At 40.5% G+C, this 72089-nt stretch overlaps 2 protein-coding genes across 2 annotated transcripts; both read right to left on the bottom strand.

The window, feature by feature from the left end:
* Nucleotides 1-42356: 42356 nt before the first annotated feature.
* LOC129127066 (transcription factor SOX-17) lies at nucleotides 42357-43953 on the bottom strand. Its single transcript, XM_054643436.2, has 2 exons — nucleotides 43659-43953; nucleotides 42357-43385 (listed from the first exon to the last, which is right to left on the bottom strand). Exons 1-2 carry the CDS (start codon nucleotides 43951-43953, stop codon nucleotides 42439-42441), a joined length of 1242 nt encoding a protein of 413 aa, XP_054499411.2. The 3' UTR covers nucleotides 42357-42438.
* A 7379-nt stretch (nucleotides 43954-51332) lies between these two features.
* Nucleotides 51333-53262, bottom strand: LOC129127241 (transcription factor SOX-17-like). The gene is made up of 2 exons (XM_054643753.2): nucleotides 52879-53262; nucleotides 51333-52639 (listed from the first exon to the last, which is right to left on the bottom strand). The coding sequence occupies exons 1-2, from the start codon at nucleotides 53171-53173 to the stop codon at nucleotides 51699-51701; spliced, it is 1236 nt and encodes a 411-aa protein (XP_054499728.2). The 5' UTR covers nucleotides 53174-53262; the 3' UTR covers nucleotides 51333-51698.
* Between the last annotated feature and the right edge of the window lie 18827 nt (nucleotides 53263-72089).

Raw genomic sequence — 72089 nt, 5'->3', positions numbered from 1 at the left:
TTTCTGTTATCAATTCAAGTGGGAACAGAAGTGTAAATCTCAAAGTTGGAGAACAGAATCATGGAAGGAATAATAATGACTCATAATCCATCTGCTTTCAAAAGCATATTTAATACCTAGTAATAATAGTCCTTTTAAAACGATCAAATTGTTTATATATAAGCACTCAGAATAAGATAAATAGACAGACAAACTGTTATCAGATATTGCAAGGGCTTTTTTATTCTGTTGAGTTCAAAGTTTTGTTACTTCTGCAACTGTCTTAGACCACATTACTTTTTATGTCATAGAGCAAAGAAGTTTTATTTTTAAAAGAACTATTGGCAGGATTGCAGACAGGCTCATGCATTGGTTGCCCATGTGAAGATTTTGATAGCAGGGGGGACAAAGGGAGGAATGGGAGGAGGCTGAGGCTGCCCTGTGCTGGACACAGCTGATTCCTGTCAGCTCCAACAGACCTAACACAGGACACAGATGAACCCATCATGTTCACACATCTGTGATAACGTATTTAAGAGAAGAAAAAAATGCTGGGCAGACAGAGGAAGAAAAAGCAGGAGTGAGAAACAGCAGTGTAAGCACCGATGCAGGAGAAGAAGGAGAGAGGGTGCTACAGATGCTGGAGCAGAGACTCCCCTGCAGCCCCTTGAACAACCTACACTGAAGCAGAGATCTGATTGAGGGCTGGCAAGACCTCATGCCAGAGCAGTTTTTTCCCTGTAGGACTGCAGCTCATGGAAGGACCCACACCAGAGCAGAGGAAAGGTGTCAGATGGAAGGAGAGACTGAGAGGATCTGCTACGGACTGACTGTGGCCATACCTATGCCTCACTGTACTGATTGTGGGGTGGGGGGCAGGATCTGGGAGAAGGGAAGTTGTGCTTGGAAGAGGGAGAGAAAAGATGCTGCTCTGTTTTATTGCTTGCCTTTGTTTTTCACTACCTGAATCTATTTTCATTGGCAATACATTAAATTCATTTTCCCCAAGTCAGGGTTTTTTTACTCACAACAGTAATTGGCATGCAGTTTCTCTAACTTTATCTCAACCCACCAGTTTCCTTATCCTATTTTCTTCCCCTGGCCCCTGAGGAGGATTGGGTGAGCAGCTGGGTGGGTGTTTGGCTCTCAGCAGTGGCTAACACACTGCAGCTCCCCAGGAGAAACACAGATCCCTGAATTCAGGAACTGCATCTCCGGGCTTGTGCAGCTCATCTAGATGAAAATCAAGGTGTTTCATGAGACTTGCTGCCTCATAAATATTCCTTTTCTAAACACAATGCCTGCCAGCAGCAGATGTAGATAAGGGACAAATGAGGCTGAAAATACTTTTTGCTTTAGTTATCTTCAAAGGATTCAGAGCTAAACTCTTATAATAGGAAGTCTTTAGTCAGAGCAATATTTGCCTTGGTACTGGTTGATTTCAGACAACCTGTCCACAAACAGAGACAAACTGTGTCCTTTGCCCAAGTAATCCCATTCCAGTAAATGCAACTTGTACTGAGACCAAGGGTTGTGAACTCAAAGTTGTCTAAATTCAAACTATTCAGAAGAAATTTGGTTCAATGCATTCCAATGCTTAACATGCTCAAAAAAAAAAAAAAATGAGCTCACAAAAAACTTATTCTGCTATTTTCTAAATGAAATTTCTCTTCTTTGGTTAGAAGACTCTTTTATTTTATAAACTTACCATATGTTTAAAATGATAAAATGAGGAAAAAATCACAATCAAAATAACATATCAAACCATTTAAATGAAGTATTTTTAGATGATGAGAGCTTTTTTTCTTGGTTGGTGCCCAATTTTTTCCCGTCTCTTGTGAGACTGTAACTCTGGATTCACAGAAAATGAGAAAAAAAAGCCCAACTGAAATCTCAAAAATGCTTGCATGATGGGAAAAGGCCATGATTAGAATTTAACAAGACAATCAGCATTATAATCACATCTTAAAAAGCAAATGCTGCTTTTTCTAACATTTAAACAAGAACATAAAAACTGCATAACTGGAAGCTTGCCACATAGAGCTGACATAAGTTGGCCTTACTCTCCTAAAACCCCAGGGACTTGCAGCAAATTACAACAAGGGAAGATCAAGGGGATATTTCTGTGATATTATGAGCATGCTGTTCCACAAATGTCTACAAGAAACTCAGCACTACTAAAGCATGAAAAAGTAAAATGTTACTTAGGGAGAGCATAGGTATAGTAACAGAGATGGTCAAAATAAAGCAAACAAACATTATTCAGTACTAAAAGTACTTTGAAATTATTGGTGCACATTGTCAAAAGAAGGATTAATATCTTTATGCTGGTAAAGAGTAATGTCTCTTTTATAAAAAGTAGGTGTCAAATCACTGCTTGAACCTTTTCCTCCTCACAATAATGTCTGTAATTAGCCAATATATTTCAATTTTAAAAGGCAACTTTTTCTGTTTGAAGAAAATTGAGAGAATTGAAGTCACTGCATAGCAAAAGTGTACCCATCTAAGAATCAAATTTAGCCACTGCATCATGCTCAGTTCAGAATCCTAATGTGAAGTTAATGGACAAACATTCCATACAGAGGAAAAAAATCTTTTTCCCAAAGTTTATGAAGCAGTAGCATTGCATTACCTAGGCTTTTGTTCTTAGTGTCCTAAAGTAGGAACTCCTATAGCAAAGTTAAATATTCACAAAAGAAAGGGTTATATCAAAACAAGGTGTCTCACAGGGACAGAAAAAGAAACCCCTGGGAGATCTGTGACACGAGGGACCAACTCTGTCCATTCTAGGCAGGCAAAGCTAAAGTGAGTGAATTTCAACAAACAGAAATACTGATGCAAAAATCTGTATAAGGGAAACAAGCCCATTTGACTTCTCCTACAGAATCCTGCTGTTTCTTTCTAAAAAGCAGAGATTTGAGTAAAGCAAACTATACCAGCAGTGATTTTGAGCTAGTGCTTTCAAGAGCTCTCTGTTAACATCTAAGAAGGAGACTGACTTTTTAAAGCATAAAGTTTGCAATATTTCTGGAATTCATCCTATTGCAAAATGTTCTAGGTTGTACAATGCTCAGGAAATTTTCTGTGTCAGCCCCAACCTCTGGCAAAGACAACATATAAATCTGAAAATTGTAATTTCAGTCATGTCTCATTCTCTATTTGCTCATATTTTAATATCAGACTGAGAAAACAGCTAAAAAAAGGTACTTTTGAAATGTCATAAAAATTTATTCATATCACTTAATTTCATCAAGGTATTTATAACTGATGATAAAATTTGCTCTTGTGCTAGAACTGACAAATGCTGTCCACACCCATAAGCCTTTTGCAGTGCCTCTTTTCAGTTTGTCTTTGATGCCAGAGCCTTATCTATGAAACAAACCCATCAATTTCCAGACAAAAACTGGAAAGAGATTAGCTCCCTCCCTGCTGAGATAAATCACTTCCCTGTGTACTCACTTGCAAACTTCAACATTTTTCATATGGTTTTCACTCTGACTTGGACTGTGAAGGAATGTTAGCTTGAAGAGAATTAATACTTCTGTGACACAAACATAGAACTGCAGGCTTAATTTTCAGAATTGATTGATAGCATTATTCTTTAACTACCTAAAATGCAAACAGTTATTTACTTGTTTCACTTGAATGATCATACTGGGTTTCAAGCCAGGCAAGAAAGAAAGGAAAATATTCTTTTTGCATTTGTTCAAATTAAGTTGATAGTTAAACTTTAGAGGATGACTTTAAAAACTCATGTTGCACAACTACAAATATATTTTTGATTCTATATGTGAACATCATAACACAAACCCAGATCTTATAAGTTTCTGGAAATATTCCAGCTTTATAACACCCAAGATCCCAAACAGCCCAGACTGTTTCTTGAATGCTATGAATGTTGTGCAAACTCTTGCTTTATAAAAGCAGTTAAAGCCTATAATTACTCTAAAATAGATGCAAGATTAGGCTACACCATACAGTCAAATGCATTGACTTACATATACAGAAGAAGGAAGGAAGCAAATACCAGTTATTCCTTTAATATCCAGACTAAATCATCTGTGCATCAAAAATTCATTTATTTGTTACAATTGCCTCTTAAGACACATAAACAGGCAGATATTGGTGTCCATTCGGATCAGTATAAACAGACCATTAAGACAGTTTGCAAAGGTATTGACTTGGAATCACAGAGCAGCTGATGTTGGAATGTCAGCTCAGATGCAACCAACAGCTCAGAGCAGGGTCAGCCACAGCAGGTTGCCTGGAACCATGTCTAGGTGGCTTTTGAATATTTCCAAGGATGAGACACCACTGTCTCTGAGCAACCTGTGGCAATATTTCATCATCTTCACATTAAAAAAATTTTTTCTTATGTTTCAGTGAAATTTCCTGTACTTCAACTTGTGCTTTTTTTTTTTTTTCTAGATACCACTGAAGAAGAGTTTGGCTTCATCTTCTTTACTCCCTGCCCATCAGCTATTTATATACATTAACAACCACCCCCTGACTTTTCTCAAGGCTAAACAAACCCAGCTCTCTCAGCCTCTATTTAAATATTAGATGCTCCACCAATCCCTTAATCGTCTTAGTGACCCTTTACTGGACTCATGCCAGAAGGTCCATGTCTTTCTTGTATTGGGAATTGTTTTTTCTTTTACTTTTCCTTCAATCTGTAGATTTGGAAACATATCTTTCACATACTAAACACGTACTAACACCAAGTAAACTTTGGATTTTCCAGGATTTTTATCCCTTTTAACTACAGAAAACCAATGAGTACAATTTCAAATGCAAAACGTAATGCAATTACTCCTACCTGAGAGGAGAAAAAAAATTAAGTAATCTCACCAGCACAGCAGAGTCTTCTGCTTTAAGGCATTACTTATTCATCCACATCCAGGCAATAGTTAGAGGCAAAATAATATTTTCACATGTCCTTTTCTGTTGTAAATGTGGTAGATGAGAGTCAAGGTGCCAGGGCCACAGGAACAGCCAAAAAGCAAGAGCTGTCTCTAGGAAAGGGAGGAGGAGAGACTCTTCCTCTCCATTGCTGCTGGAGTTACCTATTGACATCCTGCCACAGGGTAACACCGGACAGAGGACTGGAATGCAAAGACTTCTAAACAGACATTGGCATATAAGAGAAAACAACTTGTCTATTGGCTAGCCCATTTCCAGAAATCCAAATAATCCTCTCTAAAATTTATTGCAATCCCTAAATCACACAGCAAGTAAACTAAGGTGCAAATGGCAGCAGGATTTGTTATGTGCTGTTGCCTGGGGGTTTTAGCACACAAAATAATGAATTAAGGACATTAGATATCTAGTGCATGCTCACTCACAGTTTTTAATTCTGCAAAAGAAAGATGAGGATAGGCTTTGTCATGGGATATAAGTCTGTAAAACAGCTGTTGGAATTTAGGGACCACAGAGCTCAGTCTGAAAACAGAACAAAAGCTGTTTATTCAGAATCTGAATAAATTAGCTAATTTGTTTTTCTCTACCCTTGTTGTTGTTTTGAAGCCATCATTAAACAATCTGCAGGCAACTCTCACAACACTTTGAATCTCATTTTTCACTGAAATAACTGCAGTTCCAGCCTTTAAAGACTGATGTCTGAGCAGCTCAAACAGCAAGGTTAATGAACATTCAAATCCTGGATCTTTTAGCTTTGCAAAGACTAATTGGAAAGTGGAGAATATGCATCATCTAAGCTCCTATGTGTTGTGCTGCTTCAAAAAAAATTATTTATCTGAATACAAGTAAGCCATCTGTCCTAGTGGGCACTCTCCCTTGTTATGAAATGGTCACAGCCTTATTTCTTTTCATTTTGCCGTGGTAGAAAAAGCCAATAGTTTAATGTTACAAGCCAAACCACAAAATATATTTTGATCTGGGTTAAATTTGCCTATAAGTTGATAAAATGTACTTCAAGTAAAATATCTGCCAAAAAGTATACCTTGAAATAGGCTTTGAATTTCTCATTCATTAAGAGAAGGGTGTAATAAAGTAAATCTAATGTCCTAGGATTTCAACAAAAGGGCAACACTGACAATCATTTTAGGTGCAAAAGAATTACACAGAAAAAAACCTTTCCATTAAGTTTCCACTTGGTTACTATAAAAACTGGAATTTGTTCTTTCTGAATAAGATAGTCAAGACTCATCCAAATCCCTTAAGTTTCCATTAGCCAAAAGGTAATTTTCATGTGCATATTTGTCCACCATATCAAAGGTATGAAACCATACTTGTGAAGACAGTGTATGTTTATTCCCCAATATTGTAATGAATACTTTGATTTTCCTGTGTCACATGTTGTTTTCTTCTTCCCAAAAGCAGAAGTGTGTGTGATACAGGCTCTTGGTTTAATGACAGGTTTTAAATCGGGATTTGTTGTACACTCAACATTACAAATTGTTAGTAAACGTTGAACTGGAACAACAAACTGTCTTTTCTACTGAAACTTGTCCTCAGAAGAAGAAAAGTCAGAAAGGTGGAAACCTTTATATTAGCATATTTGAGCTAAGTCCAAAAAAAAGTTATTTCCTCCACAATCCAAGCCTTTTAAAGAGAGCTCCTTTTTCCATATGAAAGATGTTACTGCTTTAATCTGTGTTTAAGACTATTTGTGTGACCAGGCCATCAAATGTCTTTTGGGTGACCTGAGTGAAAATTCTGTGGGAAGCCAGCAGAAGGCGAGCTGGCATGTTCACAAGAAGTGATGCTGCTGGGGGGATCTCAGCAGCAAGCCACATTCCCAAGCAGTGATGTCTACATTTATCACTTGCCTACAGACAGAACATTCAGGCCACCGTCTAACAAGTCCCAAGAAATTTAGAATCAGCTGGGAATACAGAAGGAATTCTCAATCAGAAAACTAAAGGGAAGGTTATGAACATGCATCTTTCACATGAAAAAAACTGAATAATGGGCAAGAGCTTTTCAGTCTTTCCTGTTCACCAGTATCCTTTTTGCCCTGCTTCAGTTACCTGGGATTTTATTCACCAACTAATACTACTCAGTGTTCTGGAGCAACATGATAATAAATGTAGAGCTGTAAATGATCCAAATACATAGAACCAGTGCTGTCCAGTGTTCCTCTAAGAGCTCCTATTATCTGAAGGCTTCAGCTTCTATTATAATACCTTGCAGATTGATCTGACAGGAAGCCCCAGTGGATTAAAGCACGTAAGTGAATTTATGTTTATAGCCTGGCCTAGCGGAAGTCAAAATTAAAGGGAGGAAAACTCCTAAGTGATTAACAAGATCAAAGCCCAAGGTTAAGTCAGGCAGATCATGTGCCATGTTTAACACCCTCAACTACTACCAAACTGTATGAGCTCTCTCGTGGAGCAGCTTTCAACAACATTCTTTGTCTCTTGCTCAAACTTTTCTAGATGTAGCTCCATTCAGGCTTCCAATAAAGCGCATCTTTATCTCTTTGTCCATAGCAGGGTTTGAATGTTTTCTAATTACAGAAAAAATTCAAAAGTAATTTTTTTTAGTAAATGAAGTTCTACACCACTTCTGCCCTAACTATTTTCATTAAATTTTCATAATTCATAAACATTCTCAAACATAATTCATAAACATTCTCAACATTCAAAACCAAGATTACATAAATGGTAACTAAGTAGAGTTAATATTATGCAGAAATACAAAACTGATGAGAAATAGCTACATTCCTGATCTGACTAATTACATAAAACAAACTAAGCAAGTTTCTTAAACTGGACAAGTGTAGTTATTAAATAGGAGAAAATGACAGAGTTGGTAGACATTGTATTCTATTTACTGAAATAGCACATGAAGTGGTACTCTGAAAGTACAGTATCTTAATGCAAAAATTATAAAATGGTTTTATCTAAAATTTTACAGTGCACTGGAGAATCCTCTCTGGGTGATTCTGAGATGCTGATAAAACTGTTTTTTAGAAAATAATTGTAATTTAGGCTGATGACAGTGAGAAAATTCAATAAACTTTTAAAGCTTTTTAAATTATGAGGTTTGAGTTCTCAGCTCTTGATTTGACCTTTTCTTCTTGTAAATTTTGAGATTTCAAATAAATTCAGGTACCTGATTCTAACAGTGAAGTATATTGTTAAAATAAAAGTCTCAACACCATCCTGCAGAGAACCAAGGCCAAAATATATTTGGAGCTAAGTGCAAATATAATGTTGAACATAATACACCATCTCTCCTACTAGAACAAAACACAATTATGGTCTAAATTTGTCAGAAAGTACCATATGAGTTTGGGGACCTAGATCACTACACAACAATAGGACCTTTGCTGACTGAAGAGACAAACAAAAGATGCAGAGTAGATACTCACTTAGAAGGGGACCAAAGCACCCTCACATTGAGAAGAAGACTGCTTTGTAACAGAGTTGTCAAAGGAACAAAAAGACAAACTCAAAGCTGAATTATTTTTAAGATGAGTGGGCCTGCATATTCAAACAGTTGGAAAAAGTACATTTTCACTGCTTGGCAAATGCAAATCACTGGGAAAAAGATCTGTATCACAGGCATGCTGTTGGAAACTGTAGTAGTAGATACAGAAGCTTTGAGATGTATTTTCTGGTGTTGTTGCGTTGTCTTTGGTCTTCTCAGTTCAATTGTTTCCTATTAATTTGTTATTCCTGATTGCTGTGTTCTTTTTGAGACACAGATTATTAATGACATCTTTGTGACATTTAAAAAGCTAAGGCCTAGCACTGAGTCCCCTACCATCATCTAAAGGAATGAAACACAGCAGAGTGTGCTGTGGCTAAGGGGCAGAGAAGGCATTTCTGTACAGAACAGAAATTATGTGGAATGTGCTGCTTCAGAGGAATGTTACTCTGAAGGTTCCTGTTAATGTGTTACGTTCCAAAGAGTTCACCCTAATAATTTTTGGGTGAAGGTATCTCTTAGACAGCTCCACCCTGACACGTAGTCTTCAGAAATCCTTCAGCAGCAGACACATTTGGTATACGGCAGAATAAAACAGGGTCATGTGTCAACAAAAAACTGGGGGTGGAGGAAAGAGTGCTTGCTTTAAGTCGTTGTGCTAAAATATCATTGCTTATTTGGACCTTCACAGCGACAACACCCAGTTTATGGGCTACTATCCTCCTGTGCCAGGATGGCAAAAGCAAGGTTTTTGTCTTTGTGAAGAAAAAAGAAATCTTTGAACTTAAGCCTCTGGGGCTAAACCAGACCAAAAAGCAGCTTAGCAAGAATCTCTGAGCATCAGAATCCTAGGGAGAAAGTATCTGTGATAGATGCTATATTTATGGCCTTTCTCTGGCCCATCCAACTTGCCAAGTTCCAAATTATGGGAGCCATCCTAAGAGATGGCTTACAGATCATAGTGTTCAACAGTTGTTGATGAATATATTCTCCATTAGCTCTTCCTTTTTCCTTCCTTTATCTATTTATACTTTTGAGCATCCATGACAGGTATGATAAAGATTTTCACAATTTCAAGTTCTGTGGGGAAAAAACCCCAACCTTTCAACCTTTTCCTTTCAAATTTGCTACCTGAAAGCTGCATTGGCCTAGCTGTGAGAAATAGTAATTAATTCTCAGTATCATTACTGTTTGAATTTATTTTAGTTTATTTTTCTTGATCATTGCTTTAGGCTGTTCCTTTTACTCAACTAAACCAGCACAGATTAAGACATATTTAACATCTGAACAGATCAGTTTCCAATACAGTGAAGGATGCATCACTGTCATGGTTTAATCTCAGCCACTAACCAAGCCACTTGCTCACTCTCCCACCTGTAAGAAAAGGGAGAGGTTAAATGGACCAGAAAAGAATTCCTGAAATATGCCACTGGGTAGAGAGGCTTTCATGAAATATAGAGGATTATGGCCAGCACAACAGCAGAGCAAGACAGATACAGAAAAGGAATTATGAGGACTAAAATGTTTTTTAAAATTATACTCTAATGTATTTACAATAAAGTTGCAGTGCACACTTTCTTGGGAAATAAATTCTCTTTTATTAACTGTTTCTAAACCATCAGCAGGTACTTCTATGTGTCCTCAAGTTTAGCCTTGTTTGGCATTATCTGTTTGAACTGTCCATACAACAAGTGCATGTGAGATAGAAAATGAAATTTTACAATTATTTGTTCATTTGAAGCATTTCATAAAGAAAGCATAAGGAAAAGAAGAAAAACAGAGGTCAGGTTAAAATCTTACAGTTCTTCTATCATCTATTTCCAGCCATATTTCTATTTTAAAACAATCTGTTCCTTACACAGCAGAAAATCCTTTTTCTCTGCTATCATTTGGGTCAAATCTCATTGGTAGCAACACATATCACTGAATAGTGTACAACTCTGACTAGACAAGCCATTCCCAGGTGATCTCTATCACATACCAGGACACAAAATGCAATCACACAAGCTCTATGGTGTTCCCATGTTTTGTTTACAGTCTCCAAGGATGCTGTTTATTTTCCAGGTGGTGCTGACACAACTGATGCCAAGGCAGAACACACTGCAAGAAACTGAAAGCATGTGTTGCCATGGCACAAAGAGTGAATGCATTGAACATTCACTTCAGCAAGGAAGGAGCTCCTTAAAGCATTTTAAAGGGTTATAACTGGACAAACAAGCCACTTCCTTTTTGATGTGTAAATAAAATTGTTTATATCATAGCAAAGCAGATAATAACATCTCAGAGTGTGTATTTTGCTACCATTGGGTTAGTTAAGATAACTTCAGCATTATAAATGTGAATATGGCTATGTCATTCTACTTAGTATTAGCAATCACCCCTAAGCAGAATCAAAAGAAGTAGAATACATTTTCCTTTTAAGCATATCAATAACACTTAAATCCACCCAGCCACTGTGTCTGCAGTCCCAAGACAGGGATCTAAGAACCTCACAGGAGAATTCTGTGTCTCCAGAACTGTTTATCTAGAAAGGCAAAGACAAACTTGCTGTGTTTATATACTCAGCTTTGAGATGTATGTCAGCTCCAAATCTATCTCTGCATGGCATAGCTGGAGCAAAATCAAAATTAAATTGTACTGCTGAATTAAATTCTGCAATTAGTCAGGTCCATACCATCCCAATCCCAGTAAAAGCTTTTACTGCTGCTTATTCTGGAGTGATTAATGGCTTTTCTTGCTGTTTTCTTGTCCTACTTGGCACAAATATTTTCATATTTCCTAAACACAAAATTGAGTGTGACTTTCAAAAAACTCAAGTCAGGTCTCTATCATTGCAAAGCAATATAAAAAGCTAAAAAAACTGGTTTCCATTTTAATTTACTGAGTACAAAAGTGAGATCAGTGATAGCATCATCCAAACATGCTCTTTCATCTTTGCTCTTTGGCAAAGGGGGTAACAAAATACATCTCCTTACAAGTGTAAGGAAAGTACAAGTGTAAGGAAAGGCACCATTTTCCCAGCCTGGCACTTTGAAGGCTTCAATCAAACATGTCTTTTATCTGAAACCACTGTATGCACTAGCCATAAATTGATACCTTATTATTTTTGAGTAAACTGGCTTCATGCACTACAAAACAAAAATAAAGTACCTGACTGAAGAGGTTCCACTTATCCAATTAGATGATCTTTTCAGACCTTTGAAGTCTGTTTTACAACCTTAATACTTCTGGTTCTTCATGGTTCAAGGTTTCTAAGCCATGTCACTTAAGCTAAAAAATAGGATCTAGAGGGTATGGCAGGTAAAAAGCTTCTATCCCTTCATCACACTTTGCCTCTCCATACTTAGCCTGTGAGTACTGAGACAGAAATTGTTTCAACAAGTTGTTCAAACAATGCCTAGAACAGTGAGATGAGACCCTGATTTCCTACTGGTAGGTAGGCTTTGCTCTACAGTTGCAGTTGCATTTTATTGTTTATACTGTTCATAACTGTATGGTTTTCCTGCATAGACAAGAGTGGTCTACATCAGCATGTGCTGAGTGAAAACTGTGAAAGGTTGGTAAAACAAGAATTGAATCATTAAAAAAATAATAGTAATAAATTCCAGTGGAAGGAATATGACTTTGTTCTCTTTTCAAATCAGAACACTTCAAGCAGATCGCTGGAAATCCATAGTAAAGCCCAACTAATACAGCAAGCACATAATGATGTCTGAATAAAGAAGTTTCTAAAGCAAATATCTGGCCTCTTAGGAGGTTTTTCAAAATTTTTCCTCCAATAATCACACAGAGCCACAGCTTGTGTGTTTTGTCATCCTGTTCCTAAAGGAGGTACACAGCCATAGATGCAATCTCCCAGAATAAGAGCTTGAGACACACAAAGATGGATCACTTTGCTGCAAATCTTTCAGACAGGTCTAGAGAGAAAGAAGAGGCTTTATTGTCTGTTTTTCTCTAATGCTGAAAGCAATATTTTTAAGATGTATCCGGTCACTCAGCAATGTCATTCTCATGGATTTTGGATGGAATACTCTTAATATATCTTTTGCCAGGCTAGAAAAATCCATGAACTTGAATTTATAATACTATATAACAGCACTGACAAATAGCTACCATTCCTTGATAATGTAAATCCCATATTCAGCCAAGAGGCAATAACACTATGTGACAGAAAAAAAAAAAAGAGGACAAAATAGACAATTACTGTGCTCGGGATCACTGCTGGCACCCCTGAGTATAAGACATTACTTTTTTCATGAGCTAAGTAAAATGTAGGAGAAAATTTACCACCTAACCCAGTAAGCCTGTGGTTGCAGTTTGTCTATATCCCAATATCATTTATAGGAGCCTTCAAAAATGTTAAGTCAAAGTTTCTGCAAATTAAACTCTTTTAATTTCATCTGAGATGTTCAAGTGGTGAAATTTCTAACAACTCTGAAAAAATAGTTTTCAACAAAGCAAAGTATTGCATCTTTGCATCTAAAATGCAAAATTGGGATGGGTAAAAATGTAGTTGATAGGTACAAAGCATAATATGCACTGTTCTTTCTCATGATCTAGCAGCATGTGCTAATCTATAATTTTTAAGTGGTATCTCTTAGTCTGATCTGTTTTGAAAGTGTATTCATAATCACTAATACAAAATTTTTCAAATATAGGCACCTAAGGTTAAGCATTTAAATAAAAATAGCCTCTTTCTGAAGAAAAAAGAGGCTATGACTGCAAAGAAAGTTGCCAGGCCTCTGATCCTGTGGATATGGAATTAAAGAGTAAAAAAACTATACATGAAGTAATGTGATTAACTTTCCCAGTCAAATTTAAAAGTATTGGTATACATCTTTCCTAGACTGACAGAGAAACTATCAGATAGAAAAATGTATGCATTAAAAAAACTAACATTTTTCAAATATTTTGACACAATCTCTTAAAAAAAAAAGCCAAACAACCACAAATATAATATGCTGCAGTGTAATCAGAATATAAATCCATATGTTATTGATATATTATATTATACAATAATAATTGGGAAACAAGTGAAAGAGGTATTACCTGGTGCTCTGGAAAGAAGTTGCTAGCAACCACGATCCTTGAAGTGTTATAATAGGTGAGAGAAAAGCCAAAGTAAGATAGGCAGTGTGTAAGTGATGGATACTGCTTCTTTCTGCTCACACATATTCCAGCCACAGAGTGCTCCAAATGCTATTGCCCTACCTGAAAATAAATGCTCATGTTAGTTCAATATAATTTTCTACACCACCTATAGCAACAGCAAACACATATTGAATACTTCAGCAACAGTCTGATCATTCCATTGTCAGAGTTTCAGTTGGCAATCTTTGAGTGCTGTGCAAATGATATCCTGAATCTGGTGTCTTCTGTACTGGGCACTTTGCCTTGTACAAATGTTTTCTTTTGCAATATTGTTCAACATTATAAAGAAAAATTTTATTTAAGCTTTTGAAAACATTGTTTGTTTAAGATCTTATTCTACACCTCCAATAGTCATATAATAGCTTGTGGGTATCATGCAAAACATTGCACAAACCTTAGTTAATGAACCTTTATAAGATTTTTCATGCAAAACTGTATTAAATGTATTAAATGTGGGGAAAAGGCAAAGATTAGGGCACCAGAGAGACAAATTTTTTGAGGGTACAGTTGCTGAGAGAAATGCTATATTCCTCTGACCACAGTGGTACAGATTCATTTGCTAAAGTTAGATATCAGGTAAAGGGCTTTGCTGTTTCAAGAATACATGACTTGCTAAAGGCTCAGGAACTGTGGAAATCCAAGATCATATTTAGGAGAGCTTAAGAGCAGTTCTAAATCCTACACTCAGCCCTAACAACCTATGCAAATTATGAAATTATGTAACAAAAGGCTATATTACTCACTTGGAATTACATGACAGGTATGATAATGTATTACTGATATTATTACAGAAAAGCACTGTAGTTTGGAATATTGTTCCATTTAAATTGTTGCAGTTACATGAAAACAGAGGAACACTCTGGTGGATCAGGGTATAATATAATGCCTAAAACACACCACACAACATATTCACATTTCAGTGTGTAGATGAACAACTTCTTGTCTGAAATAGAAACAGGTTTTAAAGAACAAGTACCAAAGCATATATCCTGGCCAAGTCCTGAGGTATTTTTTCTTCTCTTTTCAGTATTCTTCACAGATTTTCTTTCCAGCACCAAAAGAAAAGGAAAAATTCAGAAAAGCATAAATTAAGTTAATTCTACATTAATTTTTTTAAGAGTTACACAATTTACAGTGATCTACCATTAAAATAAATAAACATTCAGCTCATAGGATTTTATTTTTAAGTGGAGCAATAATTCCTTCTTCCCTCACTGTGTATCTGATCTTCAGACCTCCTCCCACATCCCACCTCCTCATTTCACCAACAGATCAATGGCAGACTGTTTCAAATGCAGGAAGAAAGTAGCCTCTCCCCAGTCCAAGTAAATGACTGCAGAATCTAGGGAACACCACAGCTCTGCATCTGCCCTAAATTTTTCTCTCATTTAAAGAGAGAACCTGCTGTTGAGATGGGATTATGGAAGCCAAGGTGTAAAAGGTGACAATCACTGTACAGCTTGTGTCTAGGAAAGGCAACCAGTGGTTTCAGTGCTCTTGTGGTTTTCATAGCCCATGTTATCTTTCTTAAAACACCAGAAAAAGTGAAATTCTCAGCTTTCATTGAGAATAACTGCATCTCCACTTATTGTAGTCACATGGGCAGTTCTGAAGAGACTAAACCAGCAGTGCCTGACAACTTGCAAGCCAGATACAAATAAAATGAAAACCTGAAATTCTTTTTAATATTGTATTTTTTCTTTCAGATGTTCAATTATGACTTCTAAGGAGCTTGGAAATGGAACTCTTGACTTTCCCTGACAATGGAAGGGTATAATATTTGATATGTGTAAGAACATATATCACAGTATTTGTCTGGAACAGGCAGATGATCAGAATGGTATTTCCAGGTGTGATTCCCCCTTGATCATTTATCAGCAGGTGAGCATAACTTCATATAAACAGTGCATGTAAAACCTGTACTAAAACCTTTATTGAGTAATATACAGAAAAGCAATCAGAACACTAATAATGTGTTCAGAAAAACAGCAATCTGAAATTGTGATATATGGAAAATGAGGGCAAAGTGACAAAACACTTGAGTTCCCTCTGTGGTTTGTGATCAGAAGTTTGCCTCAGTTACCAGTTTTTCTGTTGTACATGATGATGCCAGCTGCTGTAGTTGTGAAACTACAGTGCCATGGCAGTTTCTACAGAGACCTTTAAAGCTAACAGAAGCGTTTTTAAGCAGTGCCACCCAGAGGTGAAAGAGAGCTTCTCATCCCCAATGACATCAGGGCTCGTTTTTTACAACAGCTATAAAGAAATCATAAATGCAAAAATCTCTTAATGGTCTGAGAGTACTATAATAGAAATGGTCCTCAGAGAGGTCACCAGTGGGTGAAGGGAGGAGTGCAATCTGCACTGGGATTCTACCCTAAATTTAAAGGGTGGTTTCACACACTTGAGTCCCACAGCTACACTAAGGGTAGAATCTCATGGTTCATTTTGTTGCCCAGGGAAATAAGGCTCTTGGCTCAGTCAGAGGGCTTTGTATTTCTCCTGTGCTGTAGGAAAATCAGTATTGAGACCTTTCTTCTCTAAACACACTGTCCCAATGGAGTCACATGAAACAGGCTCTCCAGCTGCCTCAGTGGCCCTTCATGAGCACACCCCAGTTTATTGTTGTCATTTTTTGTACTGAGGTGCTAAAATGACATAATATTCTAGCTGCAAGCTAGACAGACTCTGCCAGGAGTGATCCTCCATCTGCAGTGAGGAAACTGCAGAACCCCTGAAGGTCCTGCTCCATCTGCTAGCACAGACCAATGTACAGTGTAATATCCATGCCCTAATGAAAGGGAAGTCTGGAAAGTGCTACCTCTCTTTATGTATTACCAAAGAAAAGTCCGTGTACAGCACCTAGAACAAGGTCCTGTCACTGACCACCCCAACTGTTTTCAATAAGATCTCAAAGAAGCAGCAATCTTTGTAATGCCACCTGTGCCAAATAGCACCCTGTGGTGGCATGATTTGCTTCTAGAAATATCCCTTGTAGCCTTTCTATATGGACTTACCATGTAGCAAGCACATCTGAAAGTAATCCATACAAAAAGTCATAAGAAAACATAATAGAAATAGAACATAAATAACTGAAAGGAAAAAAGGAAATATTCTATATTGTCAGAAAACAAATTACTCCTTGCCATTATCTTCACTGTTGATGTAAAGAGGTAAATGCCAACAGAATGTGAAGAAAAAACAAGAATGAAAGCAAAATAAAGATAGAATGAAAAGATAAAATTTTGTATTAAGGTAAAAGAGGAGTTATTTGACAGTCTACTGATGCACCAAATCAATATTCTTTGCCAAGAGCCAACTACTTAGCCACAGAAGAAACAAGAACTGTTCAGTGTAAATTCCACTTTAATTAGAGTGGGCATAGTGTGTTCAAACACCAAGTACTCTGCTGGCATGAAGAACTGAGTTCAAAATATGTAAACAGATTTTGCCAAGAATAAATGCATGTATGGACAAATGACACAAATATTTCTTTCCCAGACTTTTGCTGAAATTCCATTATCATAGAGAATGTTTCTGTTTCAATAAACCAAATTAACAAAAATGTCCTTTCACCTATCTTTCTGTGAATTTCTAGTTATACCTTGTAAAAGGCATTCTTAAAGTATTAATGCCTGCTGCCTCAAGTTAGAGTCAGCTGATATTAGGAAAAAATACCCTGGATTTGTATTCATTAATTTCAACTGAAGAGAAGATTTTTCAAGCACAATTGCACCAGTTTAAATGTTAAAAATTCGAGGATGTACATAAATCAAGTTTCTCATCCCCCTGCTAGACTTTAGCCCCCAAGCACTTCCCACTTCACATTTGATGTAGAAAACATCCTGTATATACCCTGAATTCTAGTAAATAGTGTATGACATCATACCTGTTTGCAGGAGTGAACTATAAAATGGCAGAGGATAAAAAATTCAGTGGCACTTTTAACACCTTTCAAATTATCTCTTGCAATCAGAATGCAAGTCTCATACAGCAGCTGTTTTCCTCCAGAAGAAACCTGTGCCTTTTACCAAAAATGTAGTGAACTGCTCTGTGTTTTTCCATATTCCAAACTGCCAGATGGTTTTGAATTCTTCCTCTGTCTTTTTAACTGGGTCTCTTCCGGAAACAAAACTCAAAAAAATACCAAACAACAAAACTCAAAAAATACCAAGAATCAAGTACTGCCAAGCCATTCAGTGCTGGGGCTTTGGTGGCACTAAGAGGCTCCCTGGCCCTGACCCTTCACCCAGGAGCCACACTCTGCCCAGGTCTCAGCACCCCACATCAGCTCCCGGGGCTGTCAGACCCTGTCCCAGTGGGGCTGGAGCAGGGCTGGTCTCCATGCCCAGGGAGGGATGATCCCAGGGCTGCCCCACTCCTGGCCAGGGACTGCCTGGGGACACTGTGCAGCTCCAGAGGCCATGGCCTCAGGAAGCCACCTGCCTGTGTCACACCCTGACATTCATAAGTAACTAAAGAGATAATCTGTTCAATCTACTGAGACAGCTACAGCACTGGCTTGCTACAGAAAATCAATGAATGGCATAATAGCCTCAGTTGTGCAATTCCTGTAAAAGCCAACACTGAAGTACACAAGCACAGTGATGCTATTGCCTGTCAGACACCACACCTCAGATCTTTGCCACTTCAAGTATTTCAAGTGGGAGAAAGATGAAGGCAGATGAACGTGAGTAGAAAGGCTATTTGATTACAATTATGGTTAATCTTAACATATACCCTGTTAAACTGTGCAGTTGTTTTTTTGTTTATTTAAAAGGTTTTCTGGCTCACTCACCAGCGTAGGCAGCTATACAGGACAGACTGTTTCTACAGTCCTGTAAAAGTACTCTACCAAAAATAAATGTGTTGATTGTGCTCCAAAGGTTCTGCTACACCACAATGAAAGTAAAAAGAAGACAAAAATTAAGACAGGTCCATAAGGTACAAACTTCTAGAACAGGGAAGAAAATCTGTTTCTAAAATAGAATAACACTGAAACCAAAAATACTTAGATTCATGATTTCAGGTTGTATAAAACCAGGCATGTTTTATACATCTTCAGAACAAAGCCTGTGGCACTAAAAAGTTACATGCAGATTTATAAGGGTTTAAAATTAATATTAGCATTGCCCCTATAATATGCTCTGTTTCTGTGCACTAAATAGTAAAGATCCTACATATCACCTTCTTTTTTGAGTAAGTAGTGGGATCAATAAGATGCCATACAAACTTCCAGTTACAGGCATGTGTCCAGCAGCAAAACAAGCATAAGCCACACATATTGAAAAAATGAATCCAAAATGTTCCTCCTCTTTCTCCTTATTAATCATATATTGATGATATAAGCAGCAGAATGTACTGGACTAGTTGAAGAACAACCAAGAGAGAAGGCAGAATACTGAACTCACACGAATCTGCTGTCAATCACTCTGCTGCTCCTAAATTAGGGGGTTTGTATCCTCTCAAATCAATTTTTTAAACATGTCAAATAGTCTGGAAGGCACTGAACCCCATCAGGGTACTTGACTTGGCGCCACAGTAAAACACAGGGCTTAAAACAACGCAGAATTCCTCTGTTGGTGCCACTCTTCAGGCACAGAGAAAACATCTGACTTAATTATTGGGGGAACAAGGGGCTACTGTATTACCAGTGCCTTAAGAGAGGACATCCCTGTTGTCAGAATAACTGCTTCTACTTGATACTCTTTGCTTCAGAGGAAATAAGTAGCTGGACAAAAATGCTGATCTGAATGCTTTATTCTTGCTCCTTTGCTGAAATCTGTATCACAGCTATGAATGACACAGCCTTAAAGCTTTGTGCCAAGGCAAGCAAAGGAAAAAAAATATGTTCTGACTCTAGAATCTTACCAAGTGATTTCCATGAGTCTGGCACAAGACTAGGCTTATTCATCTAAGAAAGGGCAGATCTGGGATCCCAGCTCACTATCACTTAACAGAAACATTTTCTCTAAAACACAGATCATCTTTCATGGCTTTAGGTAAGTCCATAGAACTTCCAAAAACAAATACTAGAAAGGCTTTAAGGTTTGCCAGAAAAATGTTTCTCACCTCACAGGTAAGTTGATCTCTGATAAGTTAAATAAAATGGCTAAGAGTTTCACAATATTTTGTTATTAAAAGAAAAGCATACCTACCACTTCACTACAATTATCTGCAATGGTTGCACACTTCTCTCTTTATGCAAACATAATAAATCATGTAAGACACACTTGAATTGCTTCAGTGAGAAGTAGCAATCAGAAAGTTTCATCCCCCAGTGCCTTTCATTAGGCCTTAAATTCTCATTCTTAGCAACAAAACTAGCAGAGGCACTACTCTCATACCTTGTGAGCCATTCAGCCTTCTTGTGAGCTCAGTCTCAAGGTGCAGAGGGGCTGCCCAGGCACAACATCTTGCTCATCTATAGAATATAATACTGTAAACAGAGACTAACAAAGAACTACCTTCTAAAGTCAAACAGATCTTAAAATATTCAATAATTCACCTGAAGAAAGAACATTATGTCTCTATCACAGCATTTACATCATGAATTGTAATAAGTGTTTGGAGTATCTCTTTAGTAGTCTACTGCTAATATGTTTCTTTTCCTGTTACACACACAGTTGCAGCATTTTTGCAACCCCAGGACACTAAATTCTAAATAACCAAAATATTAAATTTTTGGTAAGCAAACAGTAGCATAAAAACGGTAATATTTTTTATATAGAAAATAACTAAAGAGCTAGACCACCATTTGTACAACTAGAAAAAATATATGAAAAAAACCTGCCTTGCAGCTATGACATTCAGTAAGGTAACTCATTCATCTTCCACCTGAATTTTCTTAGGAGTAAGGACTGAATACCTTTGATAAAAACAGTCATGCTTGGCAAACAAACATATTTATTTCCTTGAGTCATGACCAAATTCCACACCCTACCCTTTGCCAGATTCCTACAATTTCAGGCAATCTCATCAGTCTAACAGAAACACATCATCTTTGTCTCTCCCTTTCTCTAAAAGGGCCTCTCAAAACACTCAACATGTTGTTGTTACACCAAATCCTGTTCATCTGTAGCATTTGTTCATCCACTTGAAATCAGCACAACCATCCTCATCTCCCAAATAACTGCACTCTGTCAGATGAAAACAATGTTGCTGTCTCTAATTATTAATTCTAAGCCACCAAGTCATTGAAATACTGGAAATCATTGAGATCTGAAACCCAAGATCACAACTTCATGCATATTCCAGGCACTCACAAGTATATCTGTATTATTAGGTCTGTTAAATCCATTAGTTCTTGGTTCTTATTCCAGCAACACCAAGACCTCACCTTATCCATAAAACATAACTTCTCAACTTTTTCTTTAGTTCATACCAATCACATAATGATTTTTAATAGCTTCATGGCCAAAAAAATCACTACAGATTTTATTTCATCTCTTCATAAATTCCTTCACTTTAATATGTACAAGGTATATGGCATATTATTTAAAGTAACCTTTATCTACTTTATACAAATAAATTTCTTCACACAGCTAATTACTTCTTAAAAGCAACTTTAAACATCTCTTTCTGCCTGTATCAGATATCTCTAGGCACATTCCAGAGCATCTCTAGGAAGATCAACACAACACAACAGATTGGGTTGTATTCACATGTTCAGAAGCAATATCTTGTCTGCTCAGTTGCACACCAGTCACAGTAAGTTCTGTGGCCTTCCCTAGAATTCCCTAGACAGAGATATCTCCAATGTTTTCAAATGTATTTTCCCTGATCAGAAAATATGATAAATCTTAATGGTACTGTCCCACTGGACTTCAAGAAAGCCTTTCTAAATCTGCCAACTGCAAGTGCTTATGGGAAGCGTATTCCATGAACTCGAGAAGAGCTACATTCTACAGCTGTGATGACACTACGAATATAGAACAAAACCCAGCAGGCCTCTCACAGCCAATTGTAGTCCTGGGATTTACCCTAGTGCCATCTCCTGGATTCAACTACTGAATTCAGGTTTTCCAATTTTGGTGCAGAGATTGCCTTTCTTACCATTCTGGCTCCTTGAACAAATAATAATTCAAAACTGTCTATTCACTAGCATCTCCTTGCCTCAATGGCTTAAACCTCCTGTACCCTCTTTCAAATGTTTATATATATCCTGGCTGCTGAGCTCCACATACTGCAGCAAGTCTTCCACCTGCTGGACAAAAGGCAGCACTAAGCTTCCTTAACAGGAAACAGATGCAAAAAATATCTGAGAGCAACACAATGACAGAAGAAAAAGAAAAAAAACGAAACCAAACACAAAAAAGGCAGCTTCAGGGTGCCCTTGTTCTTGTCTAAGTGCAGTAAGCAAATAAATGTGAAAATGCAGACATCCAAATAAAGGGATACAGAGGTCAAGCATCTGTGGCCGAGGAGGAGCTGCTCTGCTTTCCCAGTATTCCTCATTTTACGAACTGTTACTACAAAGTCTCTTCATTTGTGCTTTTACAAAGGAGCTGAGTTACTTGAAATGGAAATAGTACAGACCTTCTGCCTTTGGGGCTGTTTTGGGTCGGTAACTGCTCTAATCGAGCAAGTAGAGAAATTTTCCTCTTCGTGTTCTCTGCGTACCTCAGGTGGCTGAATCAGAGCATCGTGTATTCTGTGATCCTAAAGCAGCCGGGCAGTTGCCAGATTGCCATGCCCCCGAGCAGATTCAGACGGGATGCCAGGCTAAGCCCTGAAATTCTCTCCCGGATCCGGGCAGAGGGAGGGCTGTTCCCTGCGCTCCCGGGGAGAAGAGCCACGCTGCTGTGCCCCAGGCTGGGCAAGGGGGAGATGCTGCTCCCTGCGCATCCTGCATCTCAGTCAGGCATGGAAAAGGCTTTCAGCAGTGTGCAGCTCTGTATCAAACTACAGGGTGTTATCTACTCATTCAAAAAAACTGGAACATGGTCTTAACTAAAGTTCACTCAGACCTTTCAAAGCTCAAATATTTTTTTATTATGTAGCTTGGTTTGAGACCCCCAGCAGTATTTTCCCCTACGGTATTGCCTAAACCTTGAGCAAATCAAGGATGCAAAGGGAAAGGCTGCTGGTCTCCTTTGGTGCTATCCACTCTCCTCTAAAAAGGTACACATCCTCAAGAGGAGGGACAGTTGTGAAATTGCAGCCAAAGTCAGGAAAAGATGGGTTACAGAGCTTCATAGGACCAAGAAATCTTAAATGGGATTAGCAGACATTACTAATAATGAAAGCTGAAGAAATAAGACGAGCTTTATCATTTCTAGATCTTGATAACCAGAGTTTTACCAGGTTTTTTGTTGTTGTTGTTTTTTGGTTTGTTGCTTTTTGGGGTTTTTTTTTGCATTGAAAACTGTACTCATTACACTGTGCTTAATGGTCACAGACATAAACAGGTCTCAGTGCTTCAAAATTTATCTTCAGAAATTAAGGACCAGACAAAAGGTGCAGAAGAAGCATGTCAGGGACTTCATAATTGATGTTGCCAAAAGCACCACAAAAGAGCCTTCCCCATTTATCTGTACACATGTGCACACAAAAGCACATAGCTGATACACATATGAGTCTCTATCTCAAAGGGTCAGTGTCACAAAGTTAAACATAGTTTAGTGACAATAGCTGCAAGAAAATATTCTTAAAGCATAATAATTTGTAAATTAGACAGTTCCTCAAGAAGCCACAATCTGAGAGAAAAATCATTGCAAAAGTAAATAAACTTGCATAGAATAAAACTAACTACAATCATAAAAAAAATCATTAAAACCATAAAAGAGTCATAAAAGAAATGCAGTGTAAAAAGAAATGCAGTGTAAAAAGAAATGCAGTGTAAAAAGAAATGCAGTGTAAAAAGATTGACAATTATTTTTAAGTAAACCAAGAATAAAGAGAATGTAATGGTATTATCATAAATTTTCTGTGATAATTTGGGCAAAGAAGAAATGTACAAGGAATAGCTCACTTGCCTGTTTTATGCATGATAAATCAGATGCAGTCATACCACAAGGCTGATAAAATTCTATTTTTTTCAGAAATATTTAAGAAAGCTTCTATATAAAGCTTTAAATTTGGATATTATTTGCTCAATCAGGTTGGGACCATGTGTTAGAAAAGGAAGGAGGAATTTTCACAATTTTCAGGTCAGAGGATGCCACAAAATACTCGGACTTAAGGAAAGTCAGTCTGTATTATTAGCAGCAAATATAACTAAGATATTTTCAATGCTATAGGTCCTGCCAACATTTAAAAAATCCTGGATAAAATAAAACAGTGCCAGCAGCAGTACTAAGTGAATAAGAAAGCTAAGAACAGTAATTACATGCTGATTTATCTGTGTTTACATTACATCATGGGAACTGGTTTGACAGATTTTTTTGATGTCATTACAAGTCCAGCTGATAGTAACAAACAGTGTCAGTGCAGCATGTTCAGATCCCCAAATTAAAGCAGTTTCATGCTTGCCCCACCCAATGCTCTCATCACTCTCACTGAGATGGCAGCCAAAGCCAGGCTTAGGCTTACAAGCAGGGTATGCTCAGCATTGGACTGACATAACCACAGGGGATCAGGGAATGAAATGTGTTTTTAATGGGAGTCTATAGGATCAGTTCTCATCACCTCCAACTTAAAACTTTGGAAGAAATAAAAGCCACTGGGGAAGATGTGAGGACTGGGAAAAGGCAAGTAACAGGAAGGGTAGAGTTCACTGATACAGAGCAATCAGGATCACATGCTAACATGGACACAAGCAACCCCAACTCATTTTAAGATGAGCAAATCAAAGTCATGCATAGGAACAAAGACAATGGCTTCTGCTCTGGTGATCAGAAACAGTGAAAAAAGTCAAATTAACATGGAGTTTTAGCAAATTCTGTGCCCAGAGGGGCCACTGTGATTCTGATATTTAAAATGAAGACTACAAAGAAGCAGCAGAAAGCAGGAGCAGAGTAGTTCCTTTAACTCTGTGTTTCGCAGTGTTGCATCCTTCTTTTGTTTTTTTTTTTTTTTTAAGCATAACCAATTTTCAAGCTAATGTGTTAAAAACAACATTGATCAGCCACAATTACATCAAAAAATGTGTACAGGGATGATTTAGAGGTTTGATGGTGCAGGGTTTAGAGATTCAATCTTTTCAGCTTAACAGAGAAGAGCTGAAGCAATGATTTGATAGTTTTCTTTAAGAACTTGGATGGCCAACAGTGGCACTGCAACATTTTTCAGGCTAGTAAAAAAGATGCAGTAAGACCCAAAGGCTGAAAGTTGAAGCCAAATATTGAGAAGATAAATGTTAACAATGACAGCACTTACATGTTGATTAAATAATTTTTCCCCAATATTGAAGAGAAATATCTAAGACTCTAAGATTACTCTGAATATTAAAGTCATATGCTTTTTTTTAATTGATGCACTTACATAATATATTGTATCATGTATTATTCAATTACATATTACTGCAATTTTCACTGCAAGACACACTTTTTAAATGGCAGATAAAATATCAGATTGTATGAGATCTAATTATGAATTACATAAAGATGTCTTATTTTATTAAAATAGACAAATGGTAATAACATTGTAAAAATAAATGTATTCAAGATGCAGATGCCTAGATAAGCTGTATGTCAAGGTACAGTTCAATTTCTGACCAAATACTACTAACAGTGTAAGACAATTGATTGTTTTTGCATAGACTTCCAAAAAAAAAAAATCATCCTCAACTATAGATAAGATTTGGAAAGCAATGTTTCCAAGGGATAAATCTTAGCAATGGAAGGGGAAAAACAGAGTCCTTAGAATAAAATTGTTAGAAAAGCTTAGACAAAGATTTTGCAGTACAACCTGGGAAAGAAAACATACTGGGAAGATAACAAGTAGAGTAATCAAATAAATATCCTGATTTACACACTGCAGGTATCTAAAACCCCCAATACTTCATTTGCAGAAAGAAAATTAAATATTTAAAATATTTTCATATTCCTTCATGTACGAACATGTGTGCATTGAATACATTAAAATGCTATTTACTGGCAATGGCTTGCATCACTTTGTAAATTCTAAATTAAAGCCAAACCAAAAAAAGGTTAAAATTAAAATATCATTCCTGTTCTCAAAGATCAATTGTTTGGCCTTTTTTAAACTTCCTGTTTTGCTCTATAGGAACTCTTCTTTATCACACTTGATTCACAGAACATGCTATTATTGTTTTGCTTCGCTTTACTCCCCATCAGCAAAAAAACTACTGCACCTGAACAAGACTCTCAATCCCTTTTCTATGCATGTTTTCTCACAGAATTAACTGACATCAGTAGATTGTTTGCTTTTAACCCTGACATCCCCCCTCCGACCTATTTTTGAAACAAATTTTATTTTAGGATGTCCTGACTGATGCTAAATTGGAAACCCTGGTGTGAATTTTATAGAACACTATTTCCTTTTATAGAGGATGTTCACAGCTAATCTGTCATCTAAAGGGCAGACAGAGGCCAGAAGGTTAGGAAACCAAGGCAGGTGGCCCAGCAGCAGCCTGGAATCTAAACTTTTTTGTCATTGTGTGCTTAATTATATTGCAAGGAATCTGAGTGTTTTCTCACTGTTCCATGTTTTATTAACACTAAAAACACCTCAGCTCTGTAGCAGAATGGGCAAACACTGAACAGAAGAACTTTCTTGCAGAACAGTTCTTCCACCCGGGGAAAGACGGACAGCAAATTCCCTGTTTCCCACAGATCTTTTCCCAAGAAGTTATGCCAGGAAATGAAGAATCTGGGTTTGTTCAGGCTTCCCCTCAGCCCTGCAAACACACACTTGTGTTTCTATGTTTACAACTTGCTTTTAAAAAAAACATGTTTACCTCATCAGCAAGTGGTCCAATCCTCCCTCATTCTAATATTATTAATGATACAACTAAATGAAATTATTGTTCTATTCAATACCACTTTTCAAATCACTAAAAATTTCTAGTTTTGTACTTGCCATCTAAGCCAGTGTAAACTCACAGCAGGGCCACAATGTCACCAAACCAGCCACAAACTGAGGGTCTTTGACTCCTCCCTTTCCATAGCACATCAGCAGTCTCCAGGAGGCTCACGTGTGTTTGTCCATGGTTCTTACATGCTGGTAAGACCAAGTGATTCTGCAGACAAAGCACAGTTTGTCCTGGTGCAGACAAGACAGGTTGGAGAAACAGGATTCTGTAGAAAATCCTGCAGAATCAATCTTGCATTGAGGATAGCAGCTGAGAGAAATGGGTTACATGGGATCACATGGAGCTACTGTGCCAAGGTTGCACTTAGCTCCATGAGCTGGAGCATTTAGGCAGCAAGCAGCAAACAGGATTTCCACTGTGCCACACGTGTGCAACGTAGTTATCACCCAAATTATGCATTAAAAATATCCTCTTGCTCCCAAAAAAAGATGTGGAGCAGTAGCAAGTCCTACTTTGGACTTAAAATGCTACATGAGCTATTCAGGTCAACACTTGTAAATCTACATCACCCATGGCATTGAGCACCAGCTCAACTAGAAGGTAGGGTTTCCCCAAAACCCATCTAACCAGTATGGAACCCCCAAATACACTCCAACAGCACTTTTGCTTTCACATCTCTTTCACATCAGCCTTCCATTATGTTGAGGGTTTTTATTTGGGCACACAATCTGACTTTGAAGGCATCAGTTAGAAAGTCCAATTTGACTTTGCAGACCTCAGTTAGTGAATCTTCAGAAAAATCCCTCCTGAAGGCCAAGCTTTGCAGAAAAGCAGAAGGTTCAAACTTGCTTAACAGCTGTGCTAAACTCAAATGCAGAGATCCTGCTAAAGATACAACCCAGAGTAGTTAACTTACTGAAAAAGTTTCCCATTTTGATCACAAGTGACTCTGTTTTATACCATTATCATGTTAAGGGCAGACACCAAGCTAGTATTTGGGGAAGGGGCTCGCAAAGCAGAGAAAGAAAATAAAAATGTCTGTGTTTATGTGTATGTCTGCGAATGGGATGGAAGTAACTGTGTTAGTAAAAATAATTGCCATGACACAAAATAACTGTTCATCTGTATTACATTGTTTCCATTTATTATCTACCACATATAAACCATTTTACCAAAAAGGATACACACTGCAGACGAAGCACAGAAACTCAAGATAGGATGTGCATTTTGAGAAAACTCCTGACTTTCTGTTCCTTACAATTTCTCTGTCTTCCCAGACATGTAAAATAAACATAGCTAGACTGACTTCAGCATTTAATGGGTTATAGCGCTCAGCCCCAAAATCTGCATGCACAGAGATAAGATATCAAGAATTAAAGAAAAAAAAAATGTTTTCCCCTCTGCATTTTTCTACACTATCCCACCTGTTAACAGTTGCTCACAGAAGTACATTTTATTTGTAGAAGTATTCTTTCTAATTTGGACTTCTGCAAGTAACACCAAATGAAATAATTTGTGCACCTATCAACAAAAGCTGCAGCTTTCAAAAGGGTATCTTCTTAACAATTGTTCAATACTTCTGATTTTTAACTTGAGAAGTCTTTGAATACAAGAATAGGATGTCAGACAAATGGAAGACAAATTTTATAAACTTAAGAACCATGATACTTTACCCATAAATGCCAAACTAATAGGCTTCTTGAGTCTCTCTCCTCCCAATGGCCCTATGCTCATTTTCTGCACAAAATTCACCATCTCTTCTCTAAGGTAGAAGTAACAGTTCTACTAATTAAAATGTTCTGCTAATTAAAAGGTTCTACAGTGATTAAAATTTTTTCTGTTTGCTGAATTGAGGGCATGCCATTTTATTTTATCTTGAAACATGTTTTTACACCAGTTAAATATGATTTGTCAGCAATTACCCTTATTTTGGTTTAGCATGTCCTTTGTTAATTAGAGCAGTCCCTAATGCAATCCTGCCAAATATTTTAGCTCTGGAGTTTGCAAGCCCCTAAGCTATCATCAAATTCACAAGTTTCTTAATTTACACCTGCTGAGATAGGATCAGCAGACTTGGGTTTGTTTAAATGAAAATTTCTGTTTGGATTACAGAGGGAGGCTGCCTACCCATGGGCATACACACTGGGAATAAACAGCCACCATAGGTGGCCACTCTGTGAGTGAAAAACATTACAGAAAGTTGGGTGTACAGATAAAAGAAAATAAATGAAGGGATGCTACAAGACAAGCATTTGCATTTACTGTATTTCAAACAATGCAACACTGATTTTGTTAAACTCAGTGCATTAGAAAGGTCTTTAAAGACAGGGTGCTGCAGTGATGTGCATGACAGAACAGTTACATGCAGACCAAACCTTGCAAAACTGACTAGCAGTTATTAGCCCATTTGTATCAATTTAATGTCTTATTTTCAAGAGCCCAATTGTTCAGTTTTTGAGAAACACAAATCAAGCAAAACCATTTCCACATATATATGGCATAAATGCATGTTAGAGTATTTTAAAATTATTAGGAACTTTATTTTCAAGTTTCTTATTAATAATCTTTACCCCAGAGGCTGATTTTCAGTGAATGTTTTTAATAGGAAGAATCAAGAACTGGTTTTAATTAATTATGAAAAAAAAATTAAAATGTATTACCAGAAAATACTTTAATTGTGCTTCTGAAGAAAGAATAAACAATCAAAAAAAAATCAGAATATAGCTTTGTTTTGTAAATGAAAGAAGCAGTCATGTATTATAAAGTCAAATTTACAACTAAAGAAATCAGTATTAAGTAAAGTATTAAGTAAAACTTCACATAATATTAACATCTTTTCTGCAAATGCATTTATGATGAAAACAACTAATTTAACCCAGTTTAAAATGTTTGGATTAATCTAAAGAAATCATACTCCTAATTCACATTGCCTGAAGACTAAAATACTTCCTCATGACTGGCTATGTTAGATACTTGTTTATATTGTTGGGGATTTTTTTCTAATATGATTCAACTACCATGTTTGATTTAGAGATTTGCTCCCTACTGCAATGCATTTAAATAAATTTGGCAACTAGGAGCATAACATGATAACCTGGCCTGGTAAAAGGTTAAAGTCAACAATTACAAAGCTTTTAGTTGTGAAAACAACCAGTAAATCCTGAGGCAAGCCAATAACATTTTCTTCTATTTTCTCACCAATTAAGTGAGATCCTGCTTCCTAGTCTGAGTGCACGTAGGTTATCAGGTGTGTGTGTGCCTTTAGGATTAGTCATGTTCATGGCAATAAAATTAGCATGAGGAACTGGGAAGAGTTTACACAGTCCAAGTCCAGCTTTTCCATGCTCCATCTCTCACATCACAAAATACTACACAGTCATTTCATTTCCACTGATTGCTGCCTGGACACTCACTATAGGAATAATTATAAATCAAGTGTACACTGTATCAGACAAGGTCATTGTCTTTGGCTCTAATAGATACTAAATTAAATTACTTACCATAAGTCATCTCTATTTCTCAATCTCTTCAGAAGGCATGACTGTAGAAAAATTCATGGATGCATGGGAATTGAAAACATCAACAATGAACAGGCTTTATCAGCAGTAGAAAACAGCTCTATGGCTATGATGTTTTTCCCTACAATTCACTTACTATTTTTCTCTAAAAAGAACTGCTGCAAGAGTGATCTTATACTCAGCAGTATTTTGAATCCTACCTTCTTTTTGGGGCCCCTTACTACTACAAAGACATTGAGGTGCTGAAATGTGTCCAGAGAAGGGCAGCAGAGCTGGTGGAGGGCTTGGAGTCTTATGAGGAGCAGCTGATGGAGCTGGGGTTGTCTCATCTGGAGAAAAGGAGGCTCAGGTGGGTCCTTATCACTCTACAGCTGCCTGAAAGGAGATTGTGGACAGGTAGGGTTCATTCTCTTCTCCCAGCTAACAAGTGATAGCATGAGAGAAAATGGCCTGAAGTTGTGCCAGGGGAAGTTTAGATTGGATATTAAGACAAATTTCTTCACAGAAGGCATTTCCAAGAGTTGGAGCCAGAGGAGTGGTGGGCTCACCACCCCTGGAGAGGTTTAAAAGACCTGCAGAAGTGGCACTCAGGGACATGATTTAGTGTGGGCTTGGCAGTGCTGGGTTAGCAGTTGCCTTGGTAAAAAAAGTCTTTTCCAGCCTAAATGTTTCTCTGAATCTAAGGACATGCCCTTCTCTGTTCAACAGCTAGCACCTTGCCATTGAGGCACTCTCTACAGAAGGCTGTCAGCAAACAGAGGTATCAAGTACTTTATTTAATAGGCACTACATTGTGAAAAATACTTATCCATTCATTTTTCAAGGTAAGCTGCAGTGGCGGAAAAAATGAAAGGTGATCATTTTATATTTTTCTGCACATATATACACACTTTTTTCCACTGTAATGCATGCAGAAAACTGAATACAGCTTTGTTTTGTAAATGAAAGAAGTAGTCAAATATAATAAAGTCAAATTTGCAACTAAAGAAATCTGCATTAAGTAAAACTTTACATAATATTATCTAAACTTTACATTATGTTACCTAATATTATCCTGTGATACTTAGTTTTGCTCCCTATATGCTTCTAAAAATCATACCTTCCCTCAAATAGGAACAAACTGAGTATTATTCTTCCTTTACTCAAATCTCTGACTTTCATCATGGCTGGTCTCTTAATTGCAACCTCTTTCTGAGTTGGGGGGCTTTTTGTACTTAATTATACAGTATCTAGTGTGGGACTCTTTTCTGGTTATCCACCATATGCAGATAATCTTAGAACAATATCATGTTATATGAGTAACAATATAAGATTCAAGCCAATTTTGTACTGATAATTTCCCACTTGCTCTATGAGATCAAATATAAATTTCAAGTTCAATCTTTGCTTTAGAAAAAATTTTACTTTAAATTTGCAGAAACAGCCATGCAGTGGATGGCTTTAACTTTCTGACCACACATTACAGAGATTAGTGAGGTCAGGAACACTCTAAGAATAAGATGTGCCCCTGCATGCATGACTCTTCATGTTAATGAAGATATTAATATAAAAATATTAATGCAAATTATAAAATGGAGTCACACAGAGCATATATTGCAGGAACTGATTATAGATATTCAGCAGCATGTGGTGCTCCCTGTGAAATACTATGTAAAATATTTTATAAACTAATTTCTGTAAAAATACACATAATCTCATTAACAGCACAGTATATTACCTTCCAGTGCCAAGAGGAGGTGCCTGCTCCTGTACAGGTGCTCTCAAGATGGGGAAGAGTGTGTCAGGTTACTGATGGTGAGATGGGGAAGAGTCTGAGGGAGCTGAGTACCTGGGATTAATTTAGAGGAGCAAGTGAAAAGGGAGCTGGTGGAGTCCTTTACTGTACAGCTGGGTGAGGGGGATGACCTGAGGAGCCAGCAGACAGGAATTCCCTGTGGAATTTAGTTGTACCTTGCCTATAGTCTGTTGCACACCATTCCCTCACTGCTGGGATCTAATTCAAGAAACAAGAGAGCAGCCCTACTGTCTTACTCTGTTAACACATTTGAAGAACTTCATGCTGTTTTGTTGATAAAGCAGAACACCAAAAGCATGTAATGACAATCTCTGAAATATTAATTGACCACACCATGTTTTTAGAATGTGAAAGCAATTTCTTAAATCTAGAACAATTCCATTTGCATTGAAAACATTAATGGGACTTTATTTATGTTAGGGGGGAAATAAGTTTAGACAAATAATTTTGCCTTGTGACCAAAGAGAACTAATGGTCACCAACATTTGTAAGCAGAAATTAGGCCACCAGTCTCTGCTCACAGATGTCTTCAAAGCTCTGTCCCCACCCTTATGTTATCTCTTTCTTCAAGTGTGGTGTGCAAACACAGATGCAGTGCTCACCTGAGGTTTCTGATAGTGAAATCATTAACTCCTGGGTGTCACACGTGTTCTTCTTCATGCTTGCCAAGATGACCTCTGCCTTTTTTATTCACAGCAGCTTTGTTGACTCAGATCATTAGGAATGTGATGAAAAAAGAAAAAGATTAAGGTAGTGTGTTTCATTTTACACTGCAGGGGACTGGGAATGTAGCTGTAGTCAGTTATTATGACTCAGATGAGGTGCAGTAATTCCCCACCAAGAAACAGCAACTACTCTAACTCTTCCAGCTGGACTATTCATAACTCACAGTATTCTGCTGAATAAATGGCTGAATTCTTATTCAACTGATGCCTTAAGATTCTCCCCCCTTCTCTTTTGCAACAGCATTCACAAAGTCACTTTTTCTTTTATTTATATTTATGCATTTATTTTCTTTGTTTTCCTTAATTGAAGTTCTTCTTGCTGATATCAAGCTATTTCTCCAAATTACCAGGATAATTTTAGCTTCTGATTTTATCATTTATAATGTTTTAAACCCTACCCAAGTGGGCAAAATCCAGACATTTTGTTAAAATTTCCAGACTCATTATTAATTACAAAAAACTAAAGAAATGTGCCTGTATAATGACTTCATCTGAAACAACTTTGGTAAAGGCATAGGTAACTGTGATTATCTGTGAAATCTGTGATTTAATCTGGTAGTTTAGGGGCAGTAACATATAACAACCTTAAAACTTCTAATATCATCAAGCTACATATATTGCTTCTCCCTTAGGCACTCAAGCACTTAGTCTGCTATCACAGGAAATCATGCTGAATTGATAAAATTTGTTCTTGAAAAATCTGTTTGGTTTTGGTTTGTTTCTTTATCCTCTCACTACTTGTAATGCTAATTGTTTGGCTTAATATCTTTCTGATCATCAGCATTAGATCAAAGGATTTGCAAATGTCAGGCTTTCCTTAAGAAAAATATTATGTCCCTCTTTTATTTCAGGGAATCTTCTTTGGGGTTGTGAAACAGAATGTCATGACTATTCTCACTAAGTTACCTCATATATTTAGATTTTCCACAGTCAGTTCCCATCAGTGTCAACATCGTTATTTTTAGAAAATTGGAGATTGCAAAACTATCATTTTTGAAAATTTTAACAGCTAGAAGTATAGAACTAGTGATTTAAAGGCCTATTATAGACAAATCTAATTGCCTGGTTACCTTCCCACTTGGATCATTTTTCTTGTCCTCTCTTGATAACTGTTATATTTTCCATTAGTTTTCCTTCCTCAGTGCTTTGTATTTAAGATGCTCTAAATACAGTGCAATGCTCCAGAGGATGGTCTCCTTGCTCCTGCTGTAAGAGGAGGAAAAACTTGTTTGACAAATGAGCCTTCCAAGCTGAGACACTCATAGTTAAAACTGACACTGTTTGCCTTCCTGTCACCAAGGATAACAGAGATAAACTCTGGAAATCAGTTAGTTTCTCTTGCTTTAAAGTAAGCCATAAGAACTCCTGGAGGTTACAGATACTGGAAAATATCTGTAATTCCTGGATATTACTGTGGTTCTAATTTAGGAAGTATGAAGAGTCGAGTTAATGTGGTTTGTTTATATGGGACGTCACAACACTGTTATTGTTATTCATCACTTGGCACAGAGGGGAACTTGGAGCATCTCCAGGCAATCTGTAAACTGGAGTAATTTCACAAAACACTTGAGACAGCTGAAGAGGGAACATAAGAAATAGAATTTTATCTAGCTCAGACACCAGAATTCACTCACAGGTTTTAACTTAGGGAGACCTCAGATCTGTGATAAATTTAGCTCCAAAAGGAACCACTTATGCTGCAGGAGCAATTGCATACTCCAGTCAGGATGCTCCCACCAAGGATGCACATCTTCAACATGTCCTATGTGATGTTTGCCAGCTTTGTGTAATTGTCTTAGGACATCTCAGATTGTGTCAGGGCCTCAAATTTAGAAAAGTATAGCATTATCTGGAAGGTATTTGAGTCACAAAATCCAGTGATTAAAAATATATTGTAAACATTGAGAGAGTTTTTCTCAGGATGCAGATGAGAACATAGAACCCCGAAACTCAAGAATATGCTGTGGTCTTACTGCTGATGTAAATTCAACAACAAAGTTAAAGACAATCTTAATGTCAGCCAGCTATTCAATGCTTAAAACCTATTTAAGCTATTCAATGCTTAAAAATTCTGCTCCTTATTTTGAGATTTATAGTTATTTTATCCCTAGCAAAGGTAAGGATTATCTAAACCATGAATAAAAATAAATAGAAAGTCTGGAAAACTATCTGAAAATATACATATTTGCCTATGAAGACCATTTGGTAAGATTTTCCCAATAAGAATACAATTTTACCTGAGATAGGAGATCATAGTGCTTGCAGTGGCAGATGCTTTTGAACTGTCAAGATTTTAAGCTATGCTCTGGATAACAGATCATCATCTGATCATCTGTGATATTTTCCAATTGCAGGTGGAAATGTTCCTGAAGCAGATTGGTAAACCTGAGGAGGAAGACAGGTCCCAGACAGGCACCCCTCAGGGTAAAGCAGAGGCATCGTCTGTGAGCAGCAGCGACTCAGAGGGTCAGGAGGGCGTTGCTGCCGCACGGAGCGCGACGCTGGATGCTGAAATCCAGGAGCCACCATCTTCTTCAATGTTCTTGTATGTTCTCAAGAGGCAGAGAAGCTTGCTTGTATTTATAGATAATTATTTATTTTTAGCAGAATTTTTAAAAATTGATGTGATGGTTACCTGAAACCTTTGTAGGGGTATGTTGGACAAGAGTACTCTTGCATTTCTAGCAATCTTCTGCCAGTCAGGATGAGGTATCTAGACTGACCTGGAATGCATGAAGTCCTTCAGAGTGACTACTTATTGCTATCAAAATATATGATGTGTGAATAATTCAGTCAATAAGAACTTACTGCTGTAGAGAAGCCACCCAAAGCAGTAATGCAACAAAACATGTTCAGACTTGTTCTGCTGCCTGACAACCTTGACATAATTGTGCTATTTCCTCTATTTGTCTAACGTTCCCCGGCTACAACACACATCCTTGGGCAAGACTTTTCATTTCACTGTTCCCAAATGGCCTTCATGTAATTTGCTGTGCACACACAAGTGCAATATTGCAGAAATAACTACACAAATCATCAGTGTCAGCAGGATGGTTAGCTGCCCTTCACCATCCACAATCCATTTGTTTGTTGCGCTTTAGTTTGTATCTGTGTAATACCATAACTTTTCACTTTACACTGCTGAGAATTCATTACACATAAGAGAAATATTGGCTGCTAGTATTCTCCTTTAGTTGTGGTCTGCTAATAGCAAGTGTGACTGGAAGTGCACACAAGATTAGAATTTTCCCTGAAGTGAAATACTAGAAATACACGTGATTCCTTCTGCAGTGTAACCTCTACTGTTCCCGAGCTCTGCAACCTCAAAACTAAGCAGTCCCCTCTTCCTCAGGGAAAGATTGGTTTTCTTCACTGCTGTTTCCTGTATTAGTCACTTTTCCATTCAGAACCTCCAGAACACGTTTGCACTTGGTAGTGACAATAACTCCCCTTTCCTTTTGGTTTGCAGCCATGACAACAAGGTTGCCACTCGTGTCTCTAACAGTGGTGCTGCCATTATTGACACTCCTTTGTGGGTTAGAGTCTGGAACACTGGGGATGGCCTCTAACCATAACACATACATTTCACAAGGTTATTAGGAAAACTTTTTGATATTCCAGATCTTTTTCTCTCAATATGAATGTTTTTGGATTTTATTGAGCTGAATGAAAACCCAACAGACCTCTGTGATACAGAGTCTCAGTGATGCTACACTTGCTGGGAAGTCAGTACAGCAAGCTTTAAGGGCTGTAATTGGAAATCAGACTCATGAATTAAACACATCTGTCTGTCTAAGATTCCTTGCAGGACACTAAGAAGTGGTTGAAGGAGAAAATGATCTCTTGCTGCATTTCAAGATGCAGTAACAAAATAACAGCCTTGTTATTTTTCACATCTTCTGTGGGGATTTCCAAACTATGTATGAGTTGGTAGAAACCAGTGAGTTATTCCCTAAGACATTACTCTGATGTTATTCAGGAATAACAAAATAGATTTTCTCTTTTTTCATTGGTTTTTTTTTTTGTTTGTTTTTTCTTCAGGTTCGGCCTTCTCTAATATTCTGCTCTGCGATAGTATTTGTAGGGAAATAACGTAAGTAATTCTGTCTGAGAACAGAAGGAACAGTGTTTGTATCTTTGTAACAAATTCTAGCAAGTTTTTCCACACATTAAATAGCTCTCCATAGTTTTAACCTCTAACTCCAAATCAGTGGTGAATTGAGTCCATTCTTTTTAAAGCAAACCCAGGACATTGTGATTCAAGGTTCTTGCATCAGTACTAGAGAGTGTTTTTGCAGTGTTACATTTTCAGTCATCATACCCAGTTCAAAGGTATGAGAAATTCATACAAATTGCACTCTTCTGAGGGCAAATCTGCTTCACCTTGCTCAGAGAAACCAGTTTTCACTGTTGATTTTGCAAAGGCAGAATTGTCATAGGTTGACATCCAGAAAGACTGTGTGTAAATCAGGGAAACACCTGTAGTCTAGCTCACAGAAACTTGTAGGAGTGATACCTTTCACTAATACAATGAAAGCATGAAATGAAAAAAAAAAATTAAAAAAAAATAAAGACTACATAATCTGACTCTACCTTAGCTATTCCCCAGTTATACTAATCTGTACATTTGAAACCAGAGTTTGTATGGTATCAAACCATTCAGCACTATGAATTCACAGATATTGGTTCATCACACCAGTTAATTTGAAAACAACCTTTACCCAGAAAAACATCCTAATATTCTTTATCTTTGTTCAACAGGGGACAAATTTTTATTTTAAACAGGATGTGTGCAGGATAAATTTTGTTTCTACATGGCAATAACAAGAAGCTTTAAAGTAAATCAGACACCATAAAGTAATTCCACAATGCCTTGGAAAGAACCCAAGACTTGTTGGTACCTAAATATATTCTCCGTGGGTAAGTGTAGAGGCCACCCTCAATGTGAACAATAACTATATTCCCCTGATAACTCTATGGAATACTGCATGAAATGAGATCTCTCTGAAAAGGAAAAAGATGGAAATTTACTTTTTCGGAACTATTGCTTATTAAAATGCAGAAGATGCTGGTATCCGTCTTTAAACAAGGTAAAAATTTGTTTTGATGAAGAACTCTGTTTATAAAATCTTACTTCAACATTTTTCAATGTCAGGTACCTGGAATTAATTTGTATCACAATACAGCTAGGATATAAAAATGAATTATTTAAAAAGGATAAAACAGAGCCATAATAAAAGAGCCTTAGTAGCTCAAATATTTTTACTTTGCTTGTTACTGCTCCACTGTAGGTGAAAAACATTCCTAAAACAAGTGTTCTGAAAGAGTCTGAAAACAGCTGGAAACAAATTTGCAATTTATTTAATTATGAAATTTCTGGAGATTGCATCAAGTCTCAGATATTAACTGATATCTGGGTTTCTAGGTTTGCTTTGAAATGTTCTATATTTTTCTTCTTATGCTCTTTGAGATTCTTTTTACTGAAGGACTCATGACATCATGAGTAGTGTTTCACTTTTATCTGTTATATGTCAGACGACATATACCATGATGTTTGGGTGTTTCAGTTTCTTTACCTCAAAATTCAAAACTTGTATCCTTATTATATTTTAAGAGCCATGGCAATTTCAATTTGTAGTGATACATAAGGTATATTCATGCTTGAATTAAACCTAAGAGAGACACCTTAGAACTACAATTAATCTCAAACTATACGAAATACAACAAACGACCTGGACATTAAGACACCTTGTGAGAAATCCTTTGTCCCCACATGACCATGTGCCCATTTAATTAAATGCATTTTTAAATCATCAGGGTAAGACAAAATGCTTAGTTGTAATGTTCCTGACAAGAAGTGTAAATTAGACATTAGGACTATGCTGTCATGATTAAATTTTTATGCTCCATTGACTAGGATAGTCTTCTCCATTTTATACAGCAATCTATAACACAAAATTTAAAATCTATATATAAATTTGTATTAATGTAGTAATCATTGCATACACAGCCATAAAGGCAGTGGTTGTTAGAAGAGGAAGATACTAAGTATTTTAAGTCCATATTCATTTAAGTAAAACTAAGAATTTTAATAAACCAATCACTAGATTTAATAATAGCTGCAAAAGGAACATTATCGCTTTCACAATATTCATTTGGAAAACTGATCAAAGCAATGTGGTGTCTGCAGAACAGCTCTAAGGAACTGAATAAAAGTATTTTTTATATATGTTTAAAATACCTAAAGGCCTCCACACCCTGATTTCCAGACTGATGCTGACCCTTGATTTATCGCGACAGAGCAGTCTCTTTAAGAGTTCCAGAAGATAACCCGAGTGGATTGGATAGCCGAGATGCGCCGCAGAGATAACCCGTGCACCGTTTCTCAGCCCATAAACCCCTCCTGCTGCAGCAGCTCCGGGAGCACAGCGGTGACTCAGCGCCAGGGATGCTCCAGCCTGCACAGCCCACACCTCCCCAGCACCGGGCGCCGCACGGAGCAGCCCCAGGGAGCCGCACGGAGCAGCCTGGAGGCGCCCACCGCACACGAGGGAAGCTGCCAGCCACGCTCCACACAACTGAGAAAGTGCTCGGTGTGGCATCAGAATACGGGACAAATCTGAACATCCCCGTGTAGGATTTTCTGAAAATGGTTGTTTTATGCTTGGACCAATAGAGCAGTTAAATTACTTTCCCAGCCTTATATTAGGGCTCGAATGCATTTGAGAAATATACTCAGATGACTTTGAAAGTGAAATACAGTTGCCTGCAGCTAGAGTAACCTCAGACTTTCCATTTAAAGAACATGAAGTCAGCTTTTTACAGTTTTGACACGTTTGGACCACAAAATTTTTCATCCTAGGCAGCTGACTCCAGCACAGTAGAAGACTTTCAGCTAAGACTGGTCAGGTATTCCTGAAAATAGGGGAAGAAATGTGTTTTTTCAATGATATTAAATGAATTTTGGGACCCTTTTGCAGTAATTTTAATATTTAGCAGTCTCTCAGTATCAGAGGTGTTTATATTTCCTCCATGGACAACTGCCTAAGGTTCCCAGTTGAAACTTTAAGAAGCTAGAAACTAAAAACCATGAGGAGAATTAAACCATGAAATGTGAAGCAGGAAGGCAGAAGAAAGAGCTTATAGAGATGAAGCTACCTCACAGGAAGTTGTAGGGAGGTAGAGAAAAGGGCACAGTTGGGACTGAAACAATCAGGAGACACTGAGGAGCAGAGGTAAGGACAAAGACAGTGAGAAACCAGGAACATGAAAAAGACAGGGGTTAAAAAAAAAAAAAAAGGGCAAGCCACCAAGAAAAGGGAGAGGATACAGGTAGATTTCAGACAAAGGGGAAAAGCTTGGTATTTTGAGAGGAGAAATAACAGACAAGCCAGGTGGGAGTGGTTAGCCTACTACAGAAAAGGAAAAAGGCTTATGTGAGTAATGAAGAGAGCAAACTAGGCAGATTGCAAGAGAAGGAGACTATAGCAAAGGGCAGGTACAGCAAATACAGAGGCAAAGAAGCAGATGTCATTCCCAGAATGAGAATCAAACCAATTATTTCACAGCCCCAGCATCACTTTGTTGTCCTACGCTATCATCCCAAAAACACACTGACAATATTTGTCCCCTCACCTTGCAGCAGATTAAAATACAGGCTCACATAGTGGATTAGATGCTGTTACTTGGTGAGGGATTCCTCGTGTGCTGCTTCATTTCATGCAAATAATGGACAAAGTTCTAGGTAGAAATCAGTATTAGGTGGTGAACTGCAAGGTAAAGGGAATTGGACTTGGGAACTAAATGTTGGGAAGGAAAAAGTGCTCTAAATGCTACAATAAGGGAGCATTTTGGTTTCAAACCTCATGTATGACTTCTGTTTAAGATAGGGATTAACTGCACAGGAGTTCCGTGGAAAATGTGTGTATTACAATTAATACTGATATTATAATGGTATTCACTAGAAGTTAATTAGAGCTGCACTGGTAACTATAATCCTGGAATTTGTTTAACCTTACTTTGGAACTTCTTCAGTTAAACTTACTTCCCTTCCTTAGTTTTCTTTTACTGGAGGTTTTTTTTTTTTTATTTTATAACAGAATTCAGCAAGGTACTGAAGCTATACTACTGTACTACTTGAAAAAAAGTGTCTTGGGATCTATGTAGTGAATAAATATACAAAAAAGCAATAAAACAAAATTAATGTTATTTAATATACCTAAACATCTATTCAAAATACCTAATTTGTCTGTGCTAGTATTCCGAGAGGGTTTAGAATATTTCTACAGTAGTATGAGAAAGAATCCCTGCTACAATTTTAGCAGCCCTTAACTGTAGGAGTATGATTATGTCATGATGGTGACCAGCAGGGCTGGGCATCTAGGAGACAAGTGGAACAATCCAATTGTTCAACTAGAATTTCACTGTCGTTAGCCTTCTCCTAGCCTATAATTATAACATAGCAAATATTTCTATCTAGACAAAAAATATTATTCAAGCGACTATGCTTTTTAAATAGTGGCAAATAAAATCACATTTTTGGAATAAATAAACAAAACATTATCTGATCGCATGTTTCGACTAGATTTGTTTGAAATGGGTTCTAAAATGGTCACTAATAAATTTTTTATAAAAATTTGTGCGATTTATAAGTATAAATTGCACAAATGGCATTTTTGCAGGATTTCTTCACCCACAACTTAGTAGTCTAATAAATATGTAGGATAGTAAAGTAAGTAGGATAAAGTACACTTACCCAAAATCTTGTTATTGCCTATCACTTTTGAACTGTCATTGGCAAATTAAAATATCTCAAAATCTCCACCACAATTATTGTAAGCTGACTCCAGCCAGCATCTCCCAAACTTCAGAAGAGTGATGATATAGTTGTACCCGTGCAGTGGCAGAAATATCACAACAGAGCACAGGTGAACATACTAAAAAAACCCATTCTAATGGTCAGTTGATACTTGACAGTAGCCAAGATGAGCACCTGATCTGCAATGTTTTTTCTCCTCGCTGGTATAAACTGAGCATGAATCCCATGGCACTAAATGGCATGAACAGACTTGAAGGTAGGTGGCAGAAAGCAATGTAATTTCTACGTGAAGCTTCCATCCTGTGTGTGAATCCTCTGGTTCAAACAAAAATCACAGTGTACAGCAAAGTCGCCTTCTCATCTACAACTTTCCAGAATCAATGTATTTCCAGGCACATTTTAAAATTAGTGTCTCAAATTTACCTAGCTTCCTTTGTTGCAGACTGGAGCTTTTTTCCCAATGCATTAATGCAAAATCAGTTGGCATTCAAACCAGAAGGAAAAAACCTATAAAACACACACAAGTCTAATCACATGTTCTGACTCCAAGAGACAGACCAGCCGCAGAGATCTGACCAATAAGCTATGTGATAAGAATACAGCCACGCCTGGGAAAAAACATCTTAGGTCCTGAGGCTGTTTTAGAGCCATTGTCATGGTGAAAGAACCACATCGTATCTGCCTTTAGAAACCATCGCCTTAGGGCATTAGAGATTTAACTTAAAATTACTCTCCCCAAAGGGCCACATGACCAAGAAGAATGACAGAAACAACTGTTCATTCATTTATTTTCCGGAAATGCTAAAACACAGATATAGTTAAAAACACAACTAGACACATGTTCTGGGAAAACATGCAAGACTGCTGATTTTGCAAAAATATCGATGATCACGCGCATGAACGAAAGGGGAAAAAAAAAAGATGTAAACATTCCATTAACACCAGCCGAAAAGCAGTTCGAACGAGGCCTGTAGCCTGGAGGATAATCGGCATAGCAGCTTAAGTCCGCCCAGGCAAAGTTCGTGGAACTGTCCCAAGGAGATTCAAATAAATTACATAAATAGGAGCGGGGCCGGGCGCCTCCGTGCCAGTGTCCGTGCCGGGCCCCAGCGAGCCCCTCACAAGTCGGGGTAGCCGCAGTAGTAGACGGCGCTGCTGGCGTCCGACACGGCCGACGAGATGGGAGCCGCGGCCTCGGGCGCCGACAGCGCGGCCGCCTCGTGGCCGCCGTAGGGCAGCCCCAGCTCGGGCTTGCAGGCGAAGCGCAGGTACTGCTCGAACTCCGTGCGGTCCACCTCGCCCAGCAGCTCCTCCGGCCGCAGCTGCTCCAGCTGCTCCCGGCACGGCGCCGACTCCGGCGGCGGCGACGGCTGCCCCACGGCGCCCGGCGGCAGCGGCGGGCCGCGCCCCGCTCCCGGCGGCTGGCACTGCCCGTAGTAGGCGTGCAGCGGCGCCGGGCAGCCCAGCAGCCCCTGCAGCGACCCGCCCGCGCCCAGCGCCTCCGCGGGCGCCAGGTGCCGCCGCAGCGACGCGCCCGACGGGCTCTCGGACGCCGCCGCTGCTGCTGCTGCTGCCGCCGGGTACTCGGCGGCCGCCGGGTGCGGGCCGTAGCCGTAGGGCACCAGCGCGCACTCCTCCTGCAGCCCCGCCGCGAAGAAGGACGCCTCGCTCTCCGCCGCGTCCAGCGGCGACGGGTCCGGCGTCGGCAGGCCGTAGCCGTCGAACGCGGCGCCCAGCGGCGGACAGTCCCGGTAGTGGCCCGCGCCCGCCGCCGCCGCAGCCGCGTAGCCCTGCTCGCCGTACGCCAGTCCCAGGCCCTCCACGCACATCCTGCCGCCGCCGCCGCCGGACACCTCGCTGCCCAGCCCGGGCCCCGCCGCCGCCGCCTCGGCCAGGCCGTGCTGCAGGAAGCCGCTCTCCACCCGCTTCAGGCGCTTCACCTGCTTCCGCCGCCGCGGCCGGTACTTGTAGTTCGGGTGGTCCTGCATGTGCTGCACCCGCAGCCGCTCCGCCTCCTCCACGAACGGACGCTTCTCCGCCAGCGATAGCGCCTTCCACGATTTACCTGCACCCACCGACACCGTCAGACCGCCCGCTCACCCTGCGGTACCCACGCCCGCTCCCGGCCACACCGACACCGCCCCCGCAGTCCGCAGCCCCAGCCCCGCCCGATCCTCGCTCGCCCTCGGACGCGACCGCCACGCCGGGGACCCCGGCCCGACGGCCCACGGATCCCCCCGCTCGCCGCCCACAGCCCCGAGCCTGAGCTTCCCCGGGCTCCCCGCTCTCCCAGATCCGCCCCACGGGACCCCGCGCCCGCGCTCGCTCGCTCGCTCACCCAGCATCTTGCTGAGCTCGGCGTTGTGCAGGTCCGGGTTCTGCTGCGCCAGCCGCTTGCGCTCGTCCTTCGCCCACACCATGAAGGCGTTCATGGGACGCCGGATCCGCGCCTCGCCCTTGCTCCGGCCGCCCGACGGCCCCGACGCCGCCGCACCGCCCTTCGCCTTCGCCTCGCCCGGCGGGCTCAGCGCTTCTGCCGCCCACGGGCACATGGCCGGCATCATGATGGGCAGCGAGCACCGCCCCTGCACCTGGTCGTCGCTGCTGGCGTAGCCCGCATCGGGGCTGCTCATCTCGCACCGCACCGCACCGCACGGGACGCGCTGCCGAGCGCCGCCAAAGCCGGCAGCTGCGGCTAAAGCCCACACGACACCCTCGGCACTCAGAGCCCGCTCGCTGCTGCCGGAGCCCGGCCCGGCCCGGCCCTATTTCAGCCGCGGCGCGGCCAATGGGGCGGCGGGGGCGGGCGCGCAGCCGGACGGCGGCCGTGGCTCCCGCGGCGCTGCCCCGCGGGGCGGCCCCCGAGGCTCCTCCCGGCCCGGCCCGGCACCTGAGCGCATCGCGGGCCCCGCCGCCGCCAGCGCTGCCCCCGCCCCCGCGGGGGGACCCTGCCGGCTGTGCCTCGGGGCACCGGCAGCGCCTTCGGCAGCGCCACCGGCATCAGCCCTGCCCTCCGCAAGGGCCGCGCAGAGCGGCCCCCGGGGCCGGGCGCTAAGGGACATCCCTGAGCGGAGCTGATACGAAAGAGGGGAAAGAGACAGAGTATTTACAGTAGTGCCGAGATATCCTGTAACACTCTGAGAGGCACAAGCGGCTTCTCCTGCAGGCAGATTTGTTGTGTATGTTGGGATAATAGGTCATATGATCATCTGTGCTTCACACTTCAGCTTCTTACCCTCTAGCGCTACCTGAGCAGGTCCAAGCCGCCCCCGCTGCTCCTGCCCTGCCCCCTTCCCCCGCAACCAACTGCTCCGACGGAGCGGTGCGGGAATGCGGGAATGCATCCGCGCTTTCAGCTATGGCGAGACAAGTTCCACGAACCGAGACAGATTTTTTCCCGTCTGGCTGTCCCTGTCACTGCCTCGCAGGATCCCCTTGCCCTCAACTGTCTGTGCTTTGCCTCCTTGGCAAGTTGGTTTCATTAAATCACGACGTATTCAAAATTAAGCGACCCTCATTTTATCGGAATATATAGGGAAGTTGTAAAGATAATACTGTTTGTTTTTCCTAAGAATAGGTGATGGATTCGAGGCGGTTTAAATTATTTTTACAACTCTCCTACTGCCATCGTATTGAGACCAGGCTTGATAAAAGGGACGTTCTCATAAAGTGTAATAATTCTGCCCATTTCGATTTTCTAATATTCGGTCGTATTTTCGATATACCAACAACCTTATTTTTCAATGCGTACTTCGGAAGATGTGTTAGCAGTGCCATATGTCATACAGCATGAATGCAGAGAACGTTTGCCTATAAACGAGCAGTCGAGCGTCTTGCAAACCTTGGCACGACCTGGGATGCCTTTTTTGGCTCTTTTTCTTGTGCTCCGGAATAACTGGACAACCTGAAAGGCACATCTGTGCCTTGATACGTGAGATCGCGTCTTATCTGAATAGAAAAGGCGTGAAGTTACAGGCGATTAAAAAACCGTTGAATAAATTCTGCCCTCATTAATGAAGTTTGCCGGTCATTAACGCCCTTTTTCCCCCTTCAATAACGCGCGCTTTTCCATGACAGCCTATTTCCACCAGCTATGTGCGGTGGCCGGGCCGGGCTCCTTCCAGGCACCGCGGTAAATCCCGGGTGGGGAGCGGGAGCACTCCCGACAGATTCCTGCTGTCGGGGAACCCCAGTCTTCTCTCCAGCGACGGGCATGGGAATTATTTAAATCATCGTACAATTTCTTTCATGGTACCCCTGTGTTCCTGTTTTGCTTGAAGTCGAGAGTATAACATTCTGTGTTAGTTCTGCACCAAGACACACCCTAGCACGAGTTACTTGGAGTCCTTCATCTTCCTCATAAGTCTGGAACCCGGAAAAGCGAATTTAAATGCCTGCAGGCTGGGAAAGGTTCGGGGGGCAGAACACCTACCTGGGAAACAATCCATTGGTAATGGTAATGATGTCAGACCAAGTTTGAAATAATTGCTTTTGGGCAGAAGATTGCTGAATATATTTTTATAGAAACCCTTTAAAATGCAGGAAGTAATCATAGACTAGTTTGGGTTGGAAGGGACTTTAAAAATCATCTAATTCCAACCCTCTCCCATGGGCAGGAGCACCTTCCACTAGACCAGGTTGCTCAAAGCCCCATCCAACCTGGCTTTGAGCACTTCCAAGGATGGGGTGTCCACCCCCTCTCTGGGCAATCTGTTCCAGTGTTTTACCACCCTCGTTGTAACCTTGTTTCCTTCCTTCTAGCATATCTAAAAGGATCCTCTTTTAGTGTAAAACTATTTTCCTGTGTCCTATCCCAACACCGAATAGCTTCCCTGCTCTGTTTTTTAACACGCACACATACACACAATATGAAAAAGGATCACTTATGTTCCTTGGGCTCATACTTTAAATTTCCCTAGGCTAAAACCTAGGCAGCTAGTTAACTTGGAGTAGTTCTTTTTGAGGAAATATTGACATTCTCAAGGACAGGGACAACCGGACCTGTCTTACAAGTCTGCATTGCTTTTAGCGGGCTGTCTTTGAGCCTGGAGCCGCTTTGCTGCCCCCATGTCTCCCCATGGGGAGCGCTACAGAGGGGCCACCGCGGACTTGCCCACCCCAGAGGCTGCCGGGCGGGGGCTCAGGGCGGCGGGTTGGATGCTCCACCAGGGGCTGAGCTCCCCATACCAGCCCGGTCAGCCTAGGAACTGGTGCCCGCTGTCCCTGCTCCGCTGGGCACTAGTGCTGAATATGGAAGGAGACACCCGACCTCCCGAGTTTGCCTTAGGTTTTCTTCAGCAGGCACGAAATGGGGCAATTCCCAGCTGAGCAGGTAACCGGGTCACAGCTGACCGGCCGGCGAGCGGGATCACGGGGCCACAAGGATTGCACCCCGCAGTTCGTGCAGTCACACCACGTAACAACTTGATGGCATGAGTTCGTCGGGCTTGCTCCCTGAAGCAGGTCTACCCATCCATCACCATCAGCAGCTCCCCTGAGCACGAGTGACTTCCGAGCCGCAAAAATAGAGATTCAGCAGCACACATGAGGAGGAGGAAAAAAAAAAAAAAAAAAAAAAAAAAAAAAAAAGGAGCCTTAGAAACGAGTTCAAATAAATAAAATAAATACAAGCATATAATGGCTAAACCCGATCTTCAGCCTTGGGGCGTCACAAGCACCTATGGGACCCTGTAATCCAGAACAGGAACAGATTGAGGGTTAGTGTTAAGGTCAGCGACGTCCGGGTGGCATTGCAACACTCGAAGCAGGGAAGGGAAACAAATAACCTACCCCTTTCTCTGCAAATGCGTTCATAGCCTGTCATTTTGCAGTGCAGAAAGTGCAATAATTTTCTTTCTTTTCTTTAGAAGGTGTGGACTTGGACAGTTTTTTCATAGCGCAACAGGCAAAACCTGGGATAGGTTTTGCAGCATCCAAAGCAGAGAGAAGTCAGATGTCATCAGGAACAAAGGGATTTATTTAGCATTTGATCTAAGACAAGATTCATATCTTAGGTGAAGTCTCTGTATGTATGTGACAGACCTTCTGAGTTAATAATTCAGTTAATAAATCAGTTAATAATAAAATAATAAAATACTAAAATATAGCAGTCTGCGAGAAGCCTTGGATGATCATCACTCTCTCTTAGACGCACAGACAGCTAAGAGAGAGTCTGTTTTTAAGAGCCTCTGTCCAAACACAGAGAAGGTGAAAGAAATTCCTATTTTTGTAGACGGAAATCTGAAGCGAGCGACTGAACTCTGATCTCGGGAGCATTTAATTAGTCAACACATTACCTGACTGTTTAACGTTAAGCAAATGTGGCTGTGTAATTACTGGGTTTCACAGTTCTGTCGGTCCCGCTCGTCCCTCGGCGCAGCGGTAAGTGCGGTCAGCCAGGTGATGCACGCTAATGTCGCTTGTCACAAGGCTGCGAATGGCCTGTCCCTGCCGCCCACCCAGCTGTGCCCCGGTGCTGGCCCCTCATCCCGTGCTGGCATCCCAACACTTGCCAGGGCCTTCTCTCGTCCTTCTCAGGAGGGCCTGGGAGAGGATTTCCTACAACACAGGAATAGGGTTGCCACATAAGTAGACTAAATTTGTGTAAAAGGAGAAATTCGTCAGAAGTATTGCTGCTGATGTCTTCTAGCGATTACTGTCTTTGTAGCTGGAAAAGCACACAGCGACAGAAATGGGCAGAAATTTGCCATGTTAATATGGAGGTTGGTTTTTGTGGTTTGTTTTTGTTGTTTTGGGGTTTTTTTGTGTTTTGGGTGGGCGGTTTTTTGGGTTTTTTGGTTTTTTTGTTTTTTGTTTTTTTGGGGTTTTTTTTTGTTTTTTTGGTTTCTTTTTTTTTTAAGAGCACAAAACCACTGCTTCTTGACATTTCCAGCTCCTCTGCTTTAACAAGTGTGTTGTGATTGTGACCTCCTGGCTTTCCTGCCACCTGCCCTGCGTGGACAAACCTTAAGCTGACTTTAATTTAGTACCTTGGCCTGAAGTTCCCTTTTTTGCACATTAGGCCCACTTGCTTTTCTATCCATATACTTCAGCACACATAGACACACACACACACAAAAGCCATCCAAAAAAAATTAAAAACACAAAAAATCCAAACAACCAAAACAAACAAACAAATACCACCAAACACCCACACAAACGAACCAACTCACTCAGAAATAAAACAACAAACCAAACTCTTCCAGCTGCAATGTAACACCAACATAAGGGACTTGACTGTGTTAAGAAAAATGGAAATGTTACTAGGGATTTGTTGCGAATCAATGAGAGAGGGACAGAAAAAACCCAAAACCAAACAAGACAAAGAGCTGAATACCTTTTGGGCTTTGGGGCATAAGTGATCTCTGTGAACTTCAGAGAGCACTCACCATTGCTGTAGGAAGGGGCTGGAAGGCGCTGCCCAGGTAATGGAGTTGTTTAACTGGAGAAAGAATTTGGGTAAGTTTAGAGAGGTTTTGCAGGTGCCACCCTGTCGTTGTGGTTTACTTTTGTGGAGTAAACCAGAAGCGCTGTTTCCAGGGCGCGAATTGCCCTGTGTGCAGTGCCGGGATCGGCATTGTGGCAGTGACAGACCCCGACTCTGCCTGAAGAGTGCGGCCAGGAGCCACCTCGGTCTCTGTCACACACTTGAAGCCTTCTCCACAGTTCCCCGGGGCACACAGCAACTGCTTTCACCGCCTGACAGCGAGAACCTTGATGCAGAAAGCTCTCGAGAAAAAAATATGAATCACTTCGGGGTTTTTCTTTTAATGTGCCTATTGTGATAGGCGCTCATAGGGCGTGGGGAAGGTTTAATGTTTCAAAAGGGCTACAGGACAAATTTGGGTGTCTGTCGTTTAGAATCAGAAAGTCAAGATGCTTTGAGGAAAACAGGGCTTGGACGGAGATTCAGAATATTTTGCTTCATGCATATTGGTATTGCATAAATCTGCCACGTTTCAGACATTTTAAAGAAGTTTCAGATCGTTCTTCTCATAGGGCAGGGCTTAAAAAAGAGCTACACATCTGGCTACATGCAGGGAAATAATGCTTCTTGGATTTGAGTCTGCAAAAGCTCTGTGAAAAGGGTTGCTGGAAGATCTGCCACACCATCACTGCACACAGTTCGACACACTCCTGTGGTGTGTGGGACTGTTGTGTGGGCCAACACTCTTACCAAAACCGGTGTATTTATTTCAATTTTGTGTCATTCCACTCCAAAAAAGAGAGAAGAGAAGAGAAGAGAAGAGAAGAGAAGAGAAGAGAAGAGAAGAGAAGAGAAGAGAAGAGAAGAGAAGAGAAGAGAAGAGAAGAGAAGAGGAGTTTTCAACCTTTATTATGATCCACTTACAGTTTCAAGACTGCTTCAGGCTTCAGCTGTCTGACAAGTTGGGGTGAAGGACAGAAGAGAGGAGCAAAACCTGCATCTAAAGGAAAAATGAAAAGAAATGGTGACTGAAGTTATGAAAAGGTTATTGTGATTTATTTTCCAAACCAGTCAAAGTAATTTTCCCGCAGAAAGCTGTGAACCTGTGTGAAAAGGACAAAATTATTTTAATCCTGTAGATTTAAATACCATAATAAAAGGAAAACTCCACCAAACAAGAAATCATCTCTCATGCACATTTGTATCCTGGGTTTACGTAACTATGTTTTAAACATGTAATGTTTTGGGGTTTTTTTTCCCAAATTAAAACATCAAGAAAACACATTATCTCCTTGTTCTGAAGTATCACCTATTTCAGAATTACATCATTTTTCCTACGTACAGCTGGGAGAGGAGTAAAGAGAATGACAGGAAGATATTTTAGGTATATTTCTAAGAATTGAAGACTGTTTGAAAAGTAAAATGGGAAGATGAAGAAACTAGAGAGTAGAGTATTTTACTAAATATTAAGGGTCTGAATGCCTTTTGATTCAAGACTCAGTAATAGTGCACAATTACTAAGTCGATTTTTGCCGAGGGGGCTGCTCTCAAATCTCATAGATTGAGGCAGTTTGCATCTATTTTATCTTTCACGGGTACAAACATAAGTCTCTTTAATTGCAATTTGAAAACGGACCCAATTTAATTTCCCGTCCTCGTGGAAGATAGGCTAAATCAGAGGGCAAGTCTGCCACTTCGGCCCCTGCCCCCTCCTCCCCGGTGCTCAGCTCCACAGCTTTATCTTGGGAAGCAAACGACCCACATGACTGTTACCTCCTCCCCCCGATTTAAGCAATAAACATAATTTATCAGTCCCATCCCACAGCCTGACTCAGTACTACCATCTAAATAAAAAGATCTTTTTTTCCACCCAAATTTAATTACAGGGTGCCCATTTCTCAAGCACGGAAATATTTCTATCTCTAGACGTGCTGACATCGACCGAGGGATTTCTTTAAGAGAGGAAAGGTGAGGTTCTGGGAGGTAGGGATGAAGGTGCCGCTGTGGCAGAGTGCCGAGTGGGCTGCTCCCGGCCGGCCTCCCCCTTTGGAGGCTCGTGTCGTAATTTTTCACTTACTTTGAATCCTGATTTACAGCTCTTGATCTGCGCAGCGGAGATCGGATACACCGCCACCCCCTCGCCCCGGCGCAGCAAGGCAGCCACGGCGGCACGAAAGACAATCTGCTCCAGGAGGTGCTTAAACCAGCTCCTATCCACCCGTCCCAGCAAAGCAGCCCTGTTTCCATTGAAAACGGAGCAAACCCTAACCTACTACAGCAGGCACTTCCCTAGAGATTTTTAACACTTGAAACGTAAAGTGGGTCTTCTTTTAGTTCAGTCACATTAACCGGCTCTGTAAGAAAGCACCAAGGAAGTGGAGAAAAAAAAAATAAACCAAGTGCCTGGAGTAGGCAGTTATGGAAGGCTTAAAATTTTTGTCCAGGTGAAGCAGGAGAAACATAGGAAGACTGTCTATGGAAAGTGTGAGAGGACCTAAAGCTTAGTGCACGGGACACTCACAAAAGTAGTTCGAAAGGCAGTAACAACCAATTACAAAGGACGATAAGACCTCTTGGAGGAGTTATCAGAGACCAGTTTTATTATTTTCCCTTTATTGTAAAAGTGCAAAATCATTCTGTACAAATCCATCATATAAAACACAGCATTCTGTAAAACATACAAAAGCATATGGATCTCTAACAAGATCACAGAAATTATATTCTCCGTGTGCCCCAGTATCATCATTCCATCGCAGCAACAGTTTCAGAGGTCACTGTCAGACAGTGATGGTAAGACCAGCACCACCTGGACAGCGAGATGGCACATCACCTTTTAAACCTCGAGTAGGTCACAGATACCCTGTCAGTTCTCAAGATTCAAATAAATTACATAAATAGGAGCGGGGCCGGGCGCCTCCGTGCCAGTGTCCGTGCCGGGCCCCAGCGAGCCCCTCACAAGTCGGGGTAGCCGCAGTAGTAGACGGCGCTGCTGGCGTCCGACACGGCCGACGAGATGGGAGCCGCGGCCTCGGGCGCCGACAGCGCGGCCGCCTCGTGGCCGCCGTAGGGCAGCCCCAGCTCGGGCTTGCAGGCGAAGCGCAGGTACTGCTCGAACTCCGTGCGGTCCACCTCGCCCAGCAGCTCCTCCGGCCGCAGCTGCTCCAGCTGCTCCCGGCACGGCGCCGACTCCGGCGGCGGCGACGGCTGCCCCACGGCGCCCGGCGGCAGCGGCGGGCCGCGCCCCGCTCCCGGCGGCTGGCACTGCCCGTAGTAGGCGTGCAGCGGCGCCGGGCAGCCCAGCAGCCCCTGCAGCGACCCGCCCGCGCCCAGCGCCTCCCCGGGCGCCAGGTGCCGCCGCAGCGACGCGCCCGACGGGCTCTCGGACGCCGCCGCTGCTGCTGCTGCCGCCGCCGGGTACTCGGCGGCCGCCGGGTGCGGGCCGTAGCCGTAGGGCACCAGCGCGCACTCCTCCTGCAGCCCCGCCGCGAAGAAGGACGCCTCGCTCTCCGCCGCGTCCAGCGGCGACGGGTCCGGCGTCGGCAGGCCGTAGCCGTCGAACGCGGCGCCCAGCGGCGGACAGTCCCGGTAGTGGCCCGCGCCCGCCGCCGCGTAGCCCTGCTCGCCGTACGCCAGTCCCAGGCCCTCCACGCACATCCTGCCGCCGCCGCCGGACACCTCGTTGCCCAGCCCGGGCCCCGCCGCCGCCGCCGCCGCCTCGGCCAGGCCGTGCTGCAGGAAGCCGCTCTCCACCCGCTTCAGGCGCTTCACCTGCTTCCGCCGCCGCGGCCGGTACTTGTAGTTCGGGTGGTCCTGCATGTGCTGCACCCGCAGCCGCTCCGCCTCCTCCACGAACGGACGCTTCTCCGCCAGCGACAGCGCCTTCCACGATTTACCTGCACCCACCGACACCGTCAGACCGCCCGCTCCCGGCCACACCGACACCGCCCCCGCAGTCCGCAGCCCCAGCCCCGCCCGATCCTCGCTCGCCCTCGGACGCGACCGCCACGCCGGGGACCCCGGCCCGACGGCCCACGGATCCCCCCGCTCGCCGCCCACAGCCCCGAGCCTGAGCTTCCCCGGGCTCCCCGCTCTCCCGGATCCGCCCCACGGCACCCCGCGCTCGCTCGCTCACCCAGCATCTTGCTGAGCTCGGCGTTGTGCAGGTCCGGGTTCTGCTGCGCCAGCCGCTTGCGCTCGTCCTTCGCCCACACCATGAAGGCGTTCATGGGACGCCGGATCCGCGCCTCGCCCTTGCTCCGGCCGCCCGACGGCCCCGACGCCGCCGCGCCGCCCTTCGCCTTCGCCTCGCCCAGCGGGCTCAGCGCCTCTGCCGCCCACGGACACATGGCCGGCATCATGATGGGCAGCGAGCACCGCCCCTGCACCTGGTCGTCGCTGCTGGCGTAGCCCGCATCGGGGCTGCTCATCTCGCACCGCACCGCACGGGACGGGACGCGCTGCCGAGCGCCGCCAAAGCCGGCAGCTGCGGCCAAAGCCCACACGACACCCTCGGCACTCAGAGCCCGCTCGCTGCTGCCGGGGCCCGGCCCGGCCCGGCCCTATTTCAGCCGCGGCGCGGCCAATGGGGCGGCGGGGGCGGGCGCGCAGCCGGACGGCGGCCGTGGCTCCCGCGGCGCTGCCCCGCGGGGCGGCCCCCGAGGCTCCTCCCGGCCCGGCCCGGCCCGGCCCGGCACCTGAGCGCATCGCGGGCCCCGCCGCCGCCAGCGCTGCCCCCGCCCCCGCGGGGGGACCCTGCCGGCTGTGCCTCGGGGCACCGGCAGCGCCTTCGGCAGCGCCACCGGCATCAGCCCTGCCCTCCGCAAGGGCCGCGCAGAGCGGCCCCCGGGGCCGGGCGCTAAGGGACATCCCTGAGCGGAGCTGATACGAAAGAGGGGAAAGAGACAGAGTATTTACAGTAGTGCCGAGACATCATGTAACACTCTGAGAGGCACAAGCGGCTTCTCCTGCAGGCAGATTTGGGATGTAGCTTGGTAATGGGAAGACGTCATCATCTGTGCTTCACACTTCAGCTTCTTACCCTCTAGCGCTACCTGAGCATATTTCTCCTTGTAAGCCTATGAAAGAGCTCGGCTCCCTGGACAGCAGGATGCTGAACCCATAGTAAACCCTATGATACATATCCTCTCTCATTTTTTCATACTTCCTACTACAGTTATTCAGTGTCTGTCAAACATAAATATTCCTTGTAATTATTATTAATACGTTGAACTTTGCAGTACTTATTTCTTGTGGCATTACGTTATCAGGATTTCTCTGATTTGCCCAAATAAATAAACTGTAATTACAAACTGATGTTTAAAAAATGTCCATCGCTTCAGAATAAACGGAATTTTATCTCAGCACCATTTATGTTCTCCTTTGGCATACAAACTAATGTAGAATACGGAGTTTTCATGGACTTTGGTTAATATTTGCATTGTTATGTGGTGCTATTAAATGCATCAATGCTTATTTGAGAAACTGCTCAGCTTTAAACTGAAGATCAAAGGGGTTTATTTTGTTAAGGACACCTTTGTTTGGGTAGCCACTTTGATCAAATAAACCAATATTGTAAGAATTCTCGCTGAAATTAAATGAATGAAGTCAGAATAACCATTAACGTATTCTAAGATTGAATTTCCTGTTTCGCACAACGTAAAGCTTGCTCCTTTACACTTGATGGACAGATGCTTTAAAAAGAAGAGATCGCAGTAGCAGAGCTGCCAGGGACTTACACAAGTGAAGAAAATTTCCCAGACATTTTTCTATTTAGCTTCCTGCTCCCTACAGCTTTTTAGAGATTATAAACCAGCTATATGTTTCCAACATAATAGTATAGCATATTTATCCCTGTTGCAAAACTATTACCAAAAGACTGATATCTGCCTAAACCAAACCAAAAAGTTTTCATTTTCTTTTCTTACATTCAAACACTCGTGCTAGTCCAGCATAGAGGCAGAGATTCAAACAACCCTGCTTTTAGTCCTTATATTACGTGCTCTAAAAAACAGCGGAGGTGAAAAACAGTGATCCTACATATATGTGTGTTTAAATTAATCTCAAACTAGTACATAATAGCGCCACTCTTGCAAAATTAGAATTGATTGTAAAATAAATTAATGGCGACACTGCGCTTGCAAAAGCCGACAGTCAGCCCAGAATCGGTGATAACCGGCAACACTCGTCGGGAATAAAGTGCTTTTTCACTTGTTTTTAGTCCAGCGCTTTTGGGACACTACCTTAGGGCACACCTGGGTAAGGCTGGCGTACCAATGGCTTTAGTTTTATGGCTGAGGTTGTGACAATTCCCGACCCGACGTGCCGGGACTCAGAGCCCTCAATCCCAGGCCAGCCGCCCGAGAAAGGTCGCGCACGGACGCACGGCCGATACCCAGAGAAAATTCTGAATTAAACAGTATCAGAATCGTGTTTAAAGAAAACTCATGCGTGAGGAAAGCGTGTGAATTTTTCCCTGCGGATAACAGAGTACTCAGCTGAGGGAAAAAAGCAACAAGCCTTCCAAGCAAAACAGAACCCCAGTAGGCAACAACGCGCTGCTCTAAGGGAGTCGGTCCGTTTCCATTGCTTCCCAGAGCAGCTCCCAGCTCACGCCGCATTACTGACTCGGACAGGACTAACCAACGAGGAGTTTAAACCGTAGGAGAGAGTATTACCTTTTTTTAACCAGTTGATCGTGTTAAAACGCCAAATTTTCCCTTTCGCTCTAATTAGCAGAATTGAGCCAAGCGAAAAAATCCCGTAGGGGCTTTTACTGAAAAAGTTCAGCGAGTAGAGGGACTGCTTGCACATAAAGCTTGCAGCAATTTTTAGGGCTGTCACTTTTAGGAGAAAGGAAAATGTTTTCTGTATAATGAACATGAGGTAATAAACTAAGCAACTACAGTTGACTTTGTTTGGGAGATTTGTTGAAACCGTTTCTACAGCTCATTGATCTGGGATCAAAGAAAGAAAGGTGTGTTTTGAATCTAAGCCGAGAAAGTAAAAGCTCCGTGGTTTGTACTGAAAATGTTGGCAGTTTGTGACCCTTCAAGTGCCCCCGGCGTTATAGACAGATTATCTCCCTTCTTTTCTAGCGTTTTGTTTTGGCTGTTTGGGTATTTTCGAATTGTCACTCTAAAACACACAGCGCTGCGCTGCTTCTCGGTCCAGTCGCTGAGACTTCACTTCCCCGCCGCGTTTAATAGGGAGCTTCTTCTGACACTCCTGAAACCTTCGTGGTCGCACGACTCCTGGGGTCATTCGTTAACTTTCCCAACCTAACAATGCCACCGAGAGTTCATCCTTCTGATTTATTGACCTTTTAAACCCGCCGGTACACAGCGCGGGGGCGCGGAGTGGGGATCCTCCGGCGAGAGATGTGTTTCTATTTCAGGTCCATTACAGAATGCGGCGTTGGAAGTGGTGCTCCCAGCGTTATCAGAGCCGACCACAAATGCCACATGAAAAGCAGCAAACATCCGGAGGGTTTCCTGCAAATCGAGCAGTTTCCCAAGACAAGAGCCTCTTTAAAAAAAAACGTGTATTTAAAGACAGCACACTATGCCTCTTTAGAGCGATTCAAAACCACTAAATGAAAGCAGCCGAGCCCGACAGCGCTGCATAGTACAAGAAATTTCCCCGAATGAAGACTTTTTGGGACTTTGCGTTAGGAAAGTGAGTTTATTGCAAAGGCCCTGGTCAGGATGGATCCACTACTGAATGGAAAAAAAAAATCAAAACCTCTAAAATGAGAAATATCCCTTTCAGCAACTCTAACTCTGGAAACACCATTAATTACTTTGCAGAAAAATAATAGTCCCCAGCATCTTCGCCTGCCTCACTTTAATCTGCAAGTTGCTTTCCAGCAAATGCACACAGACCCGAGGAAAGCTTGAGGCTCCAGCTGCCCTCAGCATCCGAAGCGGAGCCGCTTGGCTGGAATCGCGTCCCGTCGCCGCAGGCTCGGGGACGGGCACTTGCCTGTGGGACAGCACGGCCGCGCACAGCGAGCTCCCCGCATCTGTGCGCGCCTGCTTGGGGGGTGTTAAGCAGCGCTGTCCCCGCATTTTAGGACTGGAGGGAGTCCGGCGGGGGGAGCGGGACGTGCGCGACTCCCATTGCCAGGTAAGAGCGCTTCGCTCCCGGCGGACACGAGCGAGGTCCCCCCGCCAGGTGAGGCGCCCGGCCGGCAGGCTGGGCCAGGCCTGGAGCCCGCTGCTGCCCCTTCCCCCGGCGCTGCCGCCGGCCCCCCTCGGGAAGGGGGAGCCCTCCCGCAGCCCCTGGATGCCGAGGGGAAGCGGGAAGTCTGAAAGGGGCTGGAGAGAATTGTGCATTTATCTGCACCGGGCTCAGCAGCAACCAACCCCCCTCCCGCGGTAGGGCAGGGGTTGCGGTGTTTCCCTTTGGGCAGGCTCAGCCCTGGGTCTGGCGAGCTCACAGGAGAAAGGAGAGCCGTGGACCACCGTCCTGTCTCTCTCATCCTTTTTTCTCGGTGCTAGGAAATACATTCTTTATACATATACATATGCATACATCTCGCCATCCATCGTTCTTTCAACTACATGGTGCCATGTACCATGCCCGTGGTCAGAAAACTTCCCGGTCTGAAGGAAATGGCTTTTCAATGAAGTTAATGGTGAATTCTGATGGAACACGTCCCGGAGGACCTGCAGTGCAGGAGAGAGCCTGGACCGCGGCTTCTCCTAGGAAGGGGTTAACTCATCTCCCCGACGTGGCTGCTTGGGCTGGGCTCTAAGGCGCCCGGAACGCCCTCCCCGCCCCCTTCTGAAGGCAGAAACCAAACGGAACCAGTGGGAAAGGACATGATTAACGGAGTGCTCCGTACTTCTGTAATGCCTCTTCCAGACCGACAATATGTGGACCCAAACAAAGTTTGAATGACATTGAAATAACATTATTTTCACGAGTAAAGCATAGAAGTGACACTTCTCTCAGACCGCTAACAGCATAATCTGGACCTAATCTGGACCCTTTATACGAATAAATTTACATACTTATTTAATATAAAGATAAATTAATGAGACTAATATCACAGACCTGTTGCATATTCCTTTGTCAACAGTTTGATTACATGAGTTTCCAGCTTCATTTTGACTTCTGTGCCCTTTGGTTTGAGAATGAGTTGCATAGACCATGGAGCAGTACAGTAGCTGAGACCAGCCTACACTTGAATTTCCAAGAACAGAAGTCCTGTTACTTTAAATATTTAAGTATATACAAGTCATTAAATGAAATTATAAAAAAAAAAAAAAAAGGAATGCTTTATACAATGCTGGACCCACTCCAAAAGTTCAGAGATCTGATTTGACCTAGGCAATTTGGCCCAGCCTCTGTATTTTTGCTGGTTTTATGTCAGTGGAGCTACTGCTAACTTGTTTTACTCTAAGATTTATTCTGACATGCTAGATACCAAAGTGATGGACTAGTCAAGGACAAGTCATATAACTGTAGAATTAAAAAGCTGACCTCAGTCACACTGAAGTGAAAAAAAAATGCTTCACTGGCATCACTCAACTCCTAGAATATTCTTAATAAAGCCAGAAGACTGAATATCACAGATAATCTCTAGATGATGGGCTTTACACTATGCATAATGCTATTACAGTCTTGTAATGCATATCTATACATTGCTTTATTTAGTAGGCAGAAGTATTTTACAGTACTTTCAAAGGGTGAAGTTCTTTGTCTTAGCCAGAATAAAAGTGTTTTATTATACAAATGGAAAGTAGCTGGGCTTGTAACTGGGCAGTTACTTCTAACATGCTAATTACTTATTGTCACAGAAGAGATGATCAGTGATTTAGCATAAGGAAATAATCCTATGTTAGCTGTTCAGCAGAAGTAAGTTAGAAGCACTAATAAAAATACTAAATGAAGACTAAATTCAAACATCAACATCTTCCCATTTGTAGTTCTGATGAATCAGCTGTGATGAGCAGGTAAGATCAGACAGAAATTAAGAGTGGATTTAGATCCTCAACAACACAATAGATGGGAAAACCGTTTTCCAAAATGGACAATATGATACATTTATTTTAAAATAAATTCATAATCACTGAAATTAGAAGCAATGTTAATGTTGTTTAAAAATACCTGTTCTGTTACCTGACCAAAATTCTTTATAAGCAAAATCTAGGAATACAAAATTTTATATTGATTAGCAAATAAAAAAAACAAATTGTTTAAAGTTTTAATTTTCAAATGTGCCCAGTGGAAATGTTCTGGATATTCATTATATCTTTGCAATTACATTCAGTGACTAAGTGTACAACAGATGACACTTAACATTTATTTAGTTAAATAAACCACAAGAAAAAGACCTCACTCATCAGGCAGTTGGAAGGTTTGAGAAATTAGTTTGGTTTAATTTCTTGAGAGCTGCAGCTGTTTTGTCTTGTGATATTTGTTTTCTTTGAGTATTCTTAATGGAGAAAGTGATTTTTAATTTTCATATTCATTATTTTCTTACAAAGTTTATTAATATTAATTAAAATCTCAATTAGGTTCCATTTAAATACAATTTAAAGTTGTAGATTATAACAAAAAGACATCAGTACATCTTCCAAATCCAAAGCAGTCAATCTGATCACGTTTCTAACACTGCCACACTGCAGTGCTTTCACTGACACACATCTGCTTTCTCTACTGGGCACAATGAAATCTACAATTTCTCTGCCTAGAACAATTAATATTCAGTATTCTGAACACCTTTGACTGCCACTGAGCTGTGAGAGAGGAGGAAACAGCCCCTCATGGGATCATGCCTGGCACAAGAAGTAACAACCTAAAAGAGACAGCTAATCTTCACAAACCTCCAAGCTACAGTGAACAATGCGGGTGGGTGGTTTTTTTGATCCAGTCATTATTTCCTGGGCTTGAGGTGTGCTCAGAATTGCCTAGCTGCAGTTCAGCAGTCACACCTATTTCACTTGCCTGGCCTATTTCTGTTTGAATAAAACCCAAGGCTGAAAGTCCCCTTTCCTCTTGCTTTGTCCCCTTAACATCACATTTTTATCTTCACAACACCCTTTGAAGGGTATTTACTGAAAGGATGAGAGAGTGGTTGTCACACAGAACTGAAAACTTAAAAAAAGAAGACCAGGAATTTCAATAAAATTTCTCTGTAGCTAGATCAAGGACTAGAGATCCTCACTCCTACTGCAAACAACCTGCAAGATCTCAGACGATTTCTACCCAGCTATCTCCAGTTTACCTGTTCCATTAAGATAGGATGCCTGTTTAACTGAGTTCTAGATGAAAGTTGCATGAACATTGCCTCAATGACAAATTTTATGGCCTTTTCTGTTTTTTAAAAATTAGTCAAGTCTTGTTTAGGAGACAGTTTATGTAGATGCACAGTGTCAACAGACCTCTACCATCACAGCCTGGAGAGGTTTGAATTGAAGAAGCAAGGTGGATTTCTAGATAACTTTAATTTCTGGGTTTACATGTGTATAAATACACTTGCCACAAAAGGACTGCGTATTCATGCTTCTTTGGTTCACATCAGCAACCTGCAAAAAGAAAAGGTAGTCAGTCACTCAGCACAGGGTGAAAGGAAAAATACTTAAGAAATATTAACCAGCTACAGAGGCCAGAGTTGGAACTGAAGCACACCAGAATTATCTGACACAATTGTAATACCTAATATTCCATAGGCATCTCTTTGCAGCAGTCTCCTAGCCTTCCCTCCCAGCTGTGAAAAGTTGCAAGATTTATATCCAAGTCCTCTGCTGCTCCAGGAAATCAAGATGATGAGTGTTGACAGTTGCTAGGAACACATTTTATGTCAGTACATGCAAGTGCTCAAGCACCCTGAGAATACTATTTGATAACAAAATCTGAGCTAAGACAACCCAAACCACGAAGGGAATTCAGTTGACAACCACTCAACCACTCACCAGAGGGAGCCCATTTTCCCCAAAAGCCGATATTTGTAGTACAGCCAACCTGCTGGGTCCTCAGAACTACCCCGTTAAAAACTCTACAGCTGCTGGGAGGAGTAGCTGCCAACTAAGGAAGGCACACGGACTTACTGTGAACAGGAAAGGACAGAGAGTAAAGGGTTTTTGTAGCTGCTTGATTAGTTCTTTCTGCAGCACAAAATGTTCTTTATTGAAGAAGTTGCTACATTAGAGTTTCAAATGGAATGTGTCTGGGAGAAACCAGTTACGTATCTGCAGCATGTCACTGACAAAGTTGATTTTATACTGTCCTAGGTATGCTTCTTGTTACTATTTGTTAGACTGTATTTGTGATACATTGCCATTGAACACTTTAAGCCAGGTTCTTGCAAGAAAACTATTGCTTTTTCAATAGAAAGATTAAGTTTTTTTCAAAGACAGACCCTTCTCACTTTACCTCTCCTCAAGGGGAGAATCAGCCTTTGAACATATTAGTGTACCTCATACATTCTTTAAAGTCCAGCTGTAAAGCTTTAGTAATACAATTTGCATTTCAATTAGCACAGAATTAAGTCTGAGCTCATAGCTAACACTGGAACATGTCCTGCTCAGGAAGGACCTGCAGCTCCTTCCAGGGCCAGACTGTGTGTGCACACATTGTTTGGAACAGGGCATGATGCAGAGGTCCCTTGGCAGCTTTCAGAACCTGGCAGAGCCATAAAAGTGGAGGGGTTTTTTTTTGTGTTGCTGGGTGGTTTGATTTTTTGGTTTGGGTTTTTGTTAGGTGTTTTTTTTTTAATCTTTAGCCAGGTAAACAGAAGATCTGTTTAGCAGCAAAACTCCCCTGCTGCCTATCTAAACAGGAAAATCTTGCTAGTGAAGACATAGCTACATCAGTAAGCACGTGCTTCTGGCACTAGAAGATTATCTACAGTTTCATACCTTCTGATATCTGTCTTTTCCTTTCCTTAATATCATGAGATATTATTGAATTACTACTTTTGCTTCTGGAGTCTTCTGAGTTCATGGTTTTTTTCCTAATTACTGATTAATGCATTTCCTCAGCACTTTTCACAGATACTGTGAGGCAGCAGTCAGTAGATGTCACAGCACAGACCTGAACTACTGATAAGTAAAAATCAAGCCCCATTGATTATTTCCCTTCCAAAGAAGGCATATTTGTTGGTGCAGTCACGTTTAAAATTTCCCTTTCAGGTTTGCAATAGTGCAGCCACACATTTTTTGCCTCTTGTCAGACTAATTCAATAGCAAAATCCAAGCAACAAAAATTTGATCTGAGTAAGTAATTATACTACATAAGTTGCTGATTAATAGCTGTACATTTTTTTTTTAACTAATTCTCAGAATTTTCTTTGCAGTCTGCATCTTCAGAAACATCCTGAAATACAGCCAGCTGATTTTTATTTAAAGGTTTGATTACAGAACTCAGGCTGGGTCTATAACCTATTTTTGGAAAGGTTCCACATTAATGGGGACTCACTGGTCCATCATAGATACTGAATCTCAACACAGCACTGGCTAGACACCAGCCTACCAGAACTTCACTTTACCAAGTTAATCTGAGGTTGAAACAAGAAGATAAAATAAAGATATTGACATACTCAATTACATATGGGAATGAGTATAGAATCTGGAAATCCCTTTGTCAGGTGCATACAGCTTTTTGGCTCAGAAGAGCTCTTGGTGTTAAGCACACACAAAATGGTAAAATATTCCACAGGCAGTCTTTAAAATAAAGAATTCTGTTACAGATCTTTTGGTGGCATGATTACTAATTTTATGCATGTCTTTATAAACCACGGCCTTTTGCGTCACTGTCTCAACAAATGAAATTTCAAATTTCCTGTTTCAAAATTTCCTTGGCTACTTCTGCTCATAGTTACCTCTAAGTGATTAGTAAGCATGAATTATTATCTAAAGAGAAAAATTACTCACACCCATTTTTCCTCTGCTAGTGATTTTCCATAAAACAGAAATTTGAGAAATCTGTACTTGAAAACTGATAGATTGTGATACAGGTTCAGATGCTCTATGAAACAAAAGATTTCTTGCACAGCCCTTGACAAAACATTTTCCCATCTTACTACAGGTGTATTTTTACATGTTGAATTGATTGGATTAAAATCATAGTGACCAGAAGAGGTATAGGATATGTATTTTTTCTTTTAGTACTACAGTAGAAGACTAACAGGGCTTTTAGTATAGTGCTATAAGCAGTGAGCATTTAGATAGCTGCAATGACACAGTTTACAAAAACTTCTAATGTACTACTGAAGTATACAGACATCCAAGATATATATTTAATTAGGATTAAAACAAAATTTTTGTTATAAAGACAAATACACAGATTGCTGATTATTGTCAGCTTTCACAAACGAGATTATTGCTCATCTTTATCCACACGAGTTCATAGATTCACATGTATTTAATGTGATTTCATGCACAGAATAACCATGCATTAAAGAAATTATTTTTATAGTTGTAGGTCAGAATCTGTCCAAAAACACTGAGATAAGAGGTAAGTAGAAAGGCATACTTGTATGACAAAATTTGATAGAGATATTGTGAAAAAATACTTTTCCATCTCTGCAAATACCAGTGATATAACTTAGTCACTAATTAATTTAATGTCTTTTAACAGAAAGAATTTAAATAATAATGTGGATTAAATACAGTACTTGGCACCAAAAGTAATTGGGACATTCCACTGGGAAGATCACAAAGTGTTCAAGGTTGCATTTTAAATTTCCAGCCAAAATCAATATATGTATCCTAGTTGTTTTACAAGTGTAATACATTCACTAGAGAAAATTTTCTTTCAAGAACTAATAATTATCCACTGTTCTGGTAAAAGTAATTTAAAAATAGATAACCAGATTGAATCTTTAAAGAAGGGTTAGATGTTAAGTTAACAGTATTAAGATGATACTCCAGAAAGTAACAAATCAAAATCAATTCTATAAATTTCACAACAACAAACTATTAATAACCCAAAGTTCTTGATTTCAAGTATTTAAGTCCTTTTTCTGGTAAACCTAAGAGGAGGAGCTCTTGCCACACCTCAGTTCTATGGAATAACTGCAAGTGTAACTGAAAAATTATCCAGGAAGGAAGCTGATTTCTACCATTTCAGAAGATTTTCAAGGGTCTACAACTGAGCAGACCAAGATCACAGAAGCAGCTGCAGCTTCAACTCTGTCACAATCAAATGACCATTATATTAAGAAATAAAGCAAGACTCAAGGAGATACAATGCTCCTTGAGAATTCCTATGTGACTGAAACACTAGATGACCAACTAGAAGTGATGTTTTATCAGGGCTCTGCTTACTGCTCCTGCCTTGTAACTAAGGACATTCAAAAAAAAAAGGATTCATGCCTTTTGTTTCTAACCCAGCTTTTTTTAAAATATCATCTCACTCCAAAGGGCATTTAAATACTATTTTTCACCCAACACATCTTTCCAAAGATATGTCAGCATTACTGACACTGTTCTGGACCTTTGGGAATTCAGGACAAACAAATGTTCTAGCTAACTCGTCCAGAGTCACAACAGAGCAGAAGGCAGCCATGGATCATGTGCCTGTCCCTTTCTCTTCTCCAATTTTAAGCATAGTTCCATGCTGAACTAAAAGGGGCTGGCTTTAGGCTCCCTTTCTCCCACATTCCTGTAAAAGCTCTGGCAGAATCAGAGCATCATTAGGAGTCTTTAGCAGATTTGTCTTTGGTAGGGTGCCTGGTCAGTGATTAGCAATAACAGGTTGATCACAGACAATTGGGAAAAGAGTAAATCAAAAGAAACTGAGTCATGAGGAACCCAAACCTTTATTTCCACTGAGCATCCTGTGAGTTGTTCTGAACTGCTGCTTAACTCTCCTTTCTTTTAAGCTTAATTACCTTTTTCCCTATTGAGGCTAGAAAACTGCTAAGTTGCAAACAATGCACATGGAACAAAGATGGCATAACATTTTATATATACACTATAGGATATAAATAACTACTCACTGTATACTACATTTGACTATATAACCAGTACTAGTGTACCTATTTTTTCCATTATTTTCACTACAAAAAGCACAATGGCAAGCTGAACACTGATTTTAAAACTGTACTGACATCTCTAATTATAAAAAAAGCAAACTAGCAAATAGTGATTAGTCAGCTAAGTTTTTGTAGTTACACTACTACTGCTGTCTAAGTACTGCTGAATAAGTATGGGTAAAATTCCAATTTAGATAATTTCTTTTGGCTCCTTATGGTTTTGTTTACACAGTGACTTCATACTGCCTTATTTCAGGCTCTTAATTAAGGGATTTGAAATAGTTTGTTAGAGATAAGTAGGGAGAACCCCCAAGAAAAAAAAAAGGTGTCTTTTTTTTTATTTTGCATTTGTAAACTCTGGGTAGTTCCAGTTGTGAATTACTAGACTACAGTTATATCCCCCTTCCAAGCAACAACTACATACAACTACATATAAAGTGTTCTTTACATAAAATTTGCACAGAAATGTTGAATACTTCCTCTATTAATAAGTACAGTAATTAGAGATACACATGTTGTCTGCACTGTTTCACAGATATCTTTTTTCCTCAATAGCAAAACTTACATAGAGAAGAATTTCAACAGTAAATTTTTATACGTATTTTCTTTGAAAAAAAAAAAAAAAAAAATCCAGAGATTGCTTATCAGTGGTTCACTATCAAAATTGGAAGGATTTCTAGACTAAAGTTTTATATAGATCAACCAGTGTAAAAACTTTTCCCAAGCTGATTGAAGAGGGTTTATATTTATTAAACTCACAAACTTCCAGAAAGTGAGGAGGAGTGCAAGGAAACTTCAAGAACATGACTAATTAAAATTATCTTGAAATTTACACAGATGGCCTAAACATAGTAAGATAAAACTCAACATGAACAAATTCAAGGTATTTTAGTAAGGCTGGAATAATCTATATGAAAGATGAGTAACACATAATTAAGAATCAATAAGAAAGAAAAAAGTCTAGAAGGGTAATTGTAGATGGCAGGTAAACACCAGCCAAGAACATCATGCTGCTGAAAGGAAAAGAAGAGAAAAAAGCCACCACACTGGGCTAGGTAGCTATGCATGCATGTTCTCTCTAGGCTCTGAAGCAACATTCAAATAAACAAGTTTTCATCTCTCTAGATAGCTGATTCAGCTTAGATTAATATCTACTGGGGGTAGGACAGAAAATCATTACAGAGTTAACCTGCATTAGGAAAAATTTAGCTATAATGATAAGAAAAATGTTTCAAAGAAGCTGAAGATGGGGAAGCGTTGGAATATATTGCCTATGGATAAAGCATTCCAGTTTTTATAAACAGAGATCAAATACATCTTAAAATCAAGCTGGCAAATATCTGTTAAAAATGGCACACCCACAACTGATTTTGCTTCAGGTCACCGAATCACAGATGGGTTGAGGCTGGATGGGGCCTCTGGAGGTCACCTGGTCCAACCCTCCTGCTGGAGCAGAGCCACCCAGAGCCAGTTCAGGGTAGGGACTGCACAGCCTGTCTGAGCAACCTGTGAGACTGGGGAAGAGCAGTCAGCCCCTGAAGTTCCTTCTAGCCTTTAGTCTTCTGAGTGAAATAAAAATTGAAAAAATACGTTAGTTTTTATCTTTCATTTTAGAACTTGCTAATTTATCTTCATTTATATTTAAATCATTATTTTACAGTTTCAATATCATAACACAGCCTTGTTCATTTAGGGATTGGAAAAGGAACATTTCTAAAATAAAACAGAATAAATAGATTTTATACCCAGGAATTAGGTAAACAATCTCTTGGCAGTATTCCCCTTGAGAAAACATTGCAGCTGTCCAGTTCTGATTTTGCATTGCATGCTCTGATCGTGCTACTTCTTCCTAGTTTAATTTTCAACCTCATGCATAACATACATTGGTCCCATTGGTCAGCCTTGTGATGAAGATAAGGCAGATGTTCCAGTCAGCTTTGATATCAAGTGCCTCATGAGGTACTAAGTAGTTCCAGTGAACAGAGCAGAATAAGTGTTTTGCACACACATATTACTAATTGCTCACTCAAAAAAACCCAAATATTTTAAGTTATAAGGGCAACACAAAGTAAGTATATTCTGAAAACTTTATTTTTCAAATGAGTTTCAAGGATTTTTTTTCTAAATTTATTGTTGAAGTTGAAACAGTTAAAATCAATACTCAAATTTGAAAACCATCCCAAAGAGAAAATGACGGAAATATCTTTCAAGGAAGTATACAGTTTTTTCCCCCCATTTAATAATTCAGAATGATACAGGTTTTGTATTGACCTTGCAATTTATATGTAAGCACCTGACAGGTGACAGGTAAGTAACATCTCTGTAAGCATCTCTATCCTACCATGGTTTTGTTTTAAGACACGCAGCTACATCCCAGAATACCTTTCCTAAACAAACTCCAGAAAGTAAATACTTAAGACAATAGCAAATGAGGGGTGAATGAATGTAAGAACATCAAAGGTTCTTTGAGGGAGCTGAACCACAAGAGAAGCTTTGAACCCGGGTTAAAATGTCACAGGGTGCTACCTGAGCACTGCATTTATCAATTTAATTCCTTCAGAATCAACAAATAAACTTTGTGACAGAGATAAAGAAAATTTAAACCTCTGTTTCTTAAAGCTGTCTTTGAAGTTACCTTATATCTTAATGTATAACTACCATTTTAAACACACATTTTGGAACAGTTAAAAAAATTCTCAGCAAAGTAATGAAAAGATGCAACCATATTGAGTCACAGACACAACACCTCTCAAAAAGCCCAATTATCATCAAATGGTAAAATAACAGTAAAATTAGTTTTCATGTTATTAAGAATTTTGGGAAATAGGTACCATTTTTCTGCTCAAGTTGTGCATCCCTCTTTCCAAGATGAACAGCCACAGACATTAAATACAGAACAATATCTAACAAAGTAGATAACACTTAAGAAATTAATTTAATGAGAAACAGCACTAAAAATAGTCCAGATCTATCAGCCAACTTTTTAAAATAGGACTCTAAAACTGTGTCTATGAATCTGAATATTAGTAGCCAAAGCCTCATTTGCATTAGTATCTGTACTTAAAAATATTCCTTTCACTGGTACCAGTTCTATGTATAGTAATGCACAACTGAGAAGTGCTTCTAAAGGTCTCCCCCACAAAATCACACCATTTACTGAGGTATCAAAACAATTTTTTTTTAATGTGTTAAGTCTTGATGGAATCCTGTCCCATGAAAAGCACTGACTCAGACCCTCCCTGTTCACACAGTGGAAGGATGGGCAGACAGCCCCAGTTATTGTTTTCCTTTTTCTTTTTTTTTGATCCCCTCCACTTTGACATTGTCTGAACTGCAACAGACAAAAATACCAGCTTCTGATGTACAATAAAGAGGGTGAGGAAAGGGAAGGTCAGCTTTCTCATGCTTCCCATAATTAGAGGAATGCAAGGAAAAAAAGTGGCCTGTGATGATTTAGCTGTAAACTGGAAAATTTCTCATTTTTCAGAAGATGGATGCATAGGAATAACTATGATGGAAGATTATAGTGGCATTCAGGATGTTGTTGACAATTTCAAAAGGATACCAACTTGATTTACTGTATAGAAATTTCTAGGGAGAATTTTTAGTTCTCTTAAAAACAAAGAGATTTGTTTGGGTTTGGTTTTTCTTTTTGCTGTTGTTTTTGTTTGGGGATTTTTGTGTTGTGGGTGGTTTTTTGGGGTCTTTTTGGTGGTTTGTGGGTTTTCTTTTTTTCTTTTGATTTGGGTGGTGTTTTTGTTTTGGGTTTTTTGGGGTATTTTTTTACCCAGAGCACACCAAGAATGCTTCCAAATATTTATGAGTGCAGCAATTAAAAAAAGCTCTGGTAATAGTTGTAGTCTCAACAGCTCACTGCTATACTTAGGCAGGTACATTCACAGCATCAGTCATTGCTTTTTCCACTTGCTAAAGAGACCAATGTCACATTCCACATAAAAACATGGCCTTGGCCAAATCCTTTGACTTTATGTTTGAATTTTATTTCAGCCTACCACCCTCAGTTATTTGGAATCAAGTCAGTGATGAGTTTGACTGCAAAGAATATCTCAAATACACAACAGCTATTGCTGAAACTGACACTGAAACAGCACATTTATGGAATTTTGTTTATTTTACACCAGTATGGGAATAAGAAAACACACACTGCATCTTTGAAAGAGTGAAGGGAGCTCAGTGTCCCACACAATGAAATGTAGAAGATTAATTCCCAGCAATAGTTCTTCAAGGACATGGCTAATTTCTCTCAAGCTGTAGGAGTACCATGGTGGCCCAGAGTAGGGTACAGATAATTTCATTTTATAGGCTGTTATGCTCAAACACCCTTTCCCTGGAGCTCCCCTGTGCTTGTCTATGACCAAGCACAACATGAATTTTTGGTAAGAGATTTACAAAAAAGAGTGCGAAAATGGAACAGTAAAAATCCACAGGATTTATTTTCTAGTAGGTATTAGTACAGGAGAAGTTTACAGAAGATTCTGTTTAAGGAGCAGAAATCACAGAGTTATACAAACAGAAAATATTTTCTGCAAGTATCAAGGAGCCTGACAGGTCAAGATTCTCTGCAGAAGTCTTTCAGCTCTGCTTCAATAAATGTTATACTCTAACATATACAAGATTATGAAAAACAGCTTTTAACTTGGACCCCCATAATCAAATGCTGCCTTCTTGAGCTCTGACAAGCTTTATAGTTGGTATGATTTTCTGATAAAGAACTTTTTCTGAGGTTGTTTAAGTGAGAGATTATTGAATTTTAATCCAAAGAGTTTATGAACAATATGTGTACATTCCTCCTTCAGAAATACCTGGCAACAATGTTGTACAGCAATTCCAACCAGACTATCTGCATAAAAGATAAGCAGATTTAGCCAAACATGCTTTTATCCAGGATTGCAATGCATACACAGAATCCTGAAAAACTTCCAACTTCAGGAATTTGCTGTTTATTTTGGAGCACCTATATCATATTTTGGAGCACCTATATCAATAACATAAAAACTTTTACCACAAAAGTACCAACTGCTCTTCTTTTCTGACAAAATTGAAAAGGAATGTTTTGCTTTTAAATCTGAGGAGGAATAAAATAAAAGGAAATGAAAATGAGCCATCCACAGGATAAGTTAACAAGAATCCAACTGTTAGCTTACAAGAGCCTTTAATTTTTGCCATGACAACAATTCTAGGATGTTTTCATGTCTGGAAAATTAAACTGCCTCTGCATATTTGAAGGGAAAATTCTGTCAATACCATTCTGTGTCTTCTAATAGATCCTAACCCTCTTATCTCAAAATCTTAATTTGAGTTCAAGGTGCTGTTAGCACTAAATAAAACACAAAAATGATGTACTAAATAAATGATGCACTAAATTGATGCACTAAATAAAACAAGTTTGTTTTTAAAATGGAGTCACATCTACTAAGAAAGGAAAAAAAAGGATGCAAAAAGGTACATGTGCTTGGCTGACAGGTACATGGCTGGGAATGTGCTGATACCCTGCCCCAGCACAGAGCTGGAAATTGCACCCCAGAGAGCAGAGGTGGGAGCTAAATACAAAATTTATTTATGCAATTATTTTCCTTCCAGGTAAGAGACAGTCTTCCACTAAATCTCTCTTAGAGTGTCTGCTCCACTATCTATTAATCACTCTTTGCCTGTTGCTTTTCTATGACATTTCAGCCACATCCATGTGGATTATTTAACATATTTCCTCAGCTGAGTCTTTCTTGTGTGTTAGAAATAGGATGATATTTCTTACTTTGTTTAAATATATGCCCATTCTAGTCAAAGGGGAGATTTTTAATCACATGACTGTTCTAACCACTAGCATGAGTATACTCATTTTGCTTTTGTTTAATTCCCCATTATACCAACAGAGTTTTTTTGTTAAATTACTAACCACATTTCTTTCTCATCAGCCTGGTTTGCTTCTCTTTCTTTCTTTATTCTTCACCTCACATTGCCTGGGTTTGCAGAAGCTGACTGACTTATGATGACATGAATAAAAACTTGAACAGAGAAATCTAAAGATATTCAACATTTAGGATTAATGGTCCCTTCTACATTCAGTATTCTTTAATAAAACAAAAAGCAGAGGTCTCCAAATGCCATACACAAAAGAGACACACTCTCCATGACACTATTATTGTAATACTGCCTCCTGCCAACAGGAAAAGAAAGCAGTATTATATATAATAGTTTTAGTTCTGCCTGCTAACAGGCAAAAGAGGATGTAGCTGGGATGCTTAAATGGAAATAGCTTGATTGCTATACCTCATATAATAAAAATGGAGTGTTTCAGAAATGCAATTCTAATGAAAAGTTAGTAGCTAACAAAGGGCAGGAAACAAAGGATACCTGCCACTGGAACCAGCCAAATGCCACCAATATACTAAATAAAACTTGGAAATCTTTTATTGACTAGCAAGCTCAGCATGTTGGAATAATAAGGAAGTTTGGAATTTCCTCTCTCATTTCGAGTGTCTTTGCAGAAATATCAGCTGGTAACTACATCAGACTGTGCTATGTATAGCTTTGTTGATTTACTGAGGTCTTTAGAAAGCACACGCCCAATGTTTTTCTTCACATGAATAACCCTTATAGAAAACTGCCTAACATCCCCAAAGTTTGGAGAATGAGAAAGAACATTATTTTTTAAAGTTTAGGTCACAAAAAAAGGATGATTGCTTAATTTCAGCATTATAAATTTGAGGTAATCTAACAGAATTAATTTCTAATTATGCAAGTTATTCTCCAGGCTTCCAAAGGACAGCTTCTTGCAACACAAAGAGTGGTTATGAAGAAAATCTAGAATACATTACTTCATTCCAATCCTTCCAATTAATGGAATTTACCTGCTTTTTTTTTTTTTTCAAAATATATTTTGAGTTCTTTAAAAATGTTAATTAATTTTTGAAACATTATTTTTGGTAATGCTAAAAGAAAGAAACCAGTTCTAAGAAAGCAAATGGAAACAATAAATAAACAATTGAGTGTTGCTCCTCAAATATTCCAAATTATTTTAATGGTTCAATTATTTGCATTGCAGCAGTACTTTCAGAGGCAGGGGATAATGTCTTTGTTTTCCAAAACACATCCAGCAAAACAAACCAAACCAAACCAAACCAACACAACCCACTGAGAGTTATTACTGCTTTTAAAATGATAAAGAGTAGAGTTTGAGGTTGTATGATACATCTCATGTCATATTGGAAAATCTGTGGCAGAGTTCCAACTAAAACTTGGTCTAGTGAAGGAAGAAATGCAGCAGCCAAGTGATATTCACAGAAGCAACCTTGTTAACATAGAAGTGGGGTGGTTGCTCTGCATCACACTAAATCCTC

Source organism: Agelaius phoeniceus, chromosome 1, assembly GCF_051311805.1.
Source record: "Agelaius phoeniceus isolate bAgePho1 chromosome 1, bAgePho1.hap1, whole genome shotgun sequence".
In the NCBI taxonomy this organism is placed as follows: Eukaryota; Metazoa; Chordata; class Aves; order Passeriformes; family Icteridae; genus Agelaius; species Agelaius phoeniceus.
This window is presented reverse-complemented; position numbering and strand designations above follow the sequence as displayed.

Excerpts from the sequence above, each read along its gene's own strand:
- LOC129127066 (XM_054643436.2), bottom strand. The coding sequence starts at position 43,953 with ATGAGCAGCCCCGATGCGGGCTACGCCAGCAGCGACGACCAGGTGCAG. Across the intron at positions 43,386-43,658 it reads CGAGCTCAGCAAGATGCTGG|GTAAATCGTGGAAGGCGCTA; the intron begins GTGAGCGAGCGA and ends CGGTGGGTGCAG.
- LOC129127241 (XM_054643753.2), bottom strand. The coding sequence starts at position 53,173 with ATGAGCAGCCCCGATGCGGGCTACGCCAGCAGCGACGACCAGGTGCAG. Across the intron at positions 52,640-52,878 it reads CGAGCTCAGCAAGATGCTGG|GTAAATCGTGGAAGGCGCTG; the intron begins GTGAGCGAGCGA and ends CGGTGGGTGCAG.